The sequence below is a fragment of the Anas platyrhynchos genome, chromosome 5, assembly GCF_047663525.1.
Source record: "Anas platyrhynchos isolate ZD024472 breed Pekin duck chromosome 5, IASCAAS_PekinDuck_T2T, whole genome shotgun sequence".
Taxonomy (NCBI): Eukaryota; Metazoa; Chordata; class Aves; order Anseriformes; family Anatidae; genus Anas; species Anas platyrhynchos.
Genome location: NC_092591.1, coordinates 3,686,658 through 3,758,452, shown reverse-complemented (window position 1 = coordinate 3,758,452; position 71,795 = coordinate 3,686,658). Strand labels below are relative to the sequence as shown.

The 71,795-nt window shown below is 46.8% G+C and overlaps 2 long non-coding RNA genes across 2 annotated transcripts; both read left to right on the top strand.

Moving 5' to 3' along the window:
- Positions 1 to 34,188: 34,188 nt before the first annotated feature.
- On the top strand, positions 34,189 to 70,804 carry LOC140002560 (uncharacterized). The gene is made up of 3 exons (XR_011809397.1): positions 34,189 to 34,294; positions 67,283 to 67,365; positions 69,756 to 70,804. It is a non-coding gene; the product is annotated as an uncharacterized lncRNA (long non-coding RNA).
- Positions 41,495 to 41,803, top strand: LOC140002559 (uncharacterized). The gene is made up of 2 exons (XR_011809396.1): positions 41,495 to 41,616; positions 41,720 to 41,803. It is a non-coding gene; the product is annotated as an uncharacterized lncRNA (long non-coding RNA).
- Positions 70,805 to 71,795: the final 991 nt, after the last annotated feature.

The following is a 71,795-nucleotide window of genomic DNA, read 5'->3' as shown; positions in this document are numbered from 1 at the left end:
ACCTGCAGTAGATAGATATCATGTGTATACACCTGCACACAACTTCATAAATCCCATTTGCTTTGGGAATGCGTTCTGGAAAGGTGCCTAAAACCAGACTTAGGCAGAGTGTTGCACCTGATTTCCAAAAATCCCTCCAAGAGGGGCTCTTGGTTGCTCCCAAGGCACGTGTGGTGCTGGATACAAGTCTGCCATCAGGTGTTGCAGCTGGTCTGCTCCACAGGACCTGCTTCAACCTAATAAGAGTCATTCCCAGGTCAGCTTTTTTACTGCTTGCCTTCTTGCAGTCCTTCAGGCTAAAAAGGTCCCTGGAGCCTTGTGTTCTCCCTTCTCTGGAAGCTTCTATAATTGCTGTTGCCGCAGGATTTTCCTTTTCCCCAGTGATCAGAGCAACACAAACCAGCACGCTCAGCCGGGTGCCTGATGTGGCCATGGAGCTTGTGCCTGCCCCCACCGCTTTGCACCATATTTTAGATTTAAACCATCAGGGTGGTGTTACACCAGGGGGGAAGTCCAGCCTGGTTCTGGGCAGACAACAGGGCTCTCCTTGTCCCTCTCCAGTGAAAGGGGCAGTGGTATTGCGGTGTAACCATACAAACTAAACTAAACCAGATGCCCAGTTTCGCCCTCATGTGACTCCCTGGCAGCCTGTTCCTGCTGAGCCCACAGCGTCCCCTTGGTGGTGAGGACGCTTTGCTTGTCACCTTATAAACACGCAGAGCTCGTGTCCCTGCTCTGAACCAGGGAATGAGTTTAATTCCCCAACACCAGGCCACAAAAGTGTTTTTTAGATGCAACATCTGGGCCTCTGAGCGCTGGGTGGTGTGACGGGACGTGGCAGTGTGGTGATGGGGTGACACAGGAGTGTGGCACCTGGAGAGGGGCCCTGCAGTGGCACTGGTCTCCTTGTCACTGCATGGTCGTGTCCCCTCCATCCTGGGGACACAGGAGATGGAGCCAACTGGCAGTTCTCTGGGACCCAGCAGGGTGGCAGCCCCAAGAGACGGCACCTTTGGGGATGGACATGGCCCAGCACTATTCCCATGCACTGGAGGGAGCTGGAGCAGAGCCCAGCTGGCTTATCTCCATGCTGATTTTCCCACGGGGCAGGCATGGGGCAGGACTGTGCCCTCAGATATCTCTTCTTGGCCCTCCAAGTGCATCTCCTTGCTGGAGAAGGGGAGCAGATGCCATCATGTCCTGGTTTTAACAGTGAAAAGGCTGTGGGATTCCTGCACCAGACTGGTCCCCATTAGGGTGTAAGCAAGTCTTGGAAGCCACATCAGCCCAGAATAAAATCAGATATGGTCTCCAGCATCAGCTGGAGCTGGAAGAGCTCTGCAGAAACCTGAGATGTCCAAATGCCAGCACAGCAACCTTCAGGATGTCTTTTGTGTATGGCAGCAGAGACTTTCAAAAATCAACTTCACTCATTTTTTCCCCATCCCAGAGCCCTGCGTGGTGGGAGCTGCATCATTTTCCAGCCCCTGTTTCACCCGGTGAGGTCCGGGCAGGGAGCCCCAAGCCAGGCAGCACAATGGGATGCGGTGACAGCGGCTCTCCCGCAGGATGAACCGAGTTCAACCCCGACCAGAAGAACAAGCACAGGCGTTGCTGCAGCATTTAACAGCCCGACGGGATCAGCAGTGACCGGTGGAGGCGGTTAGAGGCAGAAGGGGAACATGGCTGGAGGGCCGGGCTGCCAAACCTCTCCTCCGAAGCACGTGCTGATCCGGGGAGAGCGCTATAGATTATTTCTGCGTGTGCGCTCGCCTTGCCAAATATAACTAAGTAGCGGGAGGTTGCTCTGTTTCTAATTGGGTGATGAAAGCCCGTCGAGGAGGCCAAGACCAAATGGTCAGAAGCAGGGGAGGCAGGGACCGAAATGGCACTGATGCAGCGAGGGCTGAGCCGCGAGTGCTGCCCTCGGTGCTGCTCCCGGGCCCCCTCGGGGCACACTCAGGCTCGGGGAGCTCAGGGCTGTGCGTGGGGAGCACAGGGCTGTCCCCTGGGAAGAGGAGGACAGCACCGCATTAAAATGGGGTGGAGAGTTCATTCTGATCCTTGAAAGTGCATTGGCTGTACATTGTATTTATGTTCCGTTTTCTGGAAAAAAAAAAAAAAAAAAAAAAAAAAGAAAGAAAAAGAGGAGCTCTTTTGAAACGAGCTGTTTGTAATGAGAGTTTTCATCAAGTAAAAATTCCCTGTCTCAGGGAAGTCTTCAGTACAGGCAGCCTTCAATTTCAGCAGGAAACTGCTCAGTTTTTGTATAGTTGATTGCTGAGTGCCCCCCAGCCTGTCCTGCCGGGGGCAGAAGGCAGCACAGACACTGCAGACAGCAGAAGAGATGGAGAAACCTCAGCCTGGCAGAGGAGAAGGGGTGGTCTGGAGACCTGGAGCACCTGGTGGCACAGGGCTGAGCGGAGATGCTCCCTGCAGACTCAGTGGCTCTAAAGATATTGCCACGGTGCGTCCCCACAGCCCCCTGCTTTGCAGTGACACCGCAGGGTCACCTCATTTCTGTGGGGTGAGAATGAGGGAGTCCTGAAGGCAAGGGGATCCTCCCCACCTAACACCACCTTGCTCCTCAAGGGGACCTTATAATGCCCTTAGCATCATAACGCCCCTGTCGTGGGGGTCCCAGGTGCTGTGCAATAGCCCCGTGCTTCAGCAAAGCCCCTGCTGCCATCTGGAGACCTGGCAAATGCACGTTTGGCCCATGTGTTGTGCTTGCTTAGGAGGGGAGAAGGATCCATGTACACGAGAGATACAGGGGAGTGAAGTGATGGAATAATTCACTTAGTACTGGGACATTTATGAGTCACCTTCCCCTCCCCTCCGAGATAGATGTCATAACGGAGACTAACCCCGCAGTAATCTCCATATAACATATGTGATATGTTTACTTATTTCTTTCCTCTGTCTTCCCTGCTCTGCAATGTAAATAGTCATTTGTTCCTCTTCCAGATGCTGGTGCATGGTCTCACCAGTAGGAAATATATTATCATCCAATAAAACCAAATTCTTGGTGGCAATGATGATGATTTATTGATTTTGGCTCCATCGCATTCACAGATGGAAATAGAAGCTGGCAGTTAGCTCATGTCTTACAACCCAGCCTAGACCATTCACTTCAGCTTGCTGAATGCTGCACTTTGGAGACGGTATCTGCTCCTCAAGAGAAAGTTTCCAGGGTTGTGGCTGGATTCGTTTAAGACTGCAATCAACGTTGATGAAATGCGAATGCATCATGGGGACCCCTACTTCCTAGTGGTGAGCTACCTCTGGGATAGAGACATCCAAGGCACATCTCCAGCCCTGCAGTGATGTGTCCGCCCCAGTAAACACATGCACCGGGAAGCTTGCAAGCCAACCCAAACAAACACCGCAGAGCAGCCTGAGAAGTCCTGACCCACGGAAACTTCCTGGGTCCACGGGCCTCTCTGCAGCTGGAGAGGATGTCCTCGCTCACAGCTGCGATGGCGGCTCCCTTCCCAGAGGCAGCCCTTCCCTTTCCCTGCCCATCCTGACCCCATAAGAAGCGATGGGGCTCTGGGAAGTGGCCTGGAAGAGGTGGCGTGCCTCCTAAAGCTGGGCTCCCCTGCCTGCTGGCCGGTGTTCAGCCGAGCCCACGCACTCGCGCTGTGGGAAGAGCTGAGGCCGCTGTGGCTGGTTCATGTTTCAGAAGCCACTTGTGTGTGGAAGCCTCTTGGCCAGGCACTACTGGCTTTGCAGGAAGAAATTATTATTATTATTATTTTTAATTATTTATTTACTTTTCCTCTCGCTGACTCTCTGGGAGCCACCAGCGAACGGGGCAGCACGCTCGGGGCTGGGCCGGTACCGATGGCTTTTGCTCAGGGTGAAGGTTAATGGAGCTAGCCACTGATTCACCTTTAACAGCTGCTTTGGGGGCTGGGTTTGAGTCACTTAAAAAGCCTCTGGCTTATAAAAGAAGACCCACACGTGTTCTCCAAACCACCAGGCCTTCAGGTCCTACAGAGATATCCCACAGGGGCTGGAGAGAGCCAGGTTGGGCCTGCTCTGCCATCGTCAGCCTGGTAACCCTCCAGGCATCCACCTTTCCTTGCCAATAACCCACTTGGGATGGTGTCACCCCACCAGGAACAGAAACTGGTGGAGAGGTCTTCTCCCAGAGCAGCAGCTTGTCTTCCCCTTCAGGAAGCTGCTGGCAAGGCCATGCCCGGGGTTAGACTGGATTACAACCGCCTTTAAAACTTCTGCTTCATCCTCCGATTGCTCCTGGTCACAATCTTTCATCTGTTTTGGGAAAGTTTGGTTAACTTTCATGTGGTTTCCAAAAAAGAAAATCATCCACCAGAATTTCCTGTTATGCCATCAGTCTCCAGCCCGGCCAAAAGGAGCAGTTTACTGTTGTTTACATAGCTGCAAAAATGTACTCGGACCTTCCCAGCCCAAGGTGCCTGCTTATTCTTAAAGCCTGGCCTCCTGAGGCTCCGAGTGCCATTTGCAGCTGTGTTTTACTCTGCAGGCTCTCATTTCTGGGGAGGGAATTTCTCCGAGGCAGGAAACCATGTCTTCGCATGCCTCCGCGCCGTGCCTGGTGCCAAGGGGCCCTGATTCGGATGGGGGCCGCGGGATGCTCCGGCGATCGCAGATGTGTGCTGGAGCTGGGAGAGCACAGCCGGGAAGCTGCTCTGAGAGCTCCCACCGCTGGCACGAATGCTGTTAAACCCGTGACATCTTCTTGGCTGGGCATGGAGGGAGGGGAGCAGCTCGCGGCTCATCTGGAGCGGGTGAAAGCAAGGATCACGGGGCAGGAGGAGGGAGGGCACGGCACGTGGAGCTTCCCAAGAAAGCTTGCTGCTATCCTGGGAATGCTGCTGAGACCTTCTCAGGCTTTTGGCTCCATCTAAAAGGCCTCCAAGGGTACTGTGAGAGTGAGCAAGCAGCCTCCATCATGCGGTGTTTGCTGGAAGATAATGAAGAACGTCGTCTTCTCTTTTTTTTTTTTTTTTTTGGTGCTGATTGACTTCTTTACCTGGCAGTAGTGTTGGTATATGGAAGAGTGGGTGCTTGCACAGGAAAATTAACTTTTCCTTCGAAAAAGACCCATGGGATTTAGAGAGCGCAGAGGAAACTGCAGCACCCATCTGGTCACTGCGCCTCTGCCATGGGGGCCCTCCAGAGTCCTTCAGGGAGTCCCAGTGCAAACACCCTCTCAGCAAGCACTGGTGTGGGTGTGAGCATTAAATAAACCATATCTTGTCTCCTGCTGTCTGAGGAGGCAGTTCTTGCACAGCAAACCTGGTTCTTGATCTTCGTCCCAAAGGGCACTGTGGGGTCCTAAGTCTGGGGGAAGCTCAACCATAGCTAGTGAGGGCAAAGCGAAGGAGGGGAACTGTTTTGATTTGTACCTTATAAGTACTGGAGACATCATTTAATACCCGACTGCCCAATAACCCCAATAATGACATGCAATGGTGCATTTGCTCAGAGACCTAAGGGATGCCCTGCAACTGCACCGTGCTGCTTTTTGTTGACAGAGCAACACATGCTCAAAGGAAAGCAATGAAAGCCTGGGTGTGGAGGTGGTATCTGCAGTGATTTTAAGCTCTCTGAACTTCTAACAGCTCCAGAAGACCTGCCATGAAGATTTTTACTGTTGTTCCTTTCATTTCTAGTGTTGTCATTTCTCAAGAGAAGGAATCACGTCATTGAGCTTCCCCCAAGGTGCTGATCGCAGCCAATAAAGTGCCACAGAGTTTTAGGAAGGGGAAAGCTGAGTTACATTGGTCACATCACGTTTAAAGTTCCAAAAGCATTGATAAAAATTATCAGGTAGCTTTGCAAATAGCACTCACTGCAGGGCCTGATAGGGTCCTCCCCAGCTGTTTTTTGCTTGTTAAGGTTTTATCTATAATGCACAGGATAGAGGACTGTACTCTGCTTATGATTAGAAATAATTGGGTTTCATTTCTCTAACGAGAAAGATGCTTTAATAAGTGGAGCTCTTTGCAATACACAAATAAACTGCTTGAAATGGCTTGCTCTTGAACAAGGAAAGCAAACTTTTAAACATACATTTTGTTTTTATGACAAAAAAAAAATCAAAGTTTTAGTGGTTTCCTCTCTTTTTCCTTTTCCACTATCAAAAATTACAAACAAATAGAATCTGTGACCTTTTTATTAATATACTCATCATTTTTGGCCAGAGTGGTTTAAAAAAAAAAAAAAAAAAAACACATTTCATGAGCATACCCTTTACAAAGAGCCTGCACTTGTATGTTTACATAGCTATTGATTTACAATATTCTTAAAATTATAGAGCCAAATCTTGAAGTCTTCAATTTGTTTTTCCATTGATGGAAATTAGTATAAGTAAAGAGTGAAGAAGTAAATCAGTTTTGGTGTAAGTAAACCTGTGAAAAGGAGTGATAAAGATTTCAAAATTTAGTCCTAAGGGAAATCTCTATGCAAAGTAAAATTGCCAAGTGGCGAACGTAGAAAACTTTTTCTTTCCTAGAATATTTCACCATTTTTTTTAAAAAAATATCAAACCATTTTCCTGTATGTTAATCAGAGAGTGGATTTTTGAAAATGTTTCAATTGCACAGCAATGCAAGAAAAGTGGAGACTGCAGTGCAGTCTTCTCGGAGTTGACTCCTTAATGGAAACCAGCATCACATAATGCTTTCCAATAAAAAGAATGTTCTACACAACTGGAACTCCAGTCCTACAATAATCAGTCAGAATATAATTATCCACCCTGGAATTAGATCAGTAGAGCTAGTTTAAAACAAAAACAAAAACACATACCAAAACAAAAAAAGCCAACTACAACAAAAAACCCCAACCAAACCAAACCAAAACCCAATACAGTTAATCTATTTTTATTATTATTTTTTGTTGATTCCCTAAATAAAAAGTTATTCTCAAAATTTGTTTAAATTGAAATGTACTCACTTGAATATCAAATACTGAAAATGATCTCTTTTGATGAAAACTGTACTGTTTTCTGCTCTCCTCTCTCAATTTAACTTTGGTTAAATAAAAATATACCTATGAAAATCGTTTATTGACTTTCTCCATGTAAAATGCCTTCTGTGTTTTGACCCCCATGCTGGTGTTAACAATGAAGTTATACAAAGGGCAACTTCTCTGCCCAACATGGTGTGCCACATGAAGTCCATCGGTTTCGGAAGAAATCCTGAAGATTTGGGGGTTGGTAGATGAACAGTCCCTCATCTTGTGAACAAGGGTGTAGGACCTTCAGCTGGAATGTGGTTGAGGAGACCTTGGGTTTCCATCTCATCTACAAGGCAGCATCTCAAACAGCAGCCTACAGACACCTGAACCAGATCTGTCCAGTCCAGGATCTGTTTCAAACAGGAAAAAGACACCACCGGGTAAGTGCATATGGTGCCTTCCCCGCTGCCTCCAGCTTGGAGGATTTCCCCAGCCAAATGTGACCCAGCTATTTAATGATCCAGTTGGATTGCTTGAATCTTCCCAGGACTCCAGGTAAACTTTTCACACCCACGATAACCCTTGGCAAAGATTTGCACTGGTGCATTTCCCACCACGGGGGGAATCGCTCCCTCCATTTATTTTGAGCTTGGCTCCTGGTGTCTTTGCATGGTGCTTCTCCTCTCTCACATCCTGCACAGGCATGGTTCAGTACTGCTTGGGGAGGACGGTTTCCCACGTATGAATCATCCACAACACTCCCCAGAGCCTTTCTTGATGTCCCCCATTCATGTTAAGTAACCAATAAATTTCAACAACGTTCAGCTTGTGAGGGCTGATAAGATCGCAGTGAGAAAGGGGACACTGCCAAAAACATCGAGCTTTTTAAAGGATGTGCCATATAATGCTTTTAACATTTGCAGTCCTTAAGGCCAAAGGGATCATTAGATCATCTACTGTGACCTGTATAATGCAAGCTGGAGAATTTTGCCTGCTTACCCCCGTGCTGAACTCAGTAATAACTGGTGTTCAAGTGAATGGGTAACACTGGAGGTATTAAAAGAACCAGCACATGAAACTGCACCTCCAGTAGCAAGGAAGGATAATGAATCTGTCAACTGGAGGCCAATGTCCTGGGACTGGAGAAGAGAAAAAGTAGTGCTTAAATTCACACAAGTGAGGGCAGGATGCTCGTAGCTGCCACATGCCCATTGCCTGACCTCATTTTTATGGAGGGTCTGAGAGAAGAGCTTGAGGCAAGGGCGAGCAGCAGTGTGGGAGATGGGGAAAATCCCGTGTGGTTATGCTAAAGATGGATTGTGTTGCTCTAATGTAGTATATAATCAGATATTTAATAAGATAATTGTCTTATACAAGGGGAACTAATGGTCCAAACCTGACCCTAAGCAGTTTAATACTGAGTTGGAATAAAAAAGAAGCAGGGATGCGGCTGCAGGGGTTACGCTTGCAACAGCTTGTACCATTAGTGGAGTTACAGGTTAAAGTAAAAATTCTTGTATTTCTGGGGGACTGGCTGTGGGACATGACTCCCAAGAAATATGTGGTACTAGTGAAAAATGCAGGCAACACAGTGTTGGGTAAAATTGCCAATTCTGAGCACTACCAAAGAGAAAGCCAAAAAAGCCAAAGTAATTTTGTGGAGTGACACTTGGCCACGTAGAAGCAAGGTGAAGTGTGAGCTAAAACCATTCTTTTGGAAATGTAGAAGAAGGGAGATGTGGAGGCACTGTTTCATTGTGGACTGAATATGGACAACCACCATGAAGCCATGAACAAATTTGGGATGGGAATCAGAAGGAATTTGGCCCTTAGGGTTGTGGGACTCTGGACCCCTCACCAGCCTCAAGGTATGAAGAACCCGGAGCTCCTTGTGTCACACCAGTAGGCACAACCCTGGAAGTAGAAAGGAAAGCTTGTGGGATGATGTGTTGGGTGTTGGACTTGCCGGAATTTCCAAGCGCGTTTAGAAGGACAGCTGATCCCCATGTTTGTCATGCAGCATTTACAGGACATTAAATTAATTACAGCCTTTGGAACTTCCTGGCTCTTGCGGGGGATGGGCCGTATTTCCTCACCACAGCTCCTCTCCCTCTCCTTGTGCAATCCTGCCCCTATGTTTATTTTTTTGCCTTTCTCTAAAGCTTTGGTGACTGGTCTAAGCCGGAGCTGACCAGCCTAACACCAAGATGCGTCTCAGGGAAGCCTTGCTCACTGCCTCTGTGGTAAAAGCATCGGTAGATCTGTGCTCAAGCAGAAATTGCCTCTCAGCTCAAATAGGCATTGCAGCTGGGATTCCCTCTTCTGCTATAGGATGGGGCATGGACTACTTCCAAGTGCCATCCTCATGTGACGTGTGTTTTTCCACTGCATGGGCCAAGTCTCTGGAACCACGTTAGATCTCTCCCGAACTCTTCCTGTGCAATGCCCTCTTTTGCTCTCCCAGGAGCAGGGTTTGATTGTCATCTTCTCCATTTTGGCTCCTTATCAAGGGCAAAGATTCTTTCCTGGGGCAATACAGTAAAGGAGTTAAATTGCTTCTTATATTTCTCACCTCCTTCTAAGATTACACCCTCCTCTACCAGGGCCAAGGGCTCCAGCTGATAATCCTGGTGAGCTGTATGCAGTGAGAGATGGACCCTGCAGGAGCTCACAGCTGTGGAGGTAACTCAGAACTATGGAGGAGAGACCTGCCAAAGGCTTCACAGTGTGTCAGAGATGGATTGAGGAACAAGGTGAGGTTATCGTGTGGGCCATTATGTGATTGATGCAGAAGGCTGTATCTCCTGAGGCTTGCTGTGGGGGCTGAATTCTGCTATTGATGCACATTGCACACTTGGTTTCTCAACCCTGGCACACCCTGCATTGGTATTTGGCTTCTGCTGTGTAAATCAATGATTGCCAGTAAGCAGGGGAGTTTTGATACAGAGGAGCATGGATGATGGAAGGACGAGTGAACGTGGGTACAAGGCATAGTTGTGTAGAATTATAGACTCATTCAGGTTGGAAAAGACCTCTAAGATCACCTGGCCCAACCTTTAACCTAGCACTGCCAAATCCACCACTAAACCACGTCCCTAAGCTCTACATCTACATGCTTTTTGAACACCTCCAGGGATGGTGACTCAGCTATTTCCCAGGCAGCCAGTTCCAAGACTTCACAACCCTTTCAGTGAAGAAATTTTTCCTAACATCCAACCTAAACCTCCCCTGGCACAACTTAAAACCACCTCCTCTTGCCTAATCACTTGGTGCTTGGGTGAAGAGACTGACCCCACCTCTCTATATCAAGGTTGCATGAGTGCTTACACAGACTCGAGCCTTTCAGACACAGCCAACATGAGCACACAGGCACGTGGGTGCCTCTGAGCACCCCAAGAACCAGAGGGGGCAATATGAGGGGGACTATTGAGTGTGGTCACCCACCAGGGACATGTCAGCCAGAGCCAACATCTGCACACATCAAGGAGAAGCATCGTGCCCCACACCTCTGCACCTTCAGCCTAAAATATGACAGCATTGTGATGGGTTTCACCAGCCCTATAAATCAGGCTCAGCCTTGTGAGTGCTTCAGGTTGCTCTGCAGAGAAGGGGTGACAAGGAAAGCATCATTTTGTGTTAACAAAGCTCCAAGCAGGCACCATTTGTCTGATGAAGAGCATGGCCAGGCCTGTTTCATTGCTGGGCACTGGGGACAGCAGCCTTCTTCCACCATCTGTCTATAATAAATAAAGAATTTGGGTCATAAAAATTTCTACCCTGTTTAAGATGCACCGTATTGCTTTTCTCAAGCTAACTGCCCATGGCAGTTCCAGTTAATACTTCCGCTTGAAATAAAAACCTTAAAAGCCTTTTAAGTTGACATTGAAAGTAATTTGGGAAACAATGTGAAAACATAATCTCTCTTCCAGGGTCTCTTTGCAAGGTATGGAGTTTAGCAGCTCCACAAGCCCTTTGCCCACAGCAGACAGCCTACGTGAAGCCTCAGGAAGAAATGTTTCTCCTAGTTATGAAGGATCATCTCTGGCTCCCAGCCTGGTCTTGCATTGCTATTGTAGAGGCATCTTCCCTCTGATGGTGTCTGCCAGCTGATGGGAAAGCCCTATTTAAATATCAGAGCAGGTAAAGATGTTTAGGGAACCCTTGGCACTGTCCACAACATGAGGCATGTGGCACATCCCAGCCTACCCTGAGCAGTCTGGAGCTGTCCTTTGCTGGCAAGCAGGGAATGGAGATGCCTGGCATGGGTTTGTGTTCCCCCACATACACAGGGTCTCACTCCCATATCCCACCCACCTACAGGGTAAGGGACTGAATCTCCTCACTTCCCCAAGGGAACCACAAATCACCCCTTCCTGGGCCGTTCCCCCTGCACCCAGAATGACCCTTGGCTAAGGAAGTGGGAAGTGGGAAGTTTTATGCAAAACATCCCAAATGTTTCCACTTTGCAAGGGCTGGATGGGCCCACTTCCCTGACAATTGCTTTTAGCTGTTTTTCCACAAAAGTTTTTCTCCTCAAAAATACATAGAAGATTTTTTTTTTTTTAATTAGCACGTGCTTGGAATCCTGTCTTCAGCAAGTGCATGGCCAAGCAGCTGTCTATGAAATGATGAATTACAAACATAATTTCATCTTATGATTTTGTTTACATAGTTTGTGGAAAAAATGATAGAATTCCAGTGATGTCAGATTTTTTTTTCTCAGTAGCTTTGTTTTAGAAAAAAGGCCTCTCTGGTAAAGGTATCTTGTTATGTGCACTGCACTGAGCACAAGCAACTTTAATCTTCACTAGCACTCTGAGTGTTACTGTAAATGGATGGCCAGGCACCATCCTCTTCAACCTAAAGTAGATGACTGTATTTTGTCATGAAAATCATTTCTGAAAAATGATCTTTTTTTTTTTTTTTTTCCCATTCCATATAAAGAAAATTCTGAGAATATATGAATTGCTCAGATGAGAACAGCCATGCCATTGACAACAAAATTAGAAGAGACCATATCTTATATAGACTAAATATCTCCAAAGAAGGTGGACTGGTGGCTGTGAGTGTTGTAATGACACTACTTAATTATGTTCATCAGTAATGAGATTTTGAAGATAATCCTGGAGTACCATGCACTGAGCAGTTATTCAGCATTGTTCAAAAGCAGGAATTTCTATGGGTTTCCAGGGTTTTACAAAATGACAAAGCATTCCTACTTAGAATGAAAAGCTAAAAGACACTATTGCCTTCAGGATAAAAATTCTGAAAGTGGGTGTATGGAGATGTTTTGCTAGACTATGCTGCAGGAGAAAATTTGTTTTGACTTTTACATTATATCCAACTTTTAAGTATAACTGATTATGTAGTACTACACACTGTACTCTAATAGAACAGGATTGTATTATGATATGGAAGTCAAAATTTCAGAAATTGAAACTGCGCTATCAAAATGTAATGTTTTGACTTTTTCCAGACCAAAAACTGTCATTGACATTTGAATGAGTTCCTGCTTGATTTCAAAAAGAATAGCATTTTCCAGTGGAAAAACCTCTTGGTCTAAAATGTTTTGACTGTCTCTACTAGGGATAGAAACAAAGGGCAACTGCAGGAAAAATAAACACTATGGCTGTTCTCCTTGGTGCATTGTGCTCAGTTTTACTCTGTCCACTTGGGTGTCTCTGGGACTGAAGGGGAGCTGGCACCAGGAGCACGTACAGCAGCAAACAGCTGGGCACACCCTTTCTTGCTTTAGACCAAAGATATGGAGTCCCAGTAGCCTGCTCCACTCTTTACTGAAAGACCAGCCCTCATGATACTCCTTTTCAAGAGAGATCCTCTAAAATAATCCTATCCGTAGGGAAAAAGTAGTCCTGGATGTCTCCTGCTCTACTTGGCTCAGGGACAGCTGATTTTGCATGCTGGTGTAAACCTACCACTTACAGGCACTGAGGAGATTTATGACCAACAGACCCAGTATTAACGTTGGTATTAAGCAGGAGTCATGGGATTTAACCAGCAGTGAAGAACCAATAACTGTCTTTTTCTCAGATTTTGGAGTAGTTCATCAAAGGTCTGAAGAGCAGGGAGGTTTCCACTCTGCAGTTTTGTCCTGAAAAATCCAAGGCTTTGGATGCAGAGTTACTGTCTTTCTACCCAGCAGATCTAACACTGAGGAGCCTCTTTCTACCCGGAGATGAGCTACTGCTCATCTGCTGATTGAAGGTAAACTGAACAGCAGGAATTGTTATAGAGGACACCTTCAGACTGTGGCTCAGGGCAGTATCTCCTCCCAGCTCCCATCAATGCAGAAGTGGTTTCGTTAAATCGAGTACTCAGTGGTTGGGAACCTCTGGCCTAGAAAAGAAACGTGATTTTTTTTCCTGGTCCTTACTTAATGTACGCAGCATTTCTGGAGTTTCCCCTCATGGCACAGAGAGATGTGGCCATTTCCGCAGAGGTGCCCAGCTATTTCCACAGAACATTTTTAACAACTTGACACCTCATTTCAGTGCTCAGCTCTGCCAAGTCCCAGCTCCACCTTTACACTTAGTTGTTAGCTTGAGGTAGCTCTGTCCTGAAGATGGAAAATTCCCTTGTTTGGAGCCTGCAGAATTGCTATAAGAGGTAAAATTCCTCATCTTTGAGACAAAGTTGCTGTAAGTCTATACCCATCCTGGTTACTTGCCCCAAAGAGCCTACAGTAAAAGCCACACTGCAGTGAGGACTCAAGGTCAGGGTCTGACCCACACAGACTCCATTCACGAGTGTTTTCAGCTCTTTAACACATGCCCCATAACCACTATAAATACGTTTTCCATCTAGACTCTTCCCAACCCATAATGAAAATGATGGTCTTAGTAAAATTTTACACTGTACTTTAAGGTTTTTGAGTCTGCAATGCTTAAATTACCCCTGGTAAGGGACACAGCAGTGGTTTTGTGCTCTATGTAATGCTCAGCCAACACCAGCCCTAAAGATAGATCATCAGTGTTTAAATTGTGAAAAGAATGTTGATGACATTTTCTTTTCTTTACTCTGCTAAAGACAAGAGAGGTTCATGTAAAACATAAGCGCTGGCCCCTCTCCAACATTAATGCAATTTACTGCAAAAGTGCTTGCTTTTTTAATTAAGCTGGAATGCTGCTACTCTTCATAGGAATGCAAAGCGAACGGGTTACTGACAGAGGGAAGGGCTAATGACTGCAATCTGCTCTTAACTGAGCAAAGCAAGACTTTGCCACCTCCACTGGGCTTCACTTGACAGAGCAGGCAGTGAGCAGCCTTGGGTCCCAGCAAGCTTCTGCAAGCCTCTTCCCTCTTTAGCGAAGTCACCGTGATCAAGTGGCTGGGATGCAAATTTCATAAGCTGATCTAGTTTCTGAATAAATAAAAGTCTGGATTTCTTTTTTTTTTCTTTCCTTTTTTTTTTTCTTTTTTTTTTTTTTGAACTTCAAATGGCTTAAAATTAAGAATCTACACCCCCTCCACATGTGCCCATAGCAAGCTGTTTATGAAAGTGTAGCATAAAATATTTGATCATGGTTTTGATCCAGAACATGCAAACATTTGTCCTCTTGTGCTGGCTTCACCTGGTGGCTTTCATTTTCTTCAACATAAAGACAGGGTGAAGCAAAGTAATAGAAAAATAGAAAACATCTTTGTCGAAAATGAGATTGCAGCTGTGTAACTGGAGCGCACAACCATAAATCAGAATGTCAAATCCAAAGCACATGACTTTTTGCGAGTTCTCCATGTGTGCTATAATGTGATTACAGCCTGGTTACTATTATGATTTAAAACAAAGTCTTTCATGCTAGAAACAAAATGCGGAATGTGAGCAGCCTGGGGGAGAGAGACGGGAGACTGAGCCCTGACTGTCAGAGGTGGGCTAGAGGGTTTCAAGTGCTTCTCCGTCAGGTGTGAGGGGATGAGGGAAGGATTCAGCCCCGGCTTTGGCAGCAGTCTTAACATCAGGGACAAATTAGCCAGCGGTGTTCGCTCTGTCTAACAGTCCCCAATTAGGGATGGGGTAGGTTTCTGTCTCCCCATGTCGTAGAAAATCCTGAAGCCAAATACACAGATTACAGAAGTCATTCTTTTCTGTCTATCACATAAACAAATGGTCCAGCTGTTATTGCTAAGATTCCAGTTTGAAAACTTGGACTTTCTTGTATAAACTTCAATGTAATGGTATTTAAAGTGTCATAGACAATAAGCATCTAATCCTAGTCAATAAATTGCAGACTAGTTGCATGAGCTTCGAGAGCTGTTAAAGACAGCTGTGCTTTTTTTGTAATTCAAGTCATTTCCAAATTGGGCAGCCCTCCTGGTGTATTTTCAGACAAACACAGTGTGCTCAGAAAATGTGTTGTTTGGAGCAGCACAGGCAGGAACGCAAGGGCGTCGCATCACCCAGAGACAGAGGGAAGATCGTATTCTCCATTTCTAAGAAGCTCAGGTTGACGAGGGGGAATTGCTGAGATGTCTGGGAAATTAGTAAATGGCCCTACATTTTCTCGAGGGAAAAATGTGGCCCCTGTGGAGAAGGGGCTGTAGATTCCTACGAACTTCAGTTGAGGCAGCAATATAAATGGGTCTGCAGAGACTTTCAGAGGAGAAGAAAAGAGGGTAAATATTTTTTAACTATCATTCAGCTGTTTTGGAGAAATAGCAGACTGCAAGGGCTGAAGAAGATGGACAAAGTGGCATTTTGCTGGAGCCAGTCTGCTACCATGCTGCTGGGGAAGGCTGGTTGGAAGCACATGGGCTCCACCAATGTGAGGTATCTGGGACATATCTCAATGCACAATGACTTCTCCTAGTGGGATCAAACGTGAGGGGTCAGAATGTGGCTCCTAGGGAGTGAATTTTGGGGTCACGATCATGGTTCTGCTGAAAGAGTGGCTACCACCAACCTCTCCGATTCTTCTTGTTGACCTCAGTAGGAGCTCAAGGCTTCTGAAGATCAGACAGGTGCTTGCAATAAACTCTCAGAGCCTCCCTGCCAGGCTCAGGGTGGAAATCTTGGCTCAGATGTATATTTTGCAAGGTATTCAAAATGTTACATTTGAAAGTGGTTAGCACGGGGTTGCTGCCCGGTACTGCGAGGTGCCCCATGGGGTTCGGTGGAGGCGAAAGGTGTCTGAGCACTTGCTGCTGGGCTGTCACTCTCCCAGCATTGCCAGCTGCGGTGAAAAACATCCAGTCGAGCTCTTTCAAGGGTATTTTTTCACATCTGTGAGCACCGGGCAGATTAATCTATTTCTTTCCCCCAGACCCTTTCCTTGCCCCCCCTGTTCACCATTTTATGACCATCAGACGGTTTACACCTGAGGAGCAGCCTTGCCTCCTGCAAGCAGTGCTCTGCAGCGTTCAACATCTGCCCCTCAGCACGTATCAAATATCCCTCTCCTTGTCAGCAGCATGAGGAAAACAGACAAGCTCACGGAGAAAATATAAATCAAAAGCCTTTGCTGCAGGGCAGGGCTTTACTGGACATTTTGGCAAGGCTGGGTCCCCGGCATGCTCTCCTGGAGGTGTGCGAGTCCTGCCGAGCACCTGCTGCAAGGGCATCCTGCAACCCCGCTGGGTTCAAATACGTGGGAGCAAGGTGATCTCATCAAACCCACATCTCCCCGCCCGCATTGGCCCAGTGCTGCATGGGGACAGGTCCCAGGATGGCCCCGAGCCCGTGGTGGGGCCGTGGCCCCCGAGCCGGGAGCTGTGGGCTCGATTTCCAGCTTGGCCACAGACTTCCTGTGTGGTCTTGGGCAAATCATACGCTGCAAGGCCCGCTCTCGTTCTGCTGATATTTTGAGAGAGCCGTGGTTTGGCAGGTGAACGAGCTGCATACGTCTGCGGGGAGAGGATGTTTTATTATTAGCGCTGGTCAAAACACAAGCGCCGGCTCCGTGTGCGCGCAGGCGCACACGTGCGCTGCAATTTTGCGAGTGTCTCGGCACAAGGTTGGGAGGAGAGCACTGGTTGAGCACATGTATGCCGGGGCTTCATCCCCCCCTTGTGTGTAAATGGCAGCATCTCCGGGAAAGCAACCCTCGCCGATCCGAGCGGCTGTGAAACGAGTCCATCATCACGTATGTCCTCAGGAATGTGCACTTGTGTGGGTCTCTGTAGACAACCCTGATTCATCACCTCCAAAGCAATTAATAAAACTCGCCTGGCCCTTCCCCAATATATTGAAAATGATTTGCAATTTGAGAGTGAGAGTCAGTGTTGTTTTTCACATGGGATCAGTTTAATTAATCACACTGTTTGAACAGCTGGGTCCGCCATGCCTTTCTACTCAAGTTCAGCATTCCTAGAAAACTTGTCAAGTATGAATCAAAATAATACCATCTCCCTGCTCCCAATGATTAATCGCATATCTCTCCTTCTCATTCACACCTAAACATCAGCTAAATCAAAAGCAGCCTCCTTCCCCACCATTGAGTTTGTGGCGACTCGCCAGTCTAGGATAAATTATCTAGAGAAGGCTTTGAAAAGCTTTTGGTTTGCCCTCAAACTTTTGTTATCAATGTCTGTTGCAATTTCACATGTATTTGTAGTCTCTAGGAGCCAGGGACCGCACAGGAAATGTGCACATTCCAAAATTAAGGATTTGTGGCGCAGAATTAAAAAATAAAATTAATTTCTAGCATCTGGAAGTCCAAGTGAGGTCTTTGCGGGAGGTCTCCAAAGGGCGTCTGAACAAAGGGACAGAGTTATGAAGAATATGGCTCTGATTTCCAACCCGGAGTCTGGTATGTCCCGGACATTTCTGTTTGCTTAAAGCAAGGCTCTGTCTTTGGTTTTGCGGCAGTTTGCTGACACAGATGGTGGATCTTGGTCACTAACACCATGTGTGTGCTGTGAGCTCGGGCCATCGGGGCTCGTGCATGAAGCAGAAAACAGTGTGGGCAAGGATGAACACCCAAGAGGTGAATGGGTGACAGGTTTCTCCAAGGGACCCTCCAGGTCTGGGGAGCCCCACCAGTGCTACCCAACGAACACCCGGTTTTGACAGTGTGCTTTGAGTGTGAAGATGTTTGGAGACTTTTGGGCAGAAATGAGATGTTTGGCACTTTGAGGGCAGAGGAAAGGGCAGAGGTTGTTTGAATTTCCTACCCTGATGGAGTCGCACGAAATAAGGCTCTTACCAAGTCCCCACCACAAAAACCTGCTCCCAGCCCTGGGGCACTCATGGCTTGTTTTACTCCTACCATACCAGGAGGCAGGAATATGCCATTGGGAATGAGCCCTAAGAAAGCAAAAAGAGGTTAGAAATAGCTAAGCCTTCCCTGAGGACCACCCAAGAGGAGCTAAATACAAGGTTTCTTTTAAGTGGTGTTGGGATCAAAGAAGAAAGGAGATTAGAGCCAATAGGGAGCTAAAAGGTAACATCTGGTCCTCTTCAGTAATCACCAATAGAAAGGATATTCCTCTGGAAGAGGTAAAGTGTCCAGAGGAGCCTGTCCTCCAGCATGCCAGGGAGTAGGAAGGACCAGGAGAAGGCAACATGCCCCTTCTCCAGGCAGCACAGCATGTACTGGGGATGGACACATGGAAGGACAAGTCCAAGGTTGCTCTCCCACCCTCCTCTCATGACAAGCCCCCTTGACATCCATGACATTGCTCCCATCCATCCAGGACACACACCCCATGAGCGTGTCCCGTCCCACATCCTGGGGCTCTCCAGTTTCCATGGGAAGCGCTGTAAAAGCTGGGTAGATGAGGGTGAGGGAGAGCTTCGTGTCATTCCTGGGCTCGCTGTTAAAGGCTCTGATGGGAGGCTATCAATCCACCCTGTCACCAGGGGTGCCAATTAACCAGAGTAAAGTGCCTCTGGCCGATAAGCAAATCCAGTCATTGACCTTCTGAGGACTGAGTGATAGCAGGACAAGTCCTTAACTTGACAGCTTAGTGGGCAATGCATGACGAGTCCCTGTTGCTGGAGGCCAGCTGGCTTTCTCCAAAGGCTCCCTCTCAGCTTTTTAAGCCCATAGTCCAGCATTTCGGTGGTGATTTTGTTAATTCTTAAGGAGTGGAAAAGGGTGGGTGTCATTTTCTCATGATCATTGTGTTTTTCCATCCTTGCCATCCACTGACCCATCTGCAAGAGCAAACTTCTGGAAGAGCAGATGTCTTGCAAGCTTTTTAATAGTGACACGCAAGTAGATTTGCCAGAGTACATATGTCAAATCGACTGCCAGGGTTTTGTCTTTATACTATGTGTTGGGTTTCCAAAAATTAGCTTCAAAATGAATCCCACCTCAGTCTCATGTGCTTATGTGTTCAGAGTGGCTGCGCAAACCTGGCTTGCTCTGCACGTCCCTCAAGAGCTCTCAGCCATGCTATTTAGTGGCCTGATGCTGGGGTTGCATGCCCTACATCGAGGAACTGTCTAGCAGGGATGATAACATTCTCAGGATGGGAATATTTAGGGAGGATGTGGTGTCTCCATCACTGCAGGGATCTGAGAGGACATTAACCAAAGCTTGGGGTGAGGAGGTCAGGCTGGTTCTGCCAAGGGGCCAGAGGACGGAGGAAGAGACCTCTGGAGTCCTCCCAGCTCTCAGACCCACATGTCTGTGCACACGAAGGACGTGACAATGAAATCATTTTGCTGCTCCTTCAGGCTTCTCACCCACAAATTCCCCATCAGATCCCACTTCTATACATTTCTGGCAAGAAAATGCATAGTTTGGGAAAAAAAAAAAAAAAAAAGGCAAGAAAGAAAGAAAAAGAAAAAGAAAAACCCTTGGTTTGGTCTCCATAATGATACTAGATATCCTGCCAACAAAAATACAAACCCTGAAATGGATCTAGTTCTTTTCCCACATTTTTCTAAATATAAGGTCTGAATAGCAGCTCCAAGCTCTCACTCGGAAAGAAAGCTGCAGCCCGGAGCTGGGGTTTAACTCAGCAGGGAGATGATTGCCTCTGGCGGTACCTCAAGATCACAACCCGGACGGGGGCTTTCCCTGCAGGCTGCCACCGGCCGAGCTGCTCCATCGAGGCTAAAACACGTGGGCAGCTGGCAGCAAGCTGCGTCCAGGCCAGCAGGAGACTCCTGTTGGGATAAGGAATGGGGTTGAAGGCAGGTGTTGAGGCCCTGAGGTGTCTGGGCGGACTGGGGCACCAAGGAGACTTGCATACAGGTGGGCAGCCACTGCTGAGCTCATCCTTCTACTTTGGGGTTCCCATCCTGGCTGTATTTTGATCATATTCCAAAAATATCTACCTGCATCTCTATGAATTTTCTTCAAAAGACCAATGGGCAGCTCCAAGTCCTACAGTGGAGTGGAGCAGTCATATTGCCTACATCAGGTAGTTCTAGTAGGGCACAGGGACTCTTTTCAACTCCCTTCCCACTGCTTGGATTGCATCAAAATGTTTAAAAAGAAATGAAATCATTAAAACCAGAAGGAAAACACAACCTCGAGAACGTAAGTTATTTTTTTCCCCCCATTTGTGCCCATGCAGTCCATCCCCTCAGGTCTTGTTGCAGGGTTTGGGATGGAGACCATAGGCATCACAGCCCACATGTGTACAGATGTCAAGAGGAGATAAAGCTCCTGAAGTGTTTGGCAGCATTCGGGGCCAGTGCGACTCAGTGCATGTGGTAGAAGAGCAGGGTACGTGCATTTCTGATCGCTTCAGTCCTCTTTAGGCACTGCTGCTTTGTTTGTGCCTGGCCTGGGACACTCCAGTGGAGCTGTACCACTCATAGGAGCTACGGCTGGTCCTGGGAGCATCACAGACAACTCCAAAGCCAGGTAGGGAATCAGCCTGAACCACAACCCTCTCACTGGACTGGGGTTCTCCTCTAAAACCTGAATATCTGTGTGTTTTAAGCTGTGCTATGCTGTGGGCTGCAAGGCTCTGTTATCTGTGGGTGGAAACTCATGCTTTCATCAGGTCCTTTTCAGGCCCTTTTTCAGGGCTAGGATTATATGAGATTTATGGGGCTGTCCATCACCACCTCTTCAGGTTGTTCCCTCTTGGACCTTTTGCTCCTCCCAACCCCTTTGCCTCTGCAAAGGCTGGGAAGGCTGGAGACACCATAGTCCAGGAAACACAGACCCTACAAAACCCAAATCAAGCCCTAGAGGAGAGGGATACATCAAAGGAAGCCTGAAGAAAACCTCCTTGGGTCTGGAGGTGGAAGTGACAGATACACAGGGAGCCCCACTGGACTGGTACTTTCTCAAACCACACTTGTCAAGCACAACATCTGAGGAAATAAATGTCCTTTTATTCTAAAGACCTTTTGGAAAAGGTCACTGTTTTGGAAACTGCTTTTTTTTTTTTTTCCAAAAGACATCGGAAAACACTGATTTTTATCTTTTTGTTCTTTTTTTTCTATTCTTTCCTACATTCTCCTCTTTCTTTTCCATTTTCAGTGTCTGGATTCCCCAGTCCTTCCAGTAAGGGAAAATGTTCCTTTGAGTGGGAAGTTTCAGGGATGTGTCTGGGTGAAGCCTCCCAGGGATGTCTGGCCCCGAGCTTGTTGGAATCGGACGTTCATTCACTCTGAGCAGACTTTTTTTTTTTTTTGTGTGGCAGTCCCTGAAAAGTTCCTGGTATCTGCCTGTGCTGTTTCAAATGTAAGTCATTCAAAACATTCCCTGTGTTTTTTAGCTCATAAAACTGCTGAAGTACATCCTGTACAGTGAACAAATTACTCAGCTTTAAGCAGATATTTATGCTAATTATCCATGGGAAGCTGTTTCTGCCATTGTAGTTTTTCATCTGCTGGCATAATATTCGAAAGGTTTTATGTGGCGTTAACTATCGGCAGTAAAATCCCCTGAAAGTAACATGAGAAGGAAGAATCTGCTCTGCATACATTTATTTTCTTTAAATGTTCTTGATTTGCCATCTATGAGATGAAAGTGTTTACACTCAGCACTCCCTCCCCATCACTGCAGCAGCGTTCTCTCCCTGCCTGCTCTTGCTTCAGTTTATTTACTGAAGAATATTCATATTTTGTAAATCCCAGGTATTTATTCCCTTGATTATTTTGGCACGGTGCATTTTGAGGATGTTTGCTTTGTTTTAAGCAAATCCTTTTTCTGCCTTTGAAAAGCAGAGCACTAGTAAAAACAAAGGCAACAGGAATATTTGTTAATGTAAGTCCACGCTCCTAAAATATTTATTCTTTTTTCATATGAAGAAGATTAAATGCTTGCAAAATTCTACAGACACATGCACATATTTGACCCAGAAGGATGTCTCTTGGGATTTGTAACAGCAAATGTGTGTTGAACAAAACGTCTTGGCCCTGTACAAACTTACTTTGTGTTCTAAAAGCCAAAAACTTCATTTTAGCATGACCTTAGAAGAATAGTGATACTTTTAGTATTTCCTGGTATTTGGTGCAAGGAATGTTTTTATTTGAATGCAGATGTCATTTGGTTTACAGGAAGGATTTGGTAACATGTCCATGCCAGTACTGCACTTATCCCAAATTTCCTGCTATGGAGGAAGAACATATGTCAAAGCTCACTGTTTGTTAAATGGAAAAGATTCAGTACACCAGAAGCTTCTCTTCTAAACATTGTGACTTTGTGCAATTTACAGAATGTTCTATCTCCATTAAACAATAAACCCTTGACCCCTGGAGCTGGCTTTCAGGATCCTGCTATTTGAGAAGGTAGACATAATGGATGGCAATAATAAATGAAAAGTTCAAGAGGTTAAGAAAAACTGTTTAATTATTTCTCTAGAGCGTGGGCTGCAGAAGAATTGCATATCTGCCTTCTCTCTTGTAGAAACCCTGCAAGGAATGACTCCGGCAGTGCAGCTCGGGCAGGGTATAAAGCAGGTTGCTGGCCCTCAGCTGTGTTTATGAACAAACGGTCTCTAGATACTCTTCCATCTCTGAACCTTTCAGTTTTCTGTGAGTTAACTCCCTGCCAGCAGCGAGCCTGTGCCAGCCCCACAAACCTCAGCATCTGTTTTGCAAGGATCTTTTATTTGTTAGCATGTGAAAGCTATTGCTCATATGTGCTTCCCAGCTGTGGTGTACTTGGGTTTGGTATCTTTAAAGAAATCTTTGCCTTATTTGCTTGTTAAACACAGACACACACAAAGCAGTGCGTTCTCCCCCCGTTACGTGAGCCTGTAATACAACCTCTGCTAACAGGTCTTTTCCAATTTTTTTTCATTTTTTCCCCGTCTTTCCTCTACATTAAAGCAAACTCAGGACAAACTTCATTATGACAAGAAAATCAACAGGTTTTTCCTTCCTCCTTTTGAGCAGGCATCTCTCTTTTTTACACTCCTGGTTTGTTTCCGTCGCATCACTTGCTGCATTTTATTACTGCAGGCTTTATCATGGGACTGAAAGCCCTGAGCTAAAATCATCATCCAGTTATGCAAGTCACTGTACAAACACCCAGCAAGAGAAAGGCTGCTCCAAAAGCAACCATGGCAGGGCAGGGAGCAAGGGGAGAGAAGGGGCTAGGGACTTGTGCGCAAGGTCACCAAGCATGCCGAGGGCAAACAGGAGCCTGCTCTGGAGGTCAGACCCGTGGCCACCTGCCAATGGGCATTTCCTCCTCTTGGATGACCAATATCCCACATTTTGGTGTCTCCTGGGAGGTCTTTCACATGTGCTGAATGAGGCAGGGCACGCCAGTGGGGCTGGATGCAGCTGTAGGATCACCCAAGGTGGAGCTGGAGCATCTCTTCCATCAGGAGCACAGAGGGCACAGAGCCCCAGTGGTGGAAACCACACTGGTGAATCTCCTCCGTTTCCAAGGGCAAATATTCTGCTTTGGGGTCACAGCCTACCCTGCAAGACATCCAGCCCCCTTTCTTGTATCTTGCATGACTCCAGGCAGCCTCTAAGGGTGCTTTGGAAATCGGAAGTCGTTACTTAATACTGGGGCCAGGAGATGGAGCAGACTGTCCTTCGGCACAAGTCAACTTGTATTCCTAGCCTCAAGGATGCTAGATCAGTCTGCATTGCTTAGAAAGCTGGCCAAGAGCTTTTTATGACAGCTTTTGAAAGGGTTTTAAAAGCTTTTCAAATTCACTTTCTTCTTCTAAATGCCTTCATCTGCAGCTTTTCCTATCTGCAGTCAATTTCCCAAGACGTGCCTGGTGCAAGAAGCATGGCTTGACTTTGTTCTTTCTAAGTACCCCCAAATCAGCTTTCCCCTCTCTGCCTACTGTGTTGGATATGAAGGCAGCCCAAACGCAAGCTGCTGGTCTCCCCACAGCACCGTCAAGCGGGTGGGAAACGAGACGTCAGGTTGTGACCCTGATGGGACCCTCTCTGTTTAAATAAACAGTCCCAGTTTCATGTAATGTTATACTCCATCATGAGCCCTGGAACAATAACAGTGCGGGAAGCATTCACGTGACTTCTCGGGGATATATCAACAAACAGAAGGAGCGGTGAGCATTGGTGGCTCGTGCTGCGTGTTGGATGGGACGTGTTCACAGTCTGCCACCAGATGAGCAAAGCAGCTTTCCAGAGCCACCACCTGTAAAGCATGAAATGAAAAAGCCTGGAGAGGGGGAATTTTGTGGCCCCAAGCAAGTTTTAAGAAAAAGTACATGTGAGCACGGTTTCCGAGTGCAGACATTAGGCAAAAGGGCCTAATGTTTGTCTGTGGCAATGGAGGGGTCATCACCAAAATGCCTTTGCAAGCAGTCTTATTTTGCACCGCTGAGCTTGTGATGCAGCCTCCTGCCCAGGTTTGGGTTCTCTCCATGGCGGAGCTGGGTTTGGTCCATTAGGTGTAGTGAGAGGCTGCAGCAATGGCTCATTTCTTGCAGCCTGAAGTTGGCAAAATCCAAAATAAAATGAGAAAAAAAAATAATAATAACAAAAATCCATGGAGGTAGGAGGTGTCATGGAGCAAGAACGCAGACTGGCTGGACCAACTGCACTATGAACAGGGCACGGGAGCTCAGACTGGCAGAGTTATCAAAACAGAGGGTTTTCTCCTCTCTGTCACAGTCCTGGAGTACGTGCCATTTTCCTCACACCAGCTACTTCTGCAACAAGAAAGCCGTGGGATTTTGAGCTCAGTATTCCTCAGTAAATTCCCCATCAGCTAATGACTAAAATAACGATTCCCCACCCTGTCCCCTCCCTTCCCCTCATGGGTGTGGTGGGAGAGCAGTCAAAACCTCTCATTTCCACTCAAGAAGGTGTGAGGAGGAGCTTTGGCTCACGGTAAAAGCTGTCCCCACTTGACCCAGCTGTCAGCGGTATCTGGCCCTTTGGCCTGGGGAGGTTAGAGAAGACCCGATGGGATCATGCCCAGGTCCCTCCCTTGGACACTGTTGGTCGTGCCAGCTGGCAAGCCCCAGGCTGGGAAGCCTTCACCATGCCCTCTCCGTGGCTCCACGCCACCAGGGCTGCTCCGTGTCCAGGCTCTCCCGGCGTCCCGCCAGCACCCATCCAACCGCAGTGCAAAGCAGGCTTTGAGCCATGCCTGAGCCCCTCACTGCAGCTCTGACAAGAGGTTTAGGCACTTGGCCTCACATATCACCTGAGGTCCTTTCACCTTTCCCTGCGGGTGATGTGTCCCAAACCCTTTTTTTTTCCTTTCTGGAGCATCTCCAGGTGCTCCCGTCTTTCCTGGACCCAGAGCCCAAACATTACTCCCATGCTGGGGAGAGCCCGGGGGACCTGCCTGGCTTACAGACTTCATTTCTAATTACATGTCAGGGTAGGATGTGTGCACTGGTGACTCTGCTCAGCTTGTGGTTGCTTCCTGTGTTTGCACAGTTGCAGATTATGTGCAGAACTGTCCACTTGTATTGATTCGTGTCCGGTTTTTCAAGGCTCTTGTTGCCCACAGTGAACAAAAAGACTATGCTTGTGTTAGGAAGGATGGAAGGCCAGATGTTACCTGAGACATCCAGAGATGTCTGCAAATCCATGACATTTGCATGCTGGAGCTCATCTGGCCTCCAAGCAAACATGACTGGCTAATGGGAGATCCTCCTTCTGTCCCAAATCCTTGGATGAAAAAGTCTTCCCCACACCAAGGGCATCAGCTGCAGACTGTCTCCAGAGCGAATTTGGCTCGTCAGGCAGCTTTCCCATTGCTGCAGGTATAAGAGAGCACCCAAAGTGTTCTGTGGAAATGAAAGTGGCCGCTGGAGAAAGTCCTGAAGTCTCCTGTCCATCTTGAAAGCAAACAGCACATGTTAAGTCTCCTCAGGAGTTTTTTTCACAGAATGAGAAAAATGGTTGAGGTTGTCAGGGACATCTGGGTCCCTCTGGTCCAACCTCCTGCTCAAGCAGGGATAACTAAAGCAGGGTGCCCGCGACCACATCCAGGCGGGTTTTGAAGCTCCCCAAGGAGGAGCCCCCCAAGCTCTGGGCGGCCTGTGCCAGGGCTCCAGCACCCACCTAGCTGAGGGTGCACTCTGCCCATCATCCAGATCATTAATGAAGGTTTTCAGCAGGATTTTTACTTTCTCTTAGTGGGGAGAGAGAACTCTGGGGTGCAAGAGAACCATGACTGGGTAAGGATATGACTAAACTCCTGGGTTCTTTTTGCTTCACTCCATGTGTCAGCAATGATGTCTCCTTTCTACAGAACCACCCTTTAACCCAGCCAGGGCAGATACAGCCCCATCACGCTCATGTTTTTTTTCTTTTAGAGTGACTCAGGTATCACTGAGGGCCCCAGTTCCTAAGAAATAAGCGACATCATATCTTGGCAATTTGATGACAGAGCAAACCATCCGTGATAGCATTTTTTCAGCTCCTGTAAGTGCATGCAGAGGAGACTGGCACTGCCGGAGTGACCTCTCTGCAGGGATTGTCCCTGGTGGCCTTGGTGCAGTAGCATCAGGAGGGAGTTTTGGTCACCCACAGTTCTGCCAGAGGTTCGGGGGGAAGTAGGTGGCTCAAGAGGTACAAAGCTTTTTGGGACACCCTGTCCGGAGGAAAGCCAATGCAAATAATGACTCACTCGACCCCTCACAAGACAGTCAGCACCCAAAGTTTTCCACGCAGTGTTAAAAAACACCACGCACTGGCCTCAAATCACATTGGCCATGCCAGACTCCCACCTGTTTTTGTGGAAAACTTTATGCACCCAAAGCATGAAGTTTTTCAGCACAATATGTTGGGTGGATCAAGGTTTCCATGTGCTCCAGTGCTGTCAAAAAACAGCATCTTAGCCAGCACAGGAGGGTACAGAAAGTTTGAGACTTCAGGAACTTGTTTGCAAAGGCTCTTCTTGCAGTCAGGCAGTCAGACACCTCTCACCTTCTGCTCTCTGTGTTCAAGAGCACTTCAGGTTGAAGCCGGCTATGGAGGGAATTTTTAAAAAGCCCCACTCCTGTGTTTCTGTGTAGCTGTGCCCCGAAGGAGAGCCTCAACAGAGGTACCTTCCCTCTGTTATCCACCTGTAGGATGTGCTTTTGCACATCTTGGTGGCCCTCTCCTGAACTCAACCCAGATAATCAACATTTCATGTGCACTGGGGACCCAAACTCGGACACTGCATCCCAGCCAAGTTTTAATGTGTATGCGGAATAACCACAGTGCCTCATCTGCGGGCTGTTCTCCTCTTCTACAGCCCTCATCTCTTCAGTTGTCAGGATTTGCTATGGGAGCCTCAGCAAGCAGCTAGAAAAGCTCCAGGCTAGAACAACTTCCAACAGCAAAATGCCGTTGCATTTCTCAAGCCCAGAGAAAGTGTCAAATAATAATAATGAAAAGTGATGCCATTTGACTGAAAAGTACATGCCCTAATTACTACAAATTCTGGTGATGAATTCTCTTGCTAGAGAAACCATGCCGTGAAAGGCTGGGTATCCTGGGGACAGTCACACTTAAGCAATGCATTTCTTCTTTGATACATTCTGTTCTTTGAGATTGCTGAGTTGAACTCTGAGTTGATAGAGGTCCTGGGACTGCAGCAGTGAGTGACAGCTTTGTTAAGCTGTGATTGATGACTTTGCTACCAAATTCTGATTAATGTTTCCTTTCAAACCCTCCTTGCCCTTGCAATATGCTGTCCATTAGCTCCTGCCAATATCTGCCTACAATAACCTTTCTGCTGTGATAGAAGTTGTGTGATTATAGTTATCTAAACGTGTGAATAATTGGGAGGTTATGCCATATTACATGCTTCATCAAGTTCTCTATTCAAGTCTCAGGGAAACATTTGAAGTTCAACACTATGTCTCAATTACGCTTGAATTTCTGGCAGGGGAAAAAAAGTCACATTAACGAAGCTGTCAAAAACACATTCTGCTTTAAATTTCCTGGGACAATTGGACAATAAAACTTGCTCACACAATGAGGAGCTGCCTTCTCCTCACACTGTTAACAGGCTCTTGACTTTTTTGAATTTCTTTCTTGCTTAGGCTCTGAAACTAGATCTTGATAAAACTGAGTTGTGCAGTAAATGAGTAAGCTCTATAAACAATAAATTCTGTGCTGAAACATTTATCTCCAGACAGTCTGAATGGTGAGCAGTGTGCTTCTGTTGGGATACGCAATGAGTTTGCACTATGGCGATGTTTGTAAACTATAAATGAAATAGCATAAGTCTGTTACTGCGGCTTGGGTATAATCTTCTCATTACTGAAAGTGAGACTTTATTCTTCTGTGTACTTTGGAGGGCACAAACCTGGACTGGGATTCTGCCCCAGGCAGCTTTGTACTTTAGGGCTTTAATGGAGGACAAGCTTGTCTACATCCTGGCAAATTCTTCTGAAATTGTAGTAGAAAAGAGCAGAGTGTTATTGTGGAGTTATAGATCTCAGCAGTAAGCAAATACCAACTGAGGGTGTCCAGGGTGTCTGTTCCACAGAGTGTCCAAAAAGAGGTAGGAGGGGTGAGAAAATGGCAACAGCCTTGAGCTTGTTCTGTCCTGATTTCCAGTGACAGACTGGTGTGGGACTGGTGTGGTACAGGTAGACGACACCATCACACAAACCCCTTTCCTTTTAGGACACAGCATTAATGAGCTTTGCTTTTCATAGGTTCTTCATGGAGTGGAGGCCATCTGCATTTCAGCTTCCCACCCAGCACATTGGGGTTGTAATTTTTGTGAAGAGGAAGGGCTGCTGCACCATCAAAATGGATTCCAAGCAGAGACTTGTCCATGGACATTCATATATAGGCTGTGTAAGGAAACACAGGGCAGGAACACCAGTGGTGCTAGGGTAGGAACAGCGGGTAATGCTTTACTCTCCCACCCTACATGTGCTGAGCAGGGGTCACCAGCCCCTGCTGGTGAAAAATTTTAGCAAGGTGAATGAGTGAAGACAGACCCAGTGTATTTATCTTTTCCGAAATATTGCAAAATACATCCAGGCTTGGCCTACAGTGAGAGCACAAGGAGTGAAGAAATCTAAAGAGTGCAGATGCATTACATACCAGCGTGGAAAAGTGACAGCAAGACAGGGCCAAAACAGGCCAACCACACTCCCTTGGGAGTCTAGGAAATAAGTGAATCAAAGAGGGCTTGGGGCCAAAACAGGCCAAAAGAGGATCCCTCAGGAGTCCAGGAAATAAAATGAATCAAAGTGTGTTTGGGGCTGATACAGGCCAACCACAATCCCTCTGGAGTCCAGAAAATGAGTTTAAGTGTTGTCCGGGCCAAGACAGACTATTAAACTTTCCCCCACACAGAACAAGTCAGCTGTGAACTGTCGAAAGTGGGGCTGTTCTGCCTTAATGCAGACAGGACCCCAAAGCACGTCAGAGGCATCCTGCTTGCCCAGTTTCTTTTCTGAAGCATGGTGCCTTGGCTTGCATGGCTGGTGCTTCGCGCTAGAGTCACCTCCGGGTCAGGACCCTCCCTCAGGAAATGTTATTTAACTTTCCACATTCCCTTAACGAGCTCCTCTGCCATCTTCCAGCATTGTCCTGGAGGGACAGATGGAGAAACCTACAGCCAACAGTTGCCCTGCCTGGCTTGGGATTTCCTCCTTGGTATGTGCAGCAGCATGGCCCCTTCCCCAGCACAGTATAGGCCCTGCCCCATTGCCCCCAGCCCCTTCCAGCTGCAGGAGTGGTGCTGAGCAGTACAGCCACCGATGGGAAGGGGCAAAAAGCTGTGGCTCCTTTGTCAGAGTGCAGAGAGATGTAGGTTTTCGTGGGGATCTGCTGGAGTCCCATTCAGCAGCGGCCAATTTCTCCATGTCCTTTGTTTTGCCTTTCTCTGGGTATCCCGCATTCGTGCATCTCCATCTCAGGAGATTTTTTTTGGCACAAAGTTATGACTGCAAACCCTGGGCGGCCTCAGCACCTTCTCTCAGAGGCTGTCACTGCTATCGCTGGGGGGTCATGAAGGGAGTAAAACCAGCGGCTGCTTCATTTTATCCATAAAGCAAATGGCGGGTAAATGGAGAATAAATCAGAGGAGGTACTGACAGTCTGCAGTCAGGCACGGGGATTTACTGCTGCAGAAGGTTTATTAATAGAGCTGTGGATATAGCAGCACTGTCTGTGAAGGCTGTGGGATAATTTAATGACCAGCAAGGACAGAAAGCTGAGATAAGGATAACTGTAGCATCCATATTAGCAATATTTCCTCTCCGTGGTGGCTTAGCTCCCTCCAAAGGGCCGGCCAGAGATGAAGTAAATCTTGGTTAGCCTCACCTCGGGTGTCCCTGCCCTGAGCCTCTCCATTAAGGCAAATTGCTGTCTACAAGTGAGAAAAGTCTCAGGTACCAGCACCCACCTGAGGGCTGCAAGCAGGTAAATGTTCCTTCTGGCAGAAGGGTGGAGGGGGACTGTGGGGTCCACCAGGACCAGCACTGAGGTCACTTCAGTGTGGCCTTGAAAAGAAGAGATGCCACTGGTGAGGTGCTGCAGCTCTGAAAGGTGGAGCGAAGTGAGACAAAAGCTGCAAAAGCTGCCAATCTGTACCTAAAATGGGACTTTTAAGTAAGTGACCTAATCTTCGTCACCCCTTGAAAGCCATAAACAGCTCAGGCAAGGTCATGAGGAGTCTCCTGTGAGTTACCTGCTGCTGAAAATGGCACCATCACTCATGCAGCTTTTGGTGACCTCCAGAGCAAATGGGTTTCTTTGCTTCCTGACATGTTTTACCCTCTTAAAATGAACTGAGAGTACATATTTGGTACCTTTGGGGTTTCTCTTGCCTTTTAGCTTTGGATCAAATTGCTACTGAGGAGGGGAATTTCTGTTGTAGACAAGAGATGGGAGCAGCAGCATGGAAGCTGCCCCATGTCCCAGGTTCAGCTTATTGCTATTTTCATTCTGGACACACCAAAGCAAAGTCCTTCCCCTCCTTGTCTCTGCAATGCTCCTGTAAGTGAATTGACCTGAACTTTATAATTCAGCTTGTTAAAATAATTTTCTGGAATTAAACTGAATCTCCTGGATTAAAAGTGCAAGTCCACCCAGTGCTGCAAAATGAAAGCAAACTCCTTTCTATTTGATTTAGCAGTGGGTGCTCCCAAAATTCTTTCTGGGGAAAAGTCAAAAACCATGTGTATCTTGTAATTAGATCTAAATGATTATGAAATTTGGGGAAATTGGTGTTTATGACACCTGCTGGGATACACTTCCTCCTCCTGCTGAGAGATGACAACACAGGAACAAGACCGAGCCTAACTCGTCTGACCTCCTCCTGACCTACGACAAAATCACTCAAGATGATTTAACTTGAAGAAGTGATGTGCTCTCGGTTGTTTGTTGAACTGAAGAAAATCTGTTTGACTTCTGAGTACCAATTTTCATTATTTTGCATCTAACTTCAGGGGAAAATCAGAGTTATTTGGAAACCACAGGTGACACGACCCATTAAAACTGGGATTTAAGCATTGGTTTTATGCAGCAGATGGATAAACTATCAGTCACTCGCCTGTAGGTGGAAAAATCTTTGCTTAAGCCATTAACACTCCCTAGCGTAACACTACCTGTGTTAAGCAAAGGGAAATCTGTTTTCTTACTGCGATTTGATATTGGGAAATAACAGGAGGAGATAAGTTTTATAACAGCACTGGAAATGTGTCCATGGTAATAAATGGGACACATACACAGCAAAACCATCCTTGCTGCTCTGCCTATGTTGGCATGAGTCTGTCTGCCCTGCCTTCTCATTAGGAGCTTGGGGGCAAGACAGTCCCAGGGCAGGCTATGGACAAAAGGAAGAGAAAAAGAAGCACATTGCGCCTCATCCCATGCTCTTCCACTGTCCCTTCTGCCATTTTCCCCAGGTTCTGCAGGAAGGCACCTCAATTCACCTGGCAATGGCAATAAGGCAATTACAGCTGGTCACAGATCTTCTTGTAGAGCACCCACCAGCTGCAGTGCTGTCATATTGCTAAGGAGAGCAATGCTTTACAGCCGAAGTTTTGTCCTTAGCTGCTCTCATTCATTTCCACACAATCCGAGCATCCGGATCCAAGAGGGGGATGGCTTCCAAGGAGAGAAGGCACAGATGTTGGGAAATCCAGGAAGGAGGCTCATCTAAGTATTTAAATATGTAGCTGTTTAAGTGCACGGCTTACCCATGGAAACTTGTGCTTCTGATAGGCCCCATCCAATAGTCACTGAAGTCAATGAAAAGACGCCCCTAGAGTCAGATGAGGTTAAATTGCACTTGGAGAAACAAACATTTATGCTCCCTTGAAATGCATATACTTAAAAAGCCATAGTCCATTCATCCATCACATGGCCCTTGACTTCCACATTTCCCCCGAGTTATTGGTTTCCGTGCTCCAAACACGTGCCTGTTTCAATGCTACTGGCTAATCTCACTGTTATTTGCTGGAAGTGATTTCTGTCTAGTAACTGAGTGAAGGTTGGGCTTTTTTCCAGCTTAATATACCTTTCTTCTTGTGGTTCTCTCCATATTGGTTCCCAAATCGTCCCACATGGACACAAACAACAGAGGTTTGCATGAATGAATTAGGATTAATTTGGCCAAGGTTTCAGTCCTTCTTAGTTTATGAAGGCAAGTGCAGTGCTGCCCTGGTCAACTCTGCTAGAGATGACCATTCTCTATCTTTTTCCCTATTAAGAAATAGATGTTTCCTCTTCCTAGCCAGGAGGAGGGTAGGACACACAGCAATGTCCAAATTGTCTCCTGCCTCTTGACACATCTCTAATAAAAACTGCAGAGGTCTGGGAACAGTTTCTTGGAGTGCTGCATAGTGATCGGAAAATATGATCCCCCCCCAAAAAAAAACAACAAGTTCCTTCTTCAATTTGAAGAGGACTTATTTGCCATCAGTAACCCCCAAGAAAGCTGTCCCAGCACTGTATTTTTACATGAAGAGAGACAGGAGCTTCCAGTTGAGTGGTAAATCCTGTCTCTTGTAGGAGTATGGCTGGTGGAAGCAGGACCAAATTGTTGAAGACTTTATTCATCTGTGGAGGACAGAATGTCTTTGGAAGTTGAGGTGGCCTTGGTTTTTTTTGGGACTTCTTCTGAAAGGCCAGAATTTAACAACCATAACCAAAGGCACTACCCAGGAAGGGCTCCATTCATCGTTTCCCATGTGCTCACATGAGCCCAAGACTACGCCATGTGTTTTACCACCTTGCCCAGGAGCTACCAGCTCATGCACTGATCCTCCCTGAGATACACCTGTGCACCTTACACGCAAGCCAGCTATGGTTTCTAAGCCAAGGAATGGCTTCCTCATCTGAACAGAAACACATTTTCCCCCACTCTTGAACCCCTACTATTTCGGATGCCCTTCCAGCCTAAATGGCCACATGTACAGCTACACAGAAGTCCTACCCCAGGAGTAGCTAGTTTTCATGTAGAGGGATCCACCTCGTACTACACAATGGATTTTGGAGAACTGGATCTAAGCCATTGAAGAGCATGCTGGGTGCCCAAGCTCTGGCCAGTCCAGTGTTTCACAGCTTGGGGCTGTCCCTCAAGGCATAACCCTGCTGAGAGATGCTAATGCTCTGCACTCCTTATGAAACATGAGGGCAGATGTGTTACACTAACGGGTACATATTTCCTAAAGCAGCATGTGTTTTTGCATTTTGTTTCTTTCCTTTTTCTATTTTGCAACCACAAGGGACAAATCCACAACAGATATAGATCAGACAGTCAACCACTGGAGCTTGGACCAGTTTGTCCCAGTTGAAGACCTTTGGGGGACCCAAGGTCTCCATACCTGGGTTTTGCAGGTCCTCGAAGTCCCTGACTCGAGAATGTTCTCCCAGTCCTTCCATGCACAAACCAGGTGAATTCCCCTTTGTTTTTCCAAGCAACCCCTCTCCACCAACCCTCCCTCCGATGCCACAAGCTATTTATAAGGCAAGCTGGGAGCTGTACAGAACACCGTGACTCTCATCACGGCGTGCCTCACATGCTGTGCCTCTTGGAGCCTTCTCCCGAAGCAGCCTGTAAGTGTGCATGGTCTTTTCTTGATTTCCCCCCTTTCCTCTTTTCTTCCTCTGCTCCTGTTTTCAATCATGGGCTGCCTGGGCAGCGTGGTGGTCAGGCTTAGAGACTCGCTAGAACTGGATTCAAGATTTATGAGAACTAGATGTAACCAGGCCTCTCCCAGAGGTTTGGGAAGAACAGCTGGAGTCTGGCACTTTCCATCATGACAAGGACTATTAAAAACTAAGAGTTGAACTGAAAAAGCCAGGGGGGGAAAAATGTTTAGGCTTAAAATGCAAAACAAGCGCCTGCAATATCCAGGCCGTCTGCGCAGGGGCCAATTCTGACAGCAAACGGCTTTCACAGCTGCTGCGAGCTGGGCTTATTTTAGAAACCACTTTAGAAACAAGAGGTTAAAAGCAAGGAGGGAGGGCGGGCGGGCGGATTTCGGCGCGAGGGCTATGTGTGTGTGTGCGATCTCTCTGCTCAAAGCCCTGACTCGAGCGGAGCGGGTCACATCCTGCGCTGTCTGGAGGCCGTTTCGGCCGGGCCACCCCACCCAGCACTGATGTAATGCGGCCCGGCCGGCTGTGTTTGTCGAGATCGCTAAGGCGTGCGTGCGTCCGGCCCTCCGAGCCAGGATGGCAAGGCTGCTCTGTGACGAGGAGGGAGGGGACGCCGACGAGGCAGGGAAATTGGAAGTGTCCCACGCTCCTCGGCACTCCCACCCCGTCTTCGGCCTCCGTGCGCTCCGTCATCGCGGGGCCATCGCAGCGTCCCACCTGGGCCATGTTCGAGGACAGGCCAAGCAGTGCTGGGGTTGGGAGGTTCATGGGCCTCCTCCTACTGACACCAGGCCTGCCACCAGGAGCGGGATGAGGAGCCTGGAAGGGAAACCAGGCCTAGAACACTGTGAGGAACCACTGGCATGAAGTCTACTGGCCAGGCGGCTTCTGCCGTCACCACTGGAGAAGTGGGAGATGCATCAGCACGGCCAGCTTGGTTATATTCATTTTTCCTAGCCAGCATAGTTCAGAGGACCATTCCAGTCCTGAATCACCCATTGACTGAGGTTTCAATGTCAGTTCGGAAGGGATCCCTCACTCCTGACTCTTGCATCCCACAGATTTATAGGATGAACCCATGCTAGTGTGGTAGCAAACAAATAAAGCATTTTGGATTTGCCTGCATTTTTGTCTTTCCTTGGTCAAGGCTACTCCATTCTGTAAAATACTATGCTTCTAATTTGCAAAGAAAATAAATAATCTCCCTACCTGCTTTGCCTCACAAGCTCCATAGCTGTATCTGACAGACAGTCACCAGTGATGTGGCATCCCATTGTGGTCAATTGTCTTCTTTTGCTATGAGCATTTTGTGCCCCATTTCACTGCAGAATCTTGTGATCTGACTAGCTATTTGTTTCTATCCATCATTTTTGCATCAGACCAAATCATTTTCCGAGCTCTCCATCAGCCCCAGACAGCAGTGACAAAAAAAAAAAAATAGCAAGGACTTTACAGGGTGACTTCAACATCTGTTTCAGTATCTGTATCCCTCTCACCTGGCCTGCAATACGGATCGAGGCAGCCACTCAAAAAACCATCCCCAGAAAACAACCTGGAGCTAAGAAGTGTGTCCCCATCTCCACTTGTGCAAGATCAGACATCTGGCCTTGTGCACATGGTGGTGCACTCTCTAATGAGCTGCAAGACTGGGCTCCATCTGATCTCCTCGGCTGTAGATGGGTTGGCTTGGGAATGTCCTGTGCATTGATGAAGCAAAGATTTTTTGAGCACGAAGACACACACTTGATACCACATATGTCCATACAAATTTGTGACCCAGGCCAGACCTCTCTGGGGACAGCAGCACAGCTGCCTCTCACAGAGACATCCACATCTGGCAGGAGAGTCCAGGACTAGGTTTCTCCTCACCCCAAATATAAGCTGGGCTTACTTGGGAAAAGTAGCTTTGGTGAAAACTATTTTCTCACCTCTCCAGAAAACATCAGTTGAAGAATTTAATTTTTGATTTAATTTCCCTACGTTTGGCTTCTCCCAGCACAGCAGTGCAGGTCCCAGAGACTGGAAGACCATGTCAGCATCTCCCAGAACAGTGAGAGAAAAAATGTTGGTATTTCTAAGATGTACCTTTTTGTTATGAGAAATCTCCCTGGTCTTAGAGATTCAACAGTGGGATGTAAAATAGGGCACATGATGGCAAACAATGGGAACAAGATTATTACAAACACTTTTCTAAAAATATTGTTTCTGGCTTTCGTGTGTTTTGCTATTGTTTGTGTGCTTGTTTTTGCTTCCTTTTTATTTATGTATTTACTTGGTGATGTTAAACAGTCACTATCTTTTATTCAATTTTTCATCTCCTAAGCAGCTGAACAGTTTTGGTAGCACAGTTTGGGGTAAGGAAATAGGAAGCAATTTGAAATACAATAAATTCCAAAAGGGTGGCCTTTTGCTGCTTGGAATTTTCAATTTGGGATGGAAATAATTGTAGTCAACTGCAGACCCAACCAATCTGTCCCTTAATGCTACCAAACACGTTTCTATGAACCCATCAGGCAATGATCTTCCATTAGAAACCTCAATGTATTTATTATTTCTCCTGGTCTTAGGGTCTGCCCTCTGCTATGCGCTGTGCAAACATGAAGCAGAAAGAAGGTCTCATAGAGCTCATAACATCTGCAGAGAAGGGAGCACAGGTTACTGCTTCAAGCTTGTTGCCTCTCCATGTAAGACGTAAGGGCAGAATCTGGCCCCGTGGAGTTTCCCAGAAGTGAGATGTTATTGCAGTGTGATTGCAGGCTCATCTCTCTGCCAAGACACAAAGATGCAATCTGTTTCATGGTGGAGGAATATGAGGAGCACATGTTTGGTCAAGCTGGTGGGCAACGTCGTTCCTTCCGCTCCCAAGGCTGGCTGGGCTCTGGTATGTGCAGAAAAACACCCCCATTTCCTCCCATTACTGTGGGGGCATCAAAAAACCCTGGTTTCAGCCTGTGCAATTAAAACAAACGGTTGCCACATGTAAATATTTGTGTTGTTAGCCATCTTGCTTCATCTGTGGAGCTCTTAAAAATCAAACAGCCAAACTCAACCCTGGCTGTTAGAGTAGGTCTGAGACGTGATGCAGGCTGTGTCTCCCTGGTGCCTTCAGCAGCAGCCAAACCAGTGGGGCCAGGAGGCTGAGGGCAGCCTGAGCTGGGACACTTGTTGGTCCCTGGATCAGCATGATGCTTGTGGAGTAGTCCTCAGCCTACCTGCCAACTGGGTCAACCCTTGGTGATGTCTCTGCAAAAAGAAGAACCTCTTCTCTCTGGCACCCTGGTTTTCTTGGGGTCCCACTGAGTACATGGTTGGGAAGATCATCACAAGTGGACGTGTGAAAACTCATGCTCCAGAGGTGGAAAACCCCTGTCCAACCTCTGAACCATGTCTGAACCAGCCTCCCCAGTGCTATACCCAGAGCTCTTGTCTTCAGGACATCTCTACCACCAGAAGTACAGGGGTCCTCTCAGCCAAGGACAAGAAGGCCCTCATCGCTGCTGAGCACCAAAGGGTTTTAATACTCATCATGCACCTTGCACTGGCAGGATTGGGTTCTGAGAGAGCAATGGAAGAGCTAAAAGCATCCCTGGCTGCTTGTGCCTCTAACCTATGTGACACCTACGTATGACCTTGTATATTATCCAGGTTTGTTTCAGCTCGGCACAAACATTACAAAATCACGTCTTTACCACACGTGTCTCCAGGGTTCTGCCCTATGGCGTTTAGGAGTGAGGTGGATAATTATACAGGATTTTTTCTTCCCCTGGGAAAAGACATGAAATCTGGATCATTTCTGGCTTTCCTTGGTGGCTGTCCAAGCAGAAGTTAAAGCTCTCACAGCAATTTCTAAAATCCCCCTCTAGATAACACAGCGGCTAGGTTTCAAGGTTATTCTCAAGGGTGTAATAGCAGTATTTCTTCTTCACTGCAATACCATGATCTAATGCACAATTTCAATAAGCTTTAGGACAATTTTGAAACTGGAAAGTGTTTAAAAAAGGAAAAAAAAAAAAAGAAAAAAAAAAAAGAAAAAGGACCCAAACCACCCTGTTAATTCCAGTCTGCTTTCTTTGCTTTCTCTGTGCTGTTTTGAATAAGTTAAAAAGCAAACTGGGAAAATTTAATTTACACCAGGGGAAAAAAATACTGCTATTTAAGTGAAAAAAATTCCATAGTGATACTGTTCCACTTCAACAATTATTTGTAGCATATCCCATATATATGTACGGGGTATATATATACATATATATATATAAATGTTTTTTCCCCCGGGGTTTTCCTTTTAAAGATTTTTGCCTTTTCACATGTGAACTGTAAACAGACTGACAGATGGAATTCTTTTGTATAAACTGTTTCAGATACACTATTCTTCCATGCCTATGTCAGTTGTTTACAGTATCAAAAAGCCACAGATACGCCTAAAAGTAAGGAAAGTTGGAATTTCTGCCAAACATTTGGATACCATCCATCCTTAGAGGCTATACCCTCACTGCACCGGGTGGTGCTGAGGAACTTCTCGCCAGAGGCATCTCCACAAGATGTGTGTCAACAGGAGACGGGGGGATCTTCAAAGAAAGAGCTGGGAAGGGAAGAGAGAGGGAGTTTTGCAGACTGCAGACCCCAAAATTTGCTGCTGCCAGTGTCTACACTTGTTAATGAGTGCCTATTAGACTGGTGGCTGCCGGGCTGGTGCTGGGAACGTCTGGAGCTCTCCATGTGGGTGGTGCATGGTCCCCGTGGCTTTTTTTTGGTGTTTTCCCTCTATATTTTCCTGCCTTAAATACCAGGCAAAGAGTTTAACCTAGGGGGCTGTCATGTACCAGTCAGTACTCAGGGATCTACATGACCGTGACTCCTGGTGAGTGAGTCTTTATCAATCTCGTTTGGAACTTTGAAGTATGCAAAAAAAAAACAAACCACAGCCTTTGAACAGAGTCCTCCTAAGAAGTTCTCTTCTAGAGAGAGCCTTTTCTGTTAGAGGAACTGGTTTAAGCTGTCCCAGCTAGCAAGTTTCTCAGCCCTGTACTGTACTGGGTGGTTCCCAGCATCATGGCAAAGCCACATCAACAAGCCTTCATTCTCCCTGAACTCCACGTCTGGACCTTACCTTGAGATGTGCTCCACTGCAATGGTCATCAGTCATTGAAAACACCTCCAAATCCTTTTCACTGGTTCTTTTCTCTCTACACCATCGCATGATTTTGCCTGGGAGGAGAGTGGCCATGCATCACCATCACCACTGCAGGACTGGGCTGGGTTGTAGAAGATTGGCCATGCAGTGGGAGTAAATGAACGCCTGATGCTAGAGAGACACCCTGGGAGAAAAGGGGAAGGAGGACAAGACAACCTGCAGCATTGAGAAGACCACTGGGCCTTCAAGTTTGGGGGGCTGGGAGAGCCTGAAATGCTCCAACAGGCTCCAGATGTAAAATCCTTCCCCAAGATGATAAAAAAGAGTCCCCCTGAGACAGAGGAAGGTCCTGTGAGTTTCTGAGTTTAGGAAAATTGCAAAATGTTGCTTCTGAATATTTTTGTGTAGGGCTTGTCCCCATAAAGCTGCCCAGATATCATCTCAGTGGCTGACCTCCTTCTACCCTAGACAACGTGGTTTGGCAAAGATTTTGGTGTTGTTCACCAGGACATTCATTCATCCAAATTCAGAGGTCAAGAAGGTACCATCACTAAACACTCTGGGAAAAATCTCCATTAAAAACAACAACAAACAAACTAAAGAAAACAACTTCCAAGTGACCAAGACGTCCCACCCCAGGATTTGCCATGGGAAGTTGTTCTGTGTCAGGCTGAGCCCGTAATCTCCTTTGGCACAAAATCAGCCAGAGGTTTGTCTGCAGGAATGCCAGCGATGCTCTGGCTCGGGAGTGTGCATACAGCACTGCCCTCTCCTGGCTGGAGATCCTGAGCCTGCCAGGCAACAGAGCCGGCTGCCAGCCCAGCAGCTGCCCAAATCCTGCTGGGTGCAGAGCTTGGTCTGTTTGGGTGGTCAGCACACCCGTCCTTGGAATATGCTGAGTGGGTTCAGCACCCTCTGCTAGATACTTCGTGCCACCATAGTCATACACAGTCATATTTCTGGTGCCAATAATGCATTGTGATGTTGGGAATATGGTGGCAGGCAATGGAGATGCAATCAAGAAATGTACGGAAAATTAAAAAAAAAAAAAAAAGTGTAAGAAGCTGCAGTTTAGGTTTGAACTCTGCAAGGAACCGAATCTCTCCAGGTTTACCTAGTCCCCTGTGCCACGAATGCCCCAGCACCCACTTCACAAAGCTCGTATCATGTTTTTTGATTCAAATGCTCAGCTGGAAGTCAATCTGACCTGTATCAGAGTTGGTCCACTGAAGGTTGTTAGAACCCATCCCGGAGCATTCCTAGCTCACCGTTGTGCTACCTTCATGACAGAAATGAGAGGAGCTTAGAGGGTGGACAAGGAACAAAGCCCAGTAAGTAGATGGAGGAATACAGTGGACCTATACTTTACCTCAAGACAGAGGAGTGAAGAAACTGTGCCAAAATCCAGCTTGACCCTGGAGCTGAGAAGGACCACACCTGGCCATTTGGTGCAAACACCTTCCCAAAATACACATGAAGTGTGAGTGAGGGATCTGGGGGCTATATGGTGTGCACTGTAAGAGGAATAAGGGCATTGCAGGAATCCCAGTCATGAAAACAAGACTTTATGAAAATTGTTGTGGCTCGGAGATGGAGAACACCAACACAACAGTGTGTGGGGCTTTGCTGGCTCTTCCCTCAGCGCAGACAGCACTCAGCTGCTCACCCGGGCTCCTCTTGCTCAAGGGGAAGAGGGCTGCTCTCCTCCGAGCACACGGGCTCGAGCTGTTGTTCCTGAGGTCTGTGTAGCCATGGAGAGCTCTGTGGTCGTGTAAACATTACTCAACCACGAGCCCCTGCTGTCCGAGGGCAGCGGAGGCACCGCCGGACTCCTCCTCCTTGGCCTGCTCTTCCTGGGGGCGTGCAGCGCTTCGTGAAGTCATGGCAGCAACCTCCGGCGGTGCCGGCAAGCCCGCGGCCCGCTCTGAATTACCCTCACATTGCTGAGGGGATGGGTCACATTTCTGGGAATCCGCCCTGACCTCCTCTGGAGATGCTCTGGCTCTCTGAGGATGGAGCGAGGGAACAAATAGATGCTTCTTGCCCAGCCTCCGGTTCCACTTGAGGAACTTCGCAGCTCGGGGTGATTAACGAGCTCCTGGATCCTCGCAAACAGGGCCTTGCCTGGTGGACAGGCCTCCAGGAGGTAGGGTCAGGATGAGGCAATGGCTTGGGCAGCACTCCTGGGGGGCGATGGGGCAGGAAGCAGGAGGAGGAAGCACTCTGGATGTCCCCATCCACTCCTGCAGGGCTGCTCCTGGTGACAGCAGGACACCGGCTCCAGCACACGTCCTCAGGGTGCTCCTGGACTCAGGGGCAACGTGGCTCACAGGTAAGACCACAGCCTTGTCTGTGATGGGGAAAAAAAAATATATATGGACACCTTTATTTCTGCACAAAACCTTCTCCTCTGCTCAGGGGAAGGAGGAATCCCATCCTGTAGCTGAATTTAAGACAGATCAGCTGATGCTCTTTAAACCATTTTACCACCTACAGGTACAAAGCTATTAATTTGCACGCTGCAATTTTCTTTAGAATTTCAGTTTTTTAAAAAAATGCAGGAAGAAAAAAATACACACGGGCAGCTTTATCCCTTCCTGAGGAGCAGCTGGTGGGAAGCTCCAGCCTCTTGATGAGCCGAGAAGAAGCAAAGCAAGGTGAAAGCTCTTCAATTTGTCCACCTTCTGCCGTGGCAGCAGGAGAGGGGAAGCCGAGAGGGGCCGGGGAGGGCTTCACCTCAAAGCACAGAAGCTTCCCATGAGCTGGTCTTGGGCCAGCTGCGAGCCTCCTGGACCTGGCACAGCTCTGCAGGCTGGAGGACGAGGGCAAAACGCCTTGTGAGCCACTGCCAGCGTGCCGCCGCGAGGAGCTGGGAGTGCTTTTTGTGAAACAGGAGTACGATGAGCAGACCTTTTAGTGCCTATTGGAAACAGATTTCTCTTGACACACAGGCACAGAAGCAATTCCTTTGGAATGAGAGCCCTGACCAAGGCTGGGCGTCAGAGAAGGGTTTCCAGCAAGTTGCGGGGAGGAAGGAAACCCGCCAGTGGGACAGACGATATTGTCTTTTGTTTTACTTTGTAGCGCTGATTGTTGAATGCTTTTTGATTTCACAAGAATTTCTGGACTTTGTCAACTTCCTTCAGAGATTTTGCTGGGAAAAAAAAATGGAACCATGCTCAGCGTTCTCCTTCCCCAACCAAACCACTCAACGTTTTCATTCAAATCAGATTTTTCCATGGATTGTAATGCACGTTCCTCAACCAGCATCAACACGGTAGGCACTGCATAGCCCGCTAGATAACATTTGTATTCCAGCAGCAGGAACTCAGGTCAGAGCTCTCTCCTTCTGGACCTTGCAGAGAAGAGACAACCTTGCTCTGAGGACTTCATAATCAGAATAGAAAAGACAAAGGGCAAAGAGAAGAGAAAAAAAGAAAAAAAAAAGCCTATAAATATGCTTTAACAGATGGGGCGCTGAGGTGGCAGAAGATGAAGTGATTCATTTGACGTCATGATCATAGGAAAGCTAAGCCAAAGCGAAGAACTAAATCCATCCCTCTTGGAAGGCTCAGCACATATCTTTAACCACAACCCATCCTTTGCCTCTGGTGCTGTTGACTTCTGGTCGAGCCTTTGTTGTTCACTAGGGGATGGCACTTGGCACGGGGCTATTTGCTGAGGATCAGTCTACTTTTGGGGATGTTTCTTGGGCGATCCATCAAGTATGCCTGATAACCACTTGTTTGTATCTGTCCCTCCTGAGGACACACGGCCCCTTGGTGAAGCTTTGCTTTGTGCTGGGTGTCAGCAACGTGGATGTTGGAGATCCGAGGCTTTGTCACTCTTCTGGTAACGATAATAATCATGATTACAATAACAACAATAAAACCAGGGCTGGATCTGAGTGGCTTTCCCCAGCTGCCTGGCATGCTGCAGCCACGATGGAAGAGATCCTGCAAGAGTGAGCACAGCACCCACAGCACGTCCCCTCTGCAGGGACAGCAGGACAACGAGGGGTTTATCCTTCATCTGGGAACCAGAAAACATGCTTGGGCCTGCTTTCATCCCACCTGGCACTCTGGCAGATCCCTGGCAGTGCTGTCTGACCATAATGGAAAACACGTATAACACATGACCAAAATCTGGAGATTTACACCCATTTTGCGAGAGCACAAACCAGAGGGTAGCCAAGGGAGTTGACCCCATTCCTTGTCCCTCTCCCGTGTTTCTTTCAGGACAATTTTTGAAGGCCAAATACAAGGTCCAGTGATGGGGACAAGTCACACACCACTGGCCCCAGGAGCAGACGATGTTTTCCCCCTTGGGGCAGCGGCAGGGCTCGGGGGAGACAGCGGCGGGCGTGCTGCCGAGCCCTGCGCAGGCTGGCGTGCGGAGCGGCGGGGATTAAGGCTGGAACTCGCAGTATTTGGGCCATTGTGCAATGCCGGGCAGCTGGAGGGTTTCACTTTTCAGAGGGGAAAAGAAAATATGAAAAACTAGAACCAGAAAACTCTTTTTTTTCCCTCCTTTTTTTTTTTTTTTTTGGACCTATCCAGAGCTTTCCACAATGCTAGTGATTTAAACCAGGCCTGGAATATGAATGCAACTCCAATATTTCTACCTTACTGAGTTACATTGATGAGTCAAGGAGCTGGCTGCGGCTGAGCGCCGCGATGTATATGTGCAGGCTACAGCTGAAATCTCCCCTCACATAGACACCTTGTCAGCTAGGGCTGGATCCGGAAGGTTAATAATGTTCTGTCCTTTTGGCTAATTCTGTGAGCATGGGAAATAGAATATGAATTTAATTTAAAATCTAGACATTCCTTCCAGCTCTGGGACAGAGAAGACAAAGCTAATTTCACCGGCGGGTGGAGGGAGCGGGAAGGGGGGCACATCCTGAGCTCTGCATCCAGGCTAAGTCTGGCCTGGGAGCTGGCTTCTAGGGGTGCTTGAGCCCATGGGTGTAGGGGATCGGTGCTGTTGACTGGGGAGGAATGAGGCTGCACCCCAACACGGGGTGGGGAAGGGGAGCAGGTGCCTGGAGTAGAGGCTGAGCACCTCGAGGGTGGGCATTCCTTGCTGTCTGGGATTGGGGGCAGTGGTAGGGAAGGCCACTGGTGTCTCCTTCTTCATGGGGACCATGGATGGACACGATCTCAGGACCAGACCAGTGCAGGGAACAGAGGAGTCCTGTAGCCAAACATCTGCCCATCTGCTGGGAGCAGGCACAGGACTTTGCACCCCACAACCCAGCCAGAAGCCCTTAAAATGGCCTCTGCTCCCTTTTCATCCCTCATCCCCATCTTCTGCCTTCTCACAGTATCCCCCCTTACACCGCCCTGACAAATAAATCTCTTTAGAGTTTAAATAAATGCCTTAGTGTCCTAAAAGTCTTGCAGTCCTGGAGAGGGAAAAAAAAAAAAAAAAAGAGAGAGAGAGAAAGAAAAAAGAAAAGAAAAGGTATTAAAGCTGAAAGAGAAATAGTAGATGTGCATCTTCTTCCCTTTGGTCTCTCTGAAGGCTATTAAGTGATGCAGGGTGACTGTGGACAGGTACATGCAAATAATAGGATCAAGGCAGCAGTACAAAGGTTTGTCTCCCAATCTTAATGCAGGTGTGGGAGACACAAACCAGGTGGCTAAAAGGCTCCTTTGTTTGAAGCTGTCAGGAGGAGAAGCTGATAATCTCATGCCTCATCCCTAAACTCTCTTTCAGCCGTGTCAAGGCATCTCCTCACATCAGGAAGTCTGCAATGACATGGCTATGTGCTAAGCTCAGTTAATGTGGTCCGAGGTTTAAACACTTCAGGTTGAAAGTGGATAATTGGTGGTAGTGGATTTTAAAAGCTCACACAGGTGCCTTTGAAAAGAGGTCAGGAGTCAAGTGCATCTCTCCTATGAGAAATGGTGAGCCTTTCCTAAGGAGATCAAAATTCTTCCACGGAGAGCCCCAGGGCCTTGTAAGAACTGTTATTAATTTAGTTCTGTATGTTCCAAATAATGGAAAAACGATACCACATGTGTACACGCCTAGGAACCGGGGCATGTTCGCTCCGACAGATAGGCTTTCACCTGGTGCTCCTGGGCTGTTAATTAACTAATCCCTTCTCAGCCCAAGCAGGAGCAGCACAGCAGCAGCTCTCCCAGCTGGGACATCTGAGCACTGGGTGCTGAGCACGGGTGGGGGCTGCTGTGACCTCGGCTCCAACAGGACCCTCGGTGACAAAGGCAGACCCCCAGCGAGCGTCCGCCTCAGGGTACAGGGGCTGTGGGGTCTCTTGCTTGGGTTTTCCAAGCAGCCCAGGGATTTGGGCCCTTGGGGAGCATCCTTGCTCCCGGGGGTTGCTGCAGCCCTCTGTTCTGATGGGCATGCTGGAGGCATTAGGCATGCACAGCCCACCAGCTGAGAGCTCCCTGCCACAATCAGAGCCTTTCCTTCACAAAGTGGGCTCTGCACCTACCCAAGGAACACCTTTAAAAGACGCCTATTCTCCCTTCTCCCTCTGTTATTTTCCGGAATTGTGCTTAATTAAGACAAAGCTGGAGGAAATTAACATCCAATTATTTTCTTATGGCGGATTTTTTTTTTATTTTTTTTTTTGTATTGGTCTCAAGATGTAGACTTGCCTAAACACGCAGCACATGAAAGCAGCTTTTGCCCCTGGCATATCGGGTTGCAAAGGCCCCGCACTTGCACCGAGCTCTCCCCAGCCGAGCCCTGCACCTGCCTGGAGCTGCGGGGAAGGGAACAGGACTCGGCGTGGGGCGAAGACAGCTGGGCGGATCCGGGCCAGAAGAAGCTGGTTTTGTCCCATGTTCAGCATGTGTTTGAATTTGCAATCTGAGCACCCGGGGTGACATGTGCCAATAAAGCTGAAAATAGCATCATTATTACTCATGTTTGCATTGAAAGCGCAGTTCAGTCTGCGTGTGTTAAGTATGGGGTGGCTATTATTAGGTCCAAACCCTACAGGCACAGATGTCCCTAGGTCTACCTGTGCAGACAGCCCCTCTGCGTTAGAAACCACATTATTTGCCAGTTTGGTGCATGCAGCCCAAAAACACACCGAGGCCAGGCTGTCACGTGAGAGCAGGCTTATCCCAATTACGAAGGAATTTCCTCCTTGAAAATGTTCGGATGAGTTTGTTGATGTTTTCCGACTGGGATGATACGGCACTTTTAGCAATGACACACCTTCTGATGCGGCTGGCTGGATGCTCTGCGAGCAGGTGTTCGCCTTGCCAAGAAAATAGCTGTTCCCATCTGTCCCCCTTAAGTCTTCGGCTCTATTTGTGGCTGGGGCCAATTTGGGAAAGACTCCCACTGGTGAAAAGATGTTATGTATTTGTTATTATTTGCTGTAAACTTATTTGTCTTACAGTAGCACGTCAGAGAGCAGCATGAGGCTCTGAGCAGACACAAAACCAAAAATATGGTCCCTGCTCCAGAAGCTGTAAGCTCCAGCTCCGCTCTGCGCGATGGCTCACAGCTTATCCCTTGCATTTCGGTTTTATATGGTGTAGCTTAAAAATGAAAATTGCTGGGAAGCAAAACCAAACAAAGTCTTCCCCTCTGCAGTGTGGAGCATGGGAATTACTGCAATGTTTCATTTTGTTTTAGTTTCTTAGATGAGAAATGATCACACTGATGCTTTCTTGCAGAAAGGTTCTCTTTTGACAAAGTGATCTTTCCTGAGGGGACAAATATCTCATTCAAAGACATTTCTCCAGCTCTGGCAGTAAGGAACTTAAGAGCAGCACTTTCCCTTTTTTATTAATATTGTTTGTTGGTGAAATGGCTTAATGGCTGCAGGGTCAGTTGACAGATAGGAGGTAACATTGTTCTCCTCCTCCAGTGAATGTAGTGTTTGGCATGACTTCAAAATAACCCTATTGTTTGTCATCTTCTCAAAATACACTATAAAAACCCTGTTAAAAGGAAAGATAACGTTTTCTAAGCATAAGTCAAGTGCCGGGTTGCCTTTTTTAAAGCTGCTTGATGAGAATTAATGGTGTTGGATCTCCTGTTTTAAACACATTTGGCCAGGTTTTCTGGAGGCACCTAATTTATCTTGAGGCTCTTTCATCTATTATCTAACTGTGAGCTTGTTCGTAGCTCATCAGCCATCCTCGTTTTGACAGGGGGCCTTGTGATGAGCAGCCAACAGCGCGCGGCGTCGGGGCCGTGCATATCTCTGGCACGAAGGTGATGGGAAAAGGCTAACCTCCTGCCACTCCTCCCAGCACGCCCCAAAACCAGAAATAGAGCCTGAGACCATCGCACGTCCTGCCAAGCCCTTTGACGTGGTTCCTGCGTCCCAGCCTCAGAGCAGACCCTTGGAGGATGGGGTGTGTTTAGCCAGGGAGAAATTGTCACCCCTGTCCCCTTGTGAGAGTTTGGGGTGGCGTTGGGGAACCTCCTCTTGTCGAGGGCATGGTCTGCGATGGAGAATTGCTTGGGGTTTGGATTGAGAATTGCTTGCGCAGACAGTGTCCATGGAGCCATCAATAAAGAGAGGAAAGCGGCAGGAGTTATGAAATAAAAATAACCTTATCTAATAAGGGAGGTGGAGGGGGGAACAAAGATCTTGTGTAAAAGTTCTTGAAACAAAGAGTAATTTTTCCATGGTTTGGACCCAAGCAAGAATTATCCGGTACATGATTCAGGACCATCGCAGATGTGTAAATTTTGGGCGTCAGCTTCAAAGCTACGCTGGAATCAGCCGGAGTTTTGCAAAAAAAAAAAAAGTACATCGCCTCCTTTTTTCTGCTTTCAGCATCGATGTACACGAGGACTTGGAGTGGCAGCGACGAAGCTGCTGGGAAGTTTGTCACCATAACACTGGCTGTTTATGCTTTGCGTGGATGAAACGAACAGCTTTCTTCAATTAGGCTTTGTACTTCAGCTGGCAGGCGGGTGCCGATTGTCTGAAACTCCACCTCTCTGTTTCGGGAGCTGATGGATGCCGAGCCGCCCAGCTCGCGACAGGACAAAATGGGAGACATCCGACAGCAACAGCACCCACATGGGTTCGGTTGAGTCCTCGGGCCTTCGGATCAGGCCTGGTGCAACTTTCTCAATGCTTTTCCTCTTCAGTCCCTGCTCCATGCAGGTGCAGGGAGCTGGCATAGCAGGGAGAAGGCTGCTGGTTGCTAACGGAGGGCTCAAGCTCATTTCGAAGCCAATGGTCTGGTGGGGACAGCAGGCTCTTTCCATTGACTTCAGCAAGTTTTGAACAAGTTGCCTGGATACCTAGCAATGTAACACAGCATGTGTGATCGGCTGATAGATATTTATTTAATAAGAAACAGTGCATGGGAAGGGAGCTGCCTTGATAGCAGTGTGGATTTATAAGACGCTGATTGCACTTTGTCATGAAGTTTTGCAGATCGAGAGAGCTGGTTTTTATTTTATTTTATTTTATGGTTTACCAGAAGCTGATAGCAAAGCCATGGCAAAAAACCAAAATGCAACACCCACTGTAGCCCTTCACAGGGAAAACTGTCTTATAAATTAAGATCTAGAGGAATTTCTGATACTGCCTTGGAATTCCTTTAGAGTGAAATGTGTTTCCTGGGTCATACTGTGGCAGAGAGAAAGTATGCAGAGACTGGGATGCAGGAACAACAGCAGATAATAATTAAAAACAAACGTCCTCATGCCCAAGCAGGTACTTCTACCAACAAAACCACGCCAATAGCTCTCAGTTTTTTCTCATCTCTCCTTTTGTGCTTGTGACTCTTTTACCATAACCACTCTACAGGAGGAGGGATTCAGGGGATGGTGCCAGAGGCATGGTTCTTGGTAATTCGTAAATGGTTTCCCTGGGAATAAACACCACTGCTGGTGCTGTGAGACCCTGCTCAGCCTTGGGAGAGAGAACTGACCTTCACGCTCTCCATGCGGTCTCTCCGATTTATTTATTTTCCTTCAGGCTCAAAACATTTCTTAAAAATAACCAAGGGAGAAACAATGGACATGCCCAGATCTCCACGTCCCATTGCTGTGGGGAGCTGCTCTCACCCCAGCCCGGCAGACCCAGGTGCAGCACCCTCCTCTCCTGGCGATTCCCACCCTAACCCCGAGCCAGGTAATTGGGCAGCTAAATCCCTCGAAACGTCTGGGCCTCTTCCTCAGTTCCCGCACTGTAATTCCTCGGCTCGCAGGTGGGTTGTGAGATTAAACACATGAAAGACTCGGAGGCACCGAATGCCGCCGTGATGAGACCCATCTGACGGAGGGATCAGCTCACCGCCGCGCAGAGGGCAGCCGGGGCTGGAAAATGCCTGAGATTTTTCTCCCCGACAGCAGGATGGCTTTGCGGATAATTTATTTCCCCCTCACAAGACTCGGAGTACATTTTAGGGAATGCGTTTTGATTTTTTGCTACCTATTTTTCTTCCCTCCTCAAATAAATGTTTTTTTTTTTTTGCCTGCACGTGGGCTGGCCAGCTGCTCTGAAAGTTCACGAAAAAAATCTCATTAACTCCCCCGAAGCCTTAATTGTCCCATTTATTCCAAGGCACTCGGGAAGCCCATCTTTCAGTGGCTCACTCGCCCTGCTAACAACTCACCGTAATCCTTATCGTAATCCCCAAGAATGCCGATCGCTCGGGTGGCGTTTGATTCTCCTTGCTGATGAATTGCAGGGTATTTCATATCCTCTTGTCACAGAACCGTTCTCCTGCCTTTACTCTTTCAGCAAGGAAAGTCACTTTTATGTCTTGTGTCAGGCCTTCCCCCACCACCAGCGACCCTTTTTCTCTTAGGTACACAAAAGCAAATGTTCTGGAAGCTCTTTAAAATACCTGAGCAACTGGTAGTAAATGACTCATTTCCTGTTGTTCTAACCTTTTTTTTTTTCTGTTTTTCTTTTTTTTCTTTTTTTTTTTCTGCAGCTGAGTAGTTATCTTAGCTCAGGATGTTAAGACAGTTGCATGATCTTCTGTGTTTGTGCGGGTAAACATTATCTCAGCTCATTCCTGAGCTGATCAAACCGATTTTATAAACAGCCTTTCATAGTGGAAAGAGTTTTTTTCTCCCTTTCGCAAGCCTTCTGGGCTGAAGTTTGGCCGACGCTGGCATGCAGGAAAACTACTGTATGTGTGTTTGCATTGCAGTAACTGCAAATCTGTCCATTTCAATCTTTTTTGAGTTAACACACTGGGCAAACTAGGTGGTTTTGCAATGACCTCATCCCAGGATCTCGGCAGAAAGCAGCCCGCGTACATAGCTGAGCCTGGAATGCGAGTGGGACCTCATTCATAAACTTCCTTACTGTTCCTTTACACTCAAATGCAGGAACAAAAATCAGCCAAAACAAGCAGAAATGGTGTTCCGGAGTTAACCAAATGGGAAAATATATAGATGCGCTTTTAAAATTTTAGTTGTATTATTGAACCAGGATGTTTTTAACCGTGTGTAGGAGACTTTCTGTGGTATCACATTCATGCGGTCTCTTGAATTAGACCAGAAATTTATCAAGCCTTTTTATCCTTTTTTCTAAATCTTTTTTTGTTTGTTTGTTTTTGTGATAACACCTCGTTTATTTGTGATAACACCACCACCTGCTCAGGGCAATTGCAAATATACAGCTTGAAAAAATATGTTCTGAGCAGGGGGTGGTATGAACAAAATATTGCTCAGAGGCCTTAATACAGTTACAGGTTTAATTAAAGCTGTTAAATAGCAAGTGGAAAAAATATATATATATTTTTTGCACTTTTTCTGAGCAAAAGCATCTAAAGTCTTCATGATCCTGAAACCACCAGGCAGATTATGTGCTGTTGTGAACAGTAGGTTTGTACACATGAAGCTGTTCTGCAGTGCTGGAGTGAGGGCCAAATTCAGCCTGCAAAATCTGACCTGGAGACTCCCAAATTCACCACCCAGGGGCATTGGCTGGAGGTCACCAAAAGAGGTGCCGGTGCATTCGGGGTCCTCAGGCAAGCCCCTGGTGGGATGGGCACATTCAGAGCCCCAGCCAGATGTGAGCTCCACCAGGCTGGGCCGTGATTGAATTTCACTGATTTTAAGTCCCCCCTTTTGTCAGCTCAGCAGTAAAAATTGGGCTGGCTGATTGTTGTAGTCACTGGAAGAATTTGTCTGTGGTCTCATATAAGTGCAACCAAGGAGCTCTGGCATGTGCCTCCAGCAACTTGGATTTCCAAGTGGTCTTACTTTTCAGTGCTGGACACTCCCAGGAGGAACTGAGTTTCCAGGAGAAGATGACAGTGGGTGTATTCAGTCCAACGCAGCTGTAGGTACGGCACAAACACAATTAGAGACAGTTCCTGCCCCGGAGAGCTTGGATTCTAAATAGACAAATAGATCATCTCCAGATGGTAGGGGCTTAGGTTGAGTTGGTGGGAGAGCGCGCGGGTGTGTGGTACTGCTGCTGCTGGATGCAGACAGATGGTCGCAAGGCAAGGGGAGAGAGAAGTGCCCTAGGTGTCGGGGGGCTCGAATTCCCTGCATGAGGCTCACAGGGATGGGGTGAGCATGTGGTGACGGCTGTGGGGTGCCGTATCGCAAGCGGTGGGAAGATCTGGAGGAGAGGAGGGAGGGGAGGAGGAAGGAAATCCATCTATGGCAGCTTCTGCTGAAATGCGGGGGGATGCCAGCGCATGTCGATGCCTGGTGGTGAGGAATGGATGTGATTTAACTTTGTTGGACGCTTGGGAATTTATTGTAGAAAGAAGGATTGATGAGGGCACGAATTTTGGCCGATTTGTAAATGAATAGCACAACGGCAAAGAGCGTTTTCACCTTTCACCACCACCACCAGCATGGAGCGTAGGACTCGTGCCTCGGGACCAGAGGGCGGGTTGTGCCAAAGGAGCCAAACCATTGGCATGTATCACAGATGTGTTTGGGTGAGGGAAACAGAGAGCCCAGCTCAACAGGCACTGCCCGAGGTGTGCTGGGGAAAACGGGTGCCTCAGCAGCCCTGGACAGGCCTGGGTATAGGTGTTGAGGAGCCAACAGCAGTTTTGAGGGGAGCTACTGGCAGTCACTTCTGGGTCAGAAAGTCCCTGATGTGCAAACAGCTGGAAGCTGAGTAGGCTCTTGGTGGAGGTCATCTGAAACTCATACTCTTCTCCAGGCCTCTTGAGGCTTTTGGTCGCTTCCAAGGACAGGATATTGGACCAACAAGACCTATGGTCTGACACACTGGTTTGCTCTCGCAGTCCTGCTCTCTATCATTTGCTCTGCCTTGATCATCTCAGCCTCCATTTCAAGGGAAAGCAGCTAAAGCGAAGAGAAGAAACCACTGGTTGCCTGGGAAAACATCTGAGTATTTATTTCAGACCACAAGCACTGTAGGTGGCTCAAAGGTTTGGGAGGACGCAGATGAGAAGGCTTTGTGGGAAAGTATTGAATTTCCAGCGGCCAGAACAATAAAGAATAATAAGTGAGAGGCACCTCTCCAAGCAGACGTGGGGCTTCACCAGATCGGGACAACGAGCACGGCGTCTACCAGCAGTCGAATGCCGCATGCCTCTGTGCTAATTGCAGGAGTTTACCACCAAACATGGGAGAGCTATAGTATTTAACTTGGCAAGAGAGAGGTGATTTAACTGGTATAGCAGAGATGTGGTTGGGCAGCATAAATCAACGGGCTGCAAATTACACAGGAAATTTGGGTCTAGCTTCCAGGGTTGAGGAAGGTGGGAAGATGAAGGAATTAAAACCTGATACCATTAAAATATTGCTCCAGGGCACAGATGAACTTGCTCTAATGCTTCTTGGGTTACAGATTGCATTTAAAAAAATGGCAGGAATACGCTGCAGGTCACCCTTTTCCAAGAGCTATTGGGTGACAAAAAGAACAAATTTGGAACAGGTAGGATGATGGGACTTGCATATTGAAAGACATGTGAGTAATCCAAACTCTTTGGAAGAAAATAAAATTATACTCAGTTAGGATGACTGGGATATGATGATGTCATCTAGTCCCTCACGTGCTCTTTAGCTGGGCTAAATTTCTAATAGAGATATTAGTTGGATAAGGGCTCGTATGAACTGGAGCTGGAGTTAGACACACCAGTGCCTTTGCCTGACAAAGAAGCTGGCTCAACTCATCTGCCAGGTCAACATATATGCAGACTTTTCTCCATGCTCTTGGTTGCTACCAGGAAGATTTTGGTCTATTAGAAATGGGAGCTTTGCCTGTTTATAAAGTTGTACTCACCATTTTCAGACTGCTGCAAGTTCATCATTGTAGGCTAAGAAGGAATCCCTATGATCAACTAAGTAAGGCTTTGTAAAACAGAGATCGTAAAGCCCAGGCCAGTAAGGTCAGCGTGGAAGTGTAGAGCATATCCTTTGGAAAGACATCCAGTTTCATTTAAAGACTCCACGTAACTGACCGTATTTCACTCTAGACAAATGGAAAAAAAAATACACACCTAGTTTCTGGTCAGAATTTATTTAGCTGCATTTTCCAGCTAATATATAGAATCATAGAATCATAGAATCATAGAATATCCTGAGTTGGAAGGGACCCTTAAGGATCATCAAGTCCAACTCTTGACAGCGCACAGGTCTACCCAAGTTCAGACCATGTGACTAAGTGCACAGTCCAATCTCTTCTTAAATTCAGTCAGGCTCGGTGCAGTGACCACTTCCCTGGGGAGCCTGTTCCAGTGTGCAACTACTCTCTCTGTGAAGAACCCCTTCCTGATGTCCAGCCTAAACTTCCCCTGCCTCAGCTTAACTCCATTCCCGCGGGTCCTGTCGCTGGTGTTAATGGAGAAAAGGTCTCCTGCCTCTCGACACCCCCTTACGAGGAAGTTGTAGACTGCGATGAGGTCTCCCCTCAGCCTTGTTTGCTTGTTTGTTTTTCTTCTGGTATATTTAGCTCTCCATCTAGTTGGTAAGCCTATTCCATCTAGTCTAGATTGATTTTCCATCTGCCTTGTGATTTGATTAAGCCAAGTTAATTCTCATCAGATGATTTGAAACAATCTGATCCAACTTCTTCAGATACCTTGGTAGTTGCAAACTGATCTCTACCTACTTGCAACTGCCTAGGATCACTTCTGGTAATTCAGATCATCTGTGATGCCTTTAGGGACCAATCCAAATTCTGCTAAACCAGCGTAACAGCTCCCCTTGATCTAATAGGCTTTGGACAAGCCTCCCATCTCTTTGAAACAGCAGGTCATATATCTGACAAAAGGTAAAGCGTTTGGCTAAGTGCCTACAAAATTCATTGTAATACAAGCTGGGGATAATCAGAAGACAAATTTTGTATATGTGCAAAGTATTAGTGCCCTTAATGATAAAATGTTCATGCTTGACATAATTTTTGGATGAGGCTTGAAAACGTCAGGCTTGAGCTACTTTTCTCATGGGATTACCTTGCAAGCAGTAAAGAGCAGATGGAAAAGATCAGCATAACGGGAATGAAGTGCTCCTCATACCACAGAACCCAGGATCTGTGGATGCAAGCTACCACCACCTTGTTATTAACTGTTTGCACCCAAACAGGTATCCTCATGACAAAGGAAAAACTTTTCTTATGGGAAGAGGCCATGCTGAATAGATTATGCTCAGCTGTCAACTGAACCCACCTTGGGAACCATCTCTGGGCAGTCTGCTGGTCATCTCTCTGGAGGTGCTCTGTTCCCTTTCCTCCCAAAAACCAGCACAATGCCAAGGGCACGAGAGCGATGCAGTCTGTCCACCCATGCAGCAGAGTACAGGGAAGGCAACCAGGTACCTGCCCTACATCGGAGGAACATGGTTCTCCCACCAACTTCAGCAAGATCCAGAACAAACTGGGGACATGGAGCAGGGAGGAGGCTCCTTTGCTCCCACCTCATCTCCTAAATCTACACAGATCAGTACAGCACATAAGAAGGGGTCCCCTTAACCATGTCTCAATGTGAGCAGCCCTGAACATCTTCAGCTATCCAAGAGCCTCAGAAGCAGTTACATAACAAAAAGTTCTTTGTACATGGATTTTGGGGCATAAGTAGAATTTAACACCTGCCATCTGAAGAAGAGCAGTTCCGCAAATGCCCACATGCTGTGGCTTCACCCCTGCAGTCTGACCTCAAAATGAACAGCACCCTATCCTTCTCCTCTTGTGGTGTTTGATGGTACTTTCCATTATGAACAAGGATGGCAAACTGAGCCATGCTTACAGACAGGTACCTGAACATGCTGTTTGCCAGGTTATTTATTTATTTACTTTTTATTTATGTATTTATTTACCTTTTTTTTTTTTTTTTTGTCTAGAGCCACAGGAGCTCCTGACAGCCTGGGCCCAGTTTTCAGCTAGCAGAAGCTGGTGGCACTTGGTGGCAATCAGCAGTTACATCAGCTTCTGCTAGCTGGGAATTTGGCTCCCCAGACTTCTCCTCTGTTCTGCTGTGATCCTCTTATTTTGTACACTGTGCTTTGGGTGTGTAGTCTAATGGTAAACAAGGGCTTTCAGCCTACTCCAGAAGGAGGAGAATTGGTTTTGGTGTCCCTAGAGCCTGCCCCAGCCATACCACACTATGAGGATTTGGGCCAGGTGCTGCTGCGATGAAGGCTGCCCCTTCATGAGCTGTGGGACTGAAATCTCAAAGTAATTGAATCAAGAGAGTGGTAGGACAGAAGAAAATTGTGGTGGAATACAGCAAAGGTCTGTCTGCACGATGTCACTCAGTTCATCTCCTTGGCAGGGCCCTTTCTATCAGCAGCAGTGTCTAATCTTTAAACAGATGGGCTGAAAAATCACTTTGCATTATAGATGGGCTGAGAAGATGTAGAGGATTTTTAAATGTAGAGGATTTTGCCAGAAAATGCCAGAGTTTTTCCAGAGGGCCATTTTCTCTGGGGCCCAGCAGACCACATGGGACAAACAGGTCTCTCCTGCCTGGGAACCCTGCCAAATTCCCAATGTGCACATCCCTTGAAATGCTTAAGTGCCCGTCACAAAATGCTCCAATCTTCTCCTGCACCCTGGCAGAAGGTGGCACCGAGGGGACAGCTGCATTCCCCATGGTGTCACCTCATCGGGTTGGGACATTTTGCCAGTGAAAGGGAGTCTACAGCAGCATTTTTTGCTCACTATGTGTTGACTAGAGTTTTGTTTAGAGGAGGACTGGTTAGTGTTAGGTCAGAGGTTGGACTCGGTGATCTTGGAGGTCTCTTCCAACCTAGATGATTGTGTGATTCTGTGATTCTGTTTCATGCATCCAACCAGCACAGACAGAAAATCTTCATTCAGGTATGTCAAGTGCCCAACATCATACTCGCTAAATTTTCCCATCTTTCCCCTACCAGCTCTTTGCTTCACTGTTTTATTTATCCCGTGTTCCAGGCCATAATCAAGCTCTCTGTTGTGTAAGATATGGGAAAAAAATCAAAACCAAAAAACTTAGGGAAACCAAAGAAAGACTCTTCTCTACCGAGGGAAGACAAAGCCCAGAAGGATGTGGTGAATCACCTCAGGCTGCTGAAGTGCTTGGCAGCAAAACATCCCAGAACTTCTGCCTCCTGCACCTACAACCCCCTTGGACAGTAACGTGTCATTCTCATCTCCCAGGAATGCAACATCCTTGTTAGAAACACAAGATGGGTGAGCCGCTGGGAACACACTGCTTGGGAGAACATCGAGACCAGGGAGTTCTCAACAGAGGCAGAACTGCCAGTGTTTCGCAGTGAGGTTATTCTCCCCTTTGTAAGAAATTGTCCTGAAAAGTCTGAGTCTGTTTTTTGTCCTGGTCCTCCAGCTTCTTATACAACACTGCAGGGTTTTTTTTTTCAGTTTTGAACTCTTTCCGATTACACGTGCTCCTGCAGGAATGGCCACAAGGGACTAGCACTAGTCCTTCACATCTCTAGTCTGTGTCTCATCTCTAGTGGTGACTTGTAGTCATAGGTTCTTCCAAGGAAAACACCATAAAACACTTTGGAAATAACCAGTCTTTCTAGTATTTTTGTCATTTCTACTCCCATTTGTGTTGTGTAGGTGTCTGAATGCAATTCCATAGATGCTTCTTACCTGCTTTTCATCTGTGTAGTATGCAGGATCTGCTGTTGTTTGTCTTCATGAGATACATCTTTGATCCTTCTTTGAACCCTACTAAGCAACCCTTATTATGTCAGAGGTGATTGTGGCTGTGAGAATATGAATGTACCTTTTGAACACACAATAATAAAAAGTTGTTATGGGCTCCTCTGATTGTCACAGGAAAAAAAAAAAAAAAAGTGTGCCTGATTTTCATTTCTTTACATGCCTACAGCCCCTGGCTATAGTCAGTGTGACCTGGGTTCCCTCTATGTGGCCACTGACCTGAGATCTGGAGCAATAACGGGGCTGCCTCAAGCATCTGCTTTGTTCAAAGAGTTACTGTCACCTTCCAGAGGTGAAGATCTGAACTGTCCCTAGGGAAAGCACTCCTGCTTGTATTTCATCACAGATGGAGATTAATTCAACTACCATAGGCACCTCAGTGCAACTGATTTCAGGTAACTTTGGGCCAACAACCCAGTCCTCCCACTTGTCTGGGAGCACAGAAGACCCGATTGGAGCTTTCACTCTCAGATGAAAACATGTGATGTTAAAATTACCTCCTCTACAAGGAGACAAAGCTCTGATGCTGTTTACTTCAGAAGGAAGTGCACAAAGCTCTCCTAGGTGTATCAGCAAAGCCTGAGCTCAGGTTGACCTTACCAATAAGCAAATCCACTTCCCTTCAGATTCTGACCTCCACATCACCTTCTGCTGTGGTATTTCTCATGCAAAGCTTAGGAAAACCCAGTCCAGGAGACACGGAGGAGTACTCAGACCTGCAGGAGATGATACCAAATCGCCAAAGAGTGTGCCAAAGGCTAGAGAAGGCTGAAACAAGAACAGATACTGTGTGACTACCCAGGGACGTGGAAGAAAAAATTGAAAAAGCTTATCATGAAGAGTGTGTACATTTTATCCGGACAAACACCGAGGTTACTATGTGCTCAGATCAACCAAGAGAGAAGATGGAGAGTTTCCCACTCACAAATGGAGATACATGAATCACTTACAGGGGGTGCACCTTATATTGCAGGTACCCTAGAAAGCAGGCTCCTATTCTACAAAAGAAAAATCTCTTTTTGTTTGAACTTCATGAGATATCAAATAGGATGATTTCATGGGCTGGAAGTTACCTTCTTCTACCAGTGCCTCTTCTTGCAGTTCTCCTTGTTTGCTGATGACTTTTTGGATAGTAATAAACTGACCTTCAGCAGTTGTCTGGAAGATTTTCCTCTATGATTTCAAGCTAGTGATTTGAATTCTTCTTTCTATTTTCTGAATAGGACTCCTTTAATTTTATGGAGCTGTTGCAAAGATAATTAATTTGTGTGAGACAGTCACGTATTAGGACTGTGAATCAAACAAGTGTCCAGATAGACCCAAGGGAAGAGAAAAAAACATTCTTAGATTTCTAACAAGCATTACTGTGAATGCACACAATAAAGCTAAGAGGTCAACAATAGCCATATGACAAACACCCTGCAAATGTTGGTGAACACCAGGTACCTTTGCAGAAACAGAAAAGAATTCACAGATGAGTAGACAACGAATTTTTCCAGGCAGCAGACGTGGAAGCTGACAAGAGGTTTGTAGATCCCTGAAATAATCACCAGTGAAACAGAGAAGGGGAAAAACAGCAGCACAGTGTGTAGTACGATCTCAAAGTCATAACCAAGGTCACAACCATGAGTCCTGACTCCAAGTAGCCAAGGGTCACATCCATTCCACCCTAAGGCTCCTTCCTCCATTCAAAGGTTGTGACCATTCCCACATGCTGTACCCTTTAGGCAGGATTTCACCTTTCCAAGATTATCCCAAGATCCTGATTTCCCACCCCACGGTGCTCTTTCCCTACCAGGTGCCTTCAGTCTGCAAAATGGACTTCTGCCCGAGTGTGATGTTGTAAGAGTCAGCCACTACACTTAAGCAAACTTTCATTGCCTCTAAGCTCACAGATATAAATAGGGGCTTTCATAAGGTGGTGCCCGCAGCAGAAGTTCTGGCACAAACAGTTTTTAACATTTTGAATGAGCAGGGTTTGATGGGAAGCCCGCTGCCAGCCCGGCTTGGCAAGCTCTGCAAACCTGTTTGGGTTGAAACACACAGATATCCAGCAGGATGAACTGTTAGCCTGGCTGAGGCCATTTCAGCTTATTTCATAAGTGACTTAGACAGATGTTTAACGGATTTATGTAAGGTTGGCTGAAGTCAAACACAGGTGTAAGAGATGAAAGGGGAATGGGAAAAATGCACTGTGATGATCATTTTTCCATTTCTGTATTTTTTTTCCCCTGGCTGTTGATTCTAGTGCCCTTTCCATGCAATGTCTGTGCTGTGAGTCACTGAGAAAAAAAGAAACAAAAAACACTATTTTTATTTACTACCAGAAAGGAATGAAGTTTTACACAAAGCTGTGCTGTAGCTGTACTCACTCCTCCTACTTCAGCTTTCCAGTTTATTTTTGCTCTAGCTCAGCTGCTTTTTGCTCACAAGATGTGCTGAGCAGACATTGCCACTCTGAGGAAGGGGAGAAAATGAAACGCGGAGATGCTCACTGCAGCCTGCTCATTATTTGATTTTCCCAGTGTGCTGTACATGACCTTTTCATGCCAGCCTGGATTCGGGATGTCTCCAGCAGAGAGAAGATAAACTCTCACCTCCTGTAGTGCAGCTCTGGTGCTCAAAGGTGGGTCAAGGTGTGGTCCTTTAGGAGCCTTCCCCAGCTAAACTTTTGACTGTGGAAGCAAAACACAGCCTAGCACCAGGTCCTCTGCTCCCACCCCGAACACTGGGAACCCACCACTGGGGAGATTTGGTGGGGAGAGGTAGAAAGGAAGAGTGGTGAGGGCCCTGGGGCAGACCAAAGCGGGTGCCCAGGGGTCTCACGCTGCTGGATCCCATCCCAGCATCAGCTGTGAGATGAACATTGCCCAGCTTGCTGCTTTTCCAAACACTTTGTACCACATCCCAGCCTGCTCAGGGCTGCCCCAGTCGGCAGAGGGGCTCCCTGCTGACCCTAGATCTCCCTTGGGATTAAGCCTGAAAAAGCAAGCCACAAGCACACCGTGAGCTTCTGCAAACCCATCTGAAAAATGCAGACTGTCTCCCGGCTCTCTGGGTGCACAAGGCAATGCTCCGTGGTGTGCTTCAGACACGTGATTTAGGCACGGGTCAGGTCTGTATTGGGGATGGGCATTTCTAGGGGTGTCTCATCTGCTGACCCACACCCAGCAGGTGAAGGCAAACCCCAGCGTGCCCTCTTCTCTGGGTGAGCCACTGAAATGTGTTAGCTGAGGGTGCTGAGGGGGTGTTTTTAGCCCTGGATGATCAAGGGATGGTGTTTTCCTCATTACAACCCCTGTTCATACAGCTCCCCTTTTGCAAGCTGCACCTTTACAGAAATCCCCCTCCGTGACGGTGCAAAGCGCAAGGACGGAGATGGAGGGGACAGCGGTTCGGGAAAGGCTTGGAGGAGAAACACAGGAATAAATGAGACCCGGGGACAAATCCCCAGTGGTCTTTCCCCCTCGTTAACTGTGGGGTCATGCCCCAAACCCACAGGTGGAGCAGAGCAGCCCCACGCACAGCAGGGCCCCGCAGTGCGCCGGGGGCTGGCTGCGGAGGCGGTGGCAGAGCCAGGAGCTGAGCTCACATCTCCCGGCTCCCCAGCCAGTCCCCGACCCACGGGGCCATTTTTTCCTCTCCATTCTGCCTCATTAGCACCAGTAAGCACTTCTGTCATCGGGGACACGCACACTCTGGTGGGGAGTGTAACAGCAATGCCTATTAATAAATGATATAATACTTTCCAGTTTTCAAGGCTCTCCGCGGCATCCGCTCAGCAGCCCTAGCTGAGTCAGGCTCTTTTATTTACACCCTCAGCACTGCCAAACCTGTTGTTTGCCACAGCCGGGGCTTGCCCAGAGGCTGCCAAAGGATTGCCTCAAGCTGGCCACAAAGACAGGGACCGGGGTGCCAGCGATGCTGGCAGTGGGGCAGACATGGATGGAGCAGGAGCTGGTGCAGGAGGGTCCCTGGGCTGTGCTGCACGGGAGGAGAGGGGCAGCTTTGGAACAAATGTTTCCTATTAACCCCAAAAACCTCCAGCTCGGGGCTGGGGATGCATCTGCAAGCATGGAGCTGGGGCAGGCGCTCGCCTGGCGCGTCCCAGAGTTATTGCTTCATTCTGCTCACAACAATGTCGCACGACGGGACGTGTTTTATGGGGACATTAATCCACGCAGCAATGGCCTTAATGCATCTCACCACCCGAGGTGTGTATTAGCTGCCTCTATAACATATACCCCAGTGGATTTTATTGCTGCTGCAGCATAAATCCTGAGGTTTTGAGCCTTTTAAAACTCTCCTGTTGAGCTCTGCACTTCCAGGGCCCATTCTTGAAGACGGTGGAAAAGGCCCCAAACCCTCACCCTTACCCCTTCCCCCAGCTGACACAGCAGTTGGTTGGGAAGCTGAGGACATCAGAGCTAATCTCCTATATTCCCATGGGGAAGCAATGATAATGAGGGAGTTCAGTATGTTCTTTCTTCATTTCTATTCATGCTGCAGATACTCAGATGCTCAGTACAATGAATTCTGGTGTCTGCCAGGATTCCCCGTGCCATATCTAAGATCTGTCTGCTACCAACACCCCAATTACTGTCACCCTTCTCATCCTTGAAAGTCATCTGGAAGCATCTCCCCTCTCTCTGTCTAGTCCTTGCTGAATTTATTCCTATGAGAACAGGGGAAGCAGGGAGGAAAAGGGTGGTATTTATTTTTGCAAGCCAGAAAAAAAGGGAAAATCCCCAAAGCTGATATTCTGGCTGTAGAAACAGTGATCAGAGAGGCTCTCCCCTGGCCCACATGCCACCCATGCAGCGTTATCATGCCCCAGAAGCACCTTGCCATAATGCAGGGCTCCAAAGCCACTGGTTTTGGGCTGTAACTACAAAAATCACCCCCAAGGGCTGCCTTCCTCCCCTGTTTTCAATCCTTGTGCTTTGAACCAAACTCCTCAATCCACTGTGTAAAGACAAGACAGAGCCTCATGTTTGCCATCAGAGGGTCCCTGGGTTATTGCCCCCCATGCCCAGCCATCTCCTTTTGGGAAGGCAATGCACGATGACCGTAGGCTGTATTTTGGTGCCCTTCCTATTCTCACCCCACACACCTGGGTCCATCCCTCCTTGCCAAAAAAAACAACCCAGCACATTCCTCGCACCAGAGACCTCCCAGCTGAAAAGCCATTTCCTTGCTGAGGCCCAAATTGTTTTAACTCATTAAGCTTGCACATCTTGACCCAGCTGCCACTCTTGAAAGGGCCTGCACTTAACATCGGAGAGGAATGCCGGTAATTCAGGCTCTTAATGAAGTTGGGGAAGGGCTCATCACTCCAAACACACGAAGGGCTAAGGGTCCTGTCCCTCCACATCCAGGCCAACGCCACCACACAGGACACTGCCCTGTCCCCGCAGTGAAGAGCAATAGTGGCACCAGCCACATAGCAAGGGCAGATTTGGAGGTAAGGATGAGGGACTTGGGGCTGGTTTTGGAGGATTTGGCAGGTTGGACCCATTCTCTGGACTCTCTACATGAGCAGGGCAGCCTCTTGACATCATGTTGTAATTAGATCTTCGCTATTCTTTGTCACACCAAAAAAGAAAAGAAAAAAAACAACTTTAAGAAACAAGATTTTACCAATTAAACAGATCACCTGGCAACTCTGACAGCAGAGATTTTTGCCTAGGACAGGCATTAACCAATCTCCCCATGTTTACCTTTAGGCTGGTGGCCACTTGGCTCAGAGAGGCCAACTCAAAGTGTCAGAAAGTCATAAATTTCTGGATGATCTGTTTTTTGTGTTTAAAAGTACACCATGGCCCAGGATTAATTCTCTCTTGGGCTGCATCCACAGAGGAATATGGTTTCTTTCCTAGGACTTTCCATTCGGGGAGGACAGGGACTCGGTGCCCATACATGGGGGGCTGTGGTAGACTGGCTCACGGCCAGCAGCTCAGCTGGGGGTTAAATTTTGTACCACCAGCCCCAGTACTGCTGACCCTAAGGGTGCTAAAGTGGTGGGAAGAGATCCCAAAGAAGGACTTTTTGGAGCGGGAATGAGAAGCCAGACACACTCTCCAGTTCTGGCTGGCATGGCTGGCTAACTTCTACTGGCATTTTACTTGAGGCGTATCCTACTTTAATATAAACACCTTTACAAAAACACTTACTGGATTTCCAATAACCTGTTCACAGGGAGCTTTCCTGAACATGGAAACTGGATTCCACCAAATAACACCACTCAGCTGTCTCCATCAATTTTAAGAGATGTTGCTTGAGGACCCCCTCACACAGAGAGAACCTGAAACGCATCTGTCTGAAAGCTACCATCAGACTTCCCCCCAGATGCTAGAAGGCCTGGCTCTGTATTTAACTCTTATTTAAGAGTCCTCCCATCGAGTTGAGTAGCAGAGAACTTTTCCCATCCATTCTTGAACGGGTTGCAATTGCCAGCATCATGGTGAGATGTCCCACCAGCTTACGAGTACATGCTAAAGAGGGAACCCAGCACAACAGTATGCGAGGAATGAGAACATTTCTCCCACTGCTTCCCCTTGGGATACAGAGGAGTCACCATACTAAATGCAATTCTTTTCTGGCTGGAAAAAAAAAATAAAATCCTGAGCAACTGCAAGACAATGGACAGCTGGGCCTGGATGTCTCTCCTCGCTTGCAGGAGACGTGCGGTAGATATGTAAGGCTATTCTTGCTGCACGCTGAACTGGCAGTGTCACAGAGAGATGATTTCTCCTCTGCTTTGTGTCCAAAGATGATTTTGGAAGCTGAAATTTCACTGTAGCCATGAATGAAAACAATTATTGAAGGCCAGCTTGTTGTATCACTGGGTTACTGGAGATATGTGCGCTTATCTGTTTTGGCTATCGGAGCGGCATAGTTTCCTTCTCAGTCATGGAAACTCCTTGACCAAGCAGGAAGGAATTGAAGCTGTAGCTGACCGATGAAGTGCTTTGCATGTCTCCGCTTCCCACTATTTCGGACTTGGTCACTGACCTCACACAGCGACTGGGAAGATGAAACTACCCCGGCATTCCCACGCGGGCTCACACGAGCCATCGCAGCCGGGTGCACCCTTGCATCCCATTCCCATACGGCCATGCCATGACTGTTGCCCTCAGTATTTTTCCAGGTTTTCTAAATTAAGGCCAGAGTAACTGTAGAGAAAAATAGCTTCAAAGAGCCTGATTCTACTCAGAAAGTGTTGTGTCTGGTTTCTGACATCAAAAAAAAAAAAAAAAACAAAACAAAACAAAACACTCCGAGAGGTAGGAGAAAATGACTTATATCCAAAGTTTGGACAAAAAGGAACTTTAGGCCTGGAGGCACGATAAAAGATTGTGTAGTATCTTTAAAGGGGAGTAGGTCTGTGGAAGAAGAGTACTGGAACCAGGGTTGTAGGACTACATCAGACTTATATTTTTTTGAAATTTCTTCTACCTTTCATTGTCACGCTACCTACAGCTTTCAGTGGGGAGGGCATCATAGCTTTTTTGTTCTCCTTGGATAAATCTTCCTCCAAGCCTTGAACAAAAGAACCAGTGGAGGGGAAAAGCAAGGATGTATCCAAATTAATGAAATTTCTAACCTTTTGCTGCAAAGGGAAAGGTCCCATCTCACAACACAACTGGCATCACACCAGCAGATGCAGCTGCTCACCCAGTGGGGGAAGAGGAGGCACACGAGGGATGTGCTGCCCATGAGCATGCCCAGGTCTGCTGGTGATGGGGTAGAAGGAGCCTGTGCACCAAACAGAACTGAAATCTTAGCGAGAGGGAGGGTGGTTAAATACAGGGACTGGATGACGTGTGACATAAAGGCAGGCTTGAAGTCATGTTTGCTGGCATGAAAGGCCAACCTGTGAGCAGATCCCAAGACTTTCAGGGTTTTCCAGCATGGCCCAAACCCAAGGCCATCCCAGCACGTCACTGAAGACCTTTGGCAAGGAAGAAATGAGGAGCGTGGGATCAGCCCTGCTCTTTATCAGCAGGATTTTACCTCTTGCCAGAGTCTGGCCAGGTAGCAGGGAGTTGAGCCAGGGCATATTTTGGTTCAGGGCTGGCTGTAACTGCAGCTCGAGCCCAAGCCATCAGCAGCATTCAAAGCCCAGGTTTTGGCTGGGCTATGGCTCAAGAAAAGAAAGTCAATGCTCCAACAGGTTGTGCTCCCTGCAGGATGTGGCTAATCCATGCACGGTGCAAGGGATTGCATGGGAAGAAGGAGAGGATTTTGGGGGCACTCGTCGGTGAAGGAAGGACTGCATAGCTTTTGTTTAGTCTAGTTATAAATGTCATACGTTATATATCCTTCACCATTTCCTCGTAAGACCACTCCGCTAATGGATATCTGCACCAGGAAACTTTTGTGGCTAGACAGCCAAAATTTTACCTTCTTCACTTTCAGCCCTTCCTTATAACTCTGTAATTCCTCAGGATTTATGTCATTCCAATATTTGTTTCATTCTCCCTCAGTTGCTGCTAGCCAAGCCAGTGATATTTCATGTATTTTAATCTTTCTTCCAGAGCTTCCATTTTTCCAAGCTGAACCTTGGTGCCTTTTTTTTTTTTTTTTTTTTTTTTTAAACGTGATGTTCATCTCATTTGCCAAGGAACAGCTAAGGCAATATTGCATTATATCCAAAATTAAAATTATTTTATTAGGGTAGCCAACTGGGCTAAAAGAAGAACTGATCATCCTCTTTGCCTTTTATCTTTGATAAGTGACAATGACAGAGACCTAAGTTGTTAACTCATATCGCTGACAGATTTCTCTTCATGTAATTCCTATAAATAAATAAAGTCATTTACTTTTGTTGTTGTTGTTGTTGCTTTTGTTGTTTTGTTTTGTTTTGTTTTGGTATTGCTTAAACTACTCTTACATAAGCAACAACAGTGTCATGTAACACAGAAATATAATAATGAGAAGGTATTTTTGTCATGAACACTTAGATCAGCTACATATATTTTTCTAGTCATATACCATTTTTGTGTATACAGAATTTAAACTTTGCGTTTTGTTGCCCTGTGCAGAGGAACACATGGCAGAATAAATCTGAGAAACTGCTACATAAGTGAACAGATCCCACAAAGATCAGCAGCAGGCAATTACTAAATATTGAGGGAAATTGCTTCATATATCAGCTGATACGTCATGTTATAATTATTTTAACATTAAAGCCATTTGCATAAGTGTGTGGCCATATCAATAAATTATTTTTGGTTGCTTCAAATTCCACTTGTACTAGCCTTTTTCCAGAGGATAAGATTGTGCTTTGAATTTTGTTGTGGTATTGGCCAACAGAGCTATGCTTGCAAAATCTTTGAATGGCATAAGAAAAGGCAAAAGTCAAATAATGGTTATGCTCTTTAGTTTGCATTAAAAATAACAATAATAATAATAATAAAATACCACACAAAAACACATTGAGTTATTTACAATATTTGAAGGGATAAACAGAGTTTACTAGTTCTCTATAAAATTCTCATTTTCATTATGTGGCTAACCTTGCTCCCTGGAAGCTACAGTTTCTGTAATGCATATTTTTTCTGTAAACAAAATATTCCAACCTAATCTTGACAGTGTTGGTGAAAAAAATCAGATAAATTAGTGTAGTGTAGGTCTCTTGTAAGCCACAGAAAAAGTTTTCTGTTTTCTAAGTTTTACCTTTTTGAGCAACAATATGACAACTACTATTTTTTTATTTTTTTTTTAGAAAGAGATCGGTCAAGAACATTCATGTTCCATTTTTTTAGAAAAGCTCGGCTGAGCTACTGGACAGAGACTCCTCAGAAAAGTGTAAGTATTGACTAGAAAGTCCCTCAGTTATCTTTGACAATTGATTAAGTGCATTTATCTTTCTGCTTTACATAAAATGTTGTGACTTTGGGGCTCATAGCGGGTGTAGTGGAGCTGCCCCAAGGTGAATATACCCACTCAGGAGGAAGAACCAATATTCTACGACAGGGTAAGGAGAGGGGCGATGCCTTGGCAGAGCTGCCCTTGATTTCTGGTGCCTGTGGTGTCACAGCTGTGGTAGCGGTGCTCAGAACTTCCTCTGGTGGTAGCTTGGGGTGGGAGATGCGTGCATGGCTCCCAAGTACTGCTCTCCGCGGCTGCCCAAAGCCGTGCGTGTGATTTTCCATCTTGTTCACCCTTGGGAACTGAGCCATTTATCCTTGTGATGCTGAAGGCTCCACAGCCCTTCCCTGCTGGTGAAGGGGCCCTACACACACCCCCCACACGGATCCTGCAGACTTCCCCCATCCCCTCGCCCCTGACCACATTTTCCCCCAACATCCTTCTCACCATCCCAGCAGCCCCCTTCTCTCCCCACGTCTCCGTCCCCTTTCATCTCCCGCTTCTCCTCCCTAATTCATGGGCTACCTTTGATTTTCAAATGCTCATATTCCAGTCCCTCCTTCTCTGGTGGAAACTTTAACAAATGCACCAACATCTGCTATAGTTAGTCATCACACTTAATGTACAGGATATTCCAGCTGGCTTCACTCTCCTTTTATTATGTATTGGAAAGAGGTTTCATCTGTGCTCCTCTGGCTTGGCCAGACACATGCCCAGACTCACCTCCACGTGCTGTGGACACAGCTGGGGTGCCACGGGGTGCTGCTTGGCCAGGCGCCCATGGCACGACCCCACGCCAGGACCCCTCTGCACCCCTCCTGCTCATACAGCCAAGGTGGGACATGCCTGGGCTGTGGAGGAGAAGTGGCAATCCTTGAAGTGAGCCTGAGTATGAGCAGCTGGTAGATGGGTAGGAACCCCCAGATCAAGCATTTTCTCAGGGCTGGAGAGGTGACCCCATACCATCGCTACCTGTGCAATCACCAGCCTGTGTTACAAGACCTCCTGGCTTGTGGTTAGGCACATGGATATGGGACATCTGCAGGATTTGCAGGTAAACCCTTAAAAGCTCATGTTTGCCTTCTAGGCAATCAATGACTTTGCTGAAGATGAAGACAGAGTGGTCACCTCCAACCTTGACCCCAGGGAAGGGGCTCATCTCCCTGGCAGAGGAAGGGAGCTGAAAGAACGATGGAAATCCCAGCCCAACGCCCTCATCTCATGGAAAGCATGAGCCAGAATGACATCCCACACCATCACCCAGGCTTTCTCCATAGCAGCCTGAAAGTGTGAACGGCTGCAAGGTTTGGAGGTGAAGGTGTCTAGAGCAGAAAACAGTTGGGAGCAGACAAGGAGGCAAGGGCAATGCACTGGGCAAGGACTTGGGGGCAAGGAGAGCAAATCTGTTGAGAATAAAGAAATAATTTTGTTTAAAAATATGAAAAAAATATGTTTGGGTACAAAATCACGTTATTCTTTTCCTTTCTGCAAGTGTCCATCAGTTTTCTTACAGCACTGTGGTCTTCAACCACAGTTGGTCAAGCGTTGGCAGTCACCAGCTGTTAATGGATGGCATGACTTTTGTTCAGAAATATAGGCTACAAAAAGAAGTGGTCACAAAGTTATCGCACAAAGCAAAAGTAAAAATGCAAAAAGGGACTGTGGATTTAAAGACTTCAAGGTGCACATGTTGAAGCAGTGGCCTGGCTGGAAAGCGAGCAACTGCAGAGCGTTTGAAGCATGTTAGTCACATCAAGTGTGCGGTGAAGAAAAACACAACTACAACAGAAACACATTGAGGCCACGTATATCCCGAAACAGGTCTTGAAGTCCGCTGACTTCACACATGATCTGTATCCTCGGGAGTTTCCATTTAATTCCCTTTGCAAGACAAGTGGTTTATTTGCTTTCCTAGATAAATACAGACCCACGTCATGCACTTGTTCCCCCGACAACACTTTACAAAGGAGCATTTTTCTGAAGCGTTTGATCGTCTTCAGAAAAGAAATAGCAGATGGTTAACACAGTTGTCAGTTTTCTCTAATTGTAGGTGAAACTCCCAGGTCAGGAGGATTTCCAGCTGCTAATGTATTTTCCTCATTGTTGGTGTGAAATGAGTAAATGTAGAAACTGTGCTCCTGAACTCTGAGGCTTTGATATGCCTCAGTTCTGGGGTCTTCTGGTAAATGTTATTCAGGGTGAATAAAAGCTGCCTAGGACAGCTGTGCAATTTTCAATAGGTTTGATGGCAAATACATAAATTCCAAATAAAAACCTTCTTTGCCTATTTTCCCCTTCACTGCAAAAGACTTTCCCATCTCTTCCAGAGACCAGCTGTTTTCACATTAAAGACCAGAGACGAAGGTGACCTGAAAGCAGCGTGGTTACTTACCAGATGCAATGACATCTGCTGCAAAACGAGCAGAGAAAAGATGGGCTGCGGGCAGACTGCACACAGGGGCTTGCGTCTTGGACCTGCCTTGGACTTCGGGGAGTGATGGAGAGGTACGAAGGAGGGGTCTCCTGGCTGAACCCAAGGTGAGCCATGCGAAAAGAGCCTGGAAAAAAGCTCGTTTCCTTCTTTCAGAAGACTGAGAATGTGGGATAACGAAATGGTAGACCTTATCTATGTGATCGATGATAAAGAAATCCAAGTGGAATCTACTTAAGGTTAAGTTCGGTACTTTCAATTTGAAATATTGACAATAAGTGGAGGAGTCATTCCCCTTAAAGAGAGTGACATCATCACAAATGGAGCTATAGATGCGCTTCATAAATTTCCCTGACGTTACTGCAGGTGACAGACAGTGTCTTCTAGGAAATGGAGAATGTTCGAGGAAGCAATAAATAACTTCTGCACTGCCATAACCATAAAATTTGACTTGACAAAATATAAAAGAATCCCAAGAAATTTGTTGGGAAATGGCTGATTTACCAGTGAAGAACGCAAGAAGAACACACTTTCCAAAGAGTAGGTCATGAAAATATTGGAAACAGGTAGTGTTAGAGAAATAATTAAGTGAGAGAAATTTCTACATGGCTAAAAAGGTGTGGGCAAATGAAGAGAGACAACTCCACCAGAGGAAAGGTTAATACTTTCCTGAATTCATGAACCCAGTGGCCTGCTGTTGTGAGCATCATCTGAGACTTTAAATTTGGTAAATGCTCAACTATCATCCAATTTATTTTGGAAAATTCAGGAAATGATTAATGCAGGTGCACTAACTGTAGTGTCTCAGATGCCTGGATGTACTTTACTTCAAGCATCTACTGTTTTATTTTAATGCTGGAATTTCCAGAAAAAAAAATGCAAAGAGAGTTTTATTTTTACTTAATTACATACTTGAAAATAGGTTGCAGCCTAAATACCAGGTAGCAAAACTGTACATATTTTTAAAGAATAATCTCAATATGCTGTAACATGAGTACTGTGTCATTGCATAAGCTCTGCCATATGGGAGAGCAAATCCCAAATATATGAATGTTTGCAATGGAGCCTTCCTTAAAAAAATAGGAAACTGGTAAAGTCACGATAACTGTTGACATGAATCTGCCAAAAAATATGTTGATTTTAGCCTTGTTCCTCTCTAAAAAAAAAAAAAGTTAAATTTTACATACAAGGAAAACACGGTTATTTTTAAAAAAGGGTGGAATACTTAGCACTATACCATAAATTTCTTCTTTTAGCAAAAACAACCCGGTGAGGCCTGGAGTAGTGGCAAAACCTCCCAGGTTCGGAGGGGCAGCAATGAAAGGGGCAGGGCTCTGCTGATAGAAATCAGAACAGCCCCGCCGATCCCCACCAGCTTCTGCCCTTCGTCCTGCAAGGCCATTGTTTGAATGGCCAGGCTGTAATTTAAGCCAATATGTTACCGTAATTAAAAAAATACACAAATGACAGAATTTGACTCAAAACCCACCATCCTTCATGGTTTACATTTCCTACAGAGGGAGTTAACTGGTAAGATGTACATGTTTATTGGTTTCCTTCTTTGTGCTTTTACAAGTATTTTTCTCTTTGATGATCTAAACCATATGTCGAGGTACTTTGGAGGATTATTTTATCAGTTCCTCTACAGTATGAGAGAAATACCAGGGCAGAGCCCATAGGTTTGCACACATACACGCTACTAAATCATTCCTGGTTCCTGAGCAGCCAAGCTGCCATATTGATAAATAGTCCGTGTCACATTAATTTAATTCTGAATCACTCTGAGACATCGTTTGGTTACAAATATAAATTTTGTGGTGTAATGGAATGTGTTAAGCCTTTAACAAATGAACATTTAATGGCTGCTCATGAAAAAACATAAATAATCAGAAATAAAATTAGCGGGATCGGTAATGAGCATATGGAGCAGGGCAGC